At 39.4% G+C, this 72,089-nt stretch overlaps 1 protein-coding gene and 1 long non-coding RNA gene across 6 annotated transcripts; one reads left to right on the top strand and one right to left on the bottom strand.

Annotated features, from left to right (window-relative positions):
- Positions 1–14,630: 14,630 nt before the first annotated feature.
- LOC108132198 (uncharacterized) lies at positions 14,631–15,563 on the bottom strand. The gene is made up of 3 exons (XR_001773687.3): positions 15,226–15,563; positions 15,055–15,111; positions 14,631–14,994 (listed from the first exon to the last, which is right to left on the bottom strand). It is a non-coding gene; the product is annotated as an uncharacterized lncRNA (long non-coding RNA).
- A 4-nt stretch (positions 15,564–15,567) lies between these two features.
- On the top strand, positions 15,568–43,027 carry PIP4K (phosphatidylinositol 5-phosphate 4-kinase). 5 transcript variants are annotated; one of them, XM_017251508.3, is made up of 10 exons: positions 15,568–15,723; positions 16,024–16,178; positions 16,243–16,340; positions 17,843–18,092; positions 18,146–18,276; positions 18,325–18,493; positions 18,552–18,703; positions 19,647–19,741; positions 42,478–42,542; positions 42,817–43,027. In XM_017251508.3, the coding sequence occupies exons 2-10, from the start codon at positions 16,041–16,043 to the stop codon at positions 42,931–42,933; spliced, it is 1,215 nt and encodes a 404-aa protein (XP_017106997.1). In that variant the 5' UTR covers positions 15,568–15,723; positions 16,024–16,040; the 3' UTR covers positions 42,934–43,027. The 5 variants fall into 5 exon arrangements, with proteins under 5 accessions (XP_017106997.1, XP_070138462.1, XP_070138461.1 ...); XM_017251516.3 differs by having other exon boundaries at positions 15,569–15,723; positions 16,034–16,178; XM_070282361.1 differs by lacking the exons at positions 42,478–42,542; positions 42,817–43,027 and adding an exon at positions 22,865–22,902.
- Positions 43,028–72,089: the final 29,062 nt, after the last annotated feature.

Below are 72,089 nucleotides of genomic sequence, written 5' to 3'. Positions count from 1 at the left end.
TGGCCTTGACTATGATCGCCGCTCCTCCGTGTCCTCTTCCGCTAGGATGGTCTGCATGTATTACGTCATATCCGTGCAATTTCAGGAATGACTTATGGGTGAAATGGGTTTCTGCTATAAGCAGTATGTCGATGCATTGAGTGTGTATAAAATGTTCCACCTCAAGCCTGTTTTGGACAAGTCCGTTAGCGTTCCAAAGGGCTACGTGCAGGCCTATTTGCTGCATACTTGAGAGAGGATGGAGCTCATCATAGCTGTCATTCGCTCGAATATTTTGTCCATTACTCTCTCAAGAAGGTTTTCCACCCTCGTCATAAATGCCGCCATCTGGTCTGCCTGTGGCATCCCCTGTGCTGTCGCTGGTGTCTGTGAAGGCCAGGCTCCTCCTTTAACTATGTCAGCATAGCTTCTGGCTGTGGTGTCCGTAATTGGATATGGCTGAGGGGGTGGGTACGCTAAGCGGCGTGGTTGAGGTGGTCGTGGTTCCTTAGGAGCCATGCAGGCCTTGGCTTTCTTGTAAGCCGGACATCCTTTGTACGACGCAGGATGGGCCCCGTGACAGTGCACGCATTTAGCCGCTTCCTCACGTGACTTCTTCTTACACTCGCTTGTGCTGTGATGATCGCCGCATTTAACACAGCGATGCTGCAGCTTGCAGTATCGCTGACTGTGCCCAAATCCTTGGCACCGGTAGCATTGCGGCACATCATGGAAATTGCGTGGAGGTTCGACAGTAACCACAGAGTGGCAGACTCTCTTGACATTGAAGATCTCCTTATTGTTGCTGGACGGCTCCAGATTGACAAAGAAGATCGACATCGGTGTTTTGGAGATGTGCCCTACGGCATTGCGCACATCTCGGACCACGTGTCCTTGTCGCCGGAAGTCCGCTTTAATGTCATCGATGTCAGTGGTATGATGCAGACCTTTCACAACAACTCGATAGGCTCTATCTTCCTTGTGCTGGAACGTATAGTACCTTTTCCCGGAACTATCGAGGTGGGATTTGAGGGCAGAGTACGACTCCTTATCCGGCATCATAATACTCAACTGATTGTCTCTGGCGGCTTTGTAGGAGAAGTCCTTCTTTTTGCCAACGATGTCCTCGATGCAGGAAATCAGAGCAGCAATGTTAGAGACATCTGGGATAAAAATCGGTGGTGGCTTGATTTCCTTCTTCTTGGGGGACTTAGAAGACATAAGTACCTCTTTATCATCGACCGCTTCCGTGCCGTTGTCTAAAACTTCATCTTCAAGATCAGATAGAATGCTTTGCTTTGCTGCTTTGCTGGTGGTTGGTTCGTCATCCCTGACGGGTTTTTTAGCCGACTTCCGTTTCATTTCTCCAAGCTCGGAGTCGCTGGAGTCGACATCTTGAAGGTTAGAATGGGGCTTCTTTTTAGAAGGCGGCTTGATTTTGATGGAGCGGGGGGCGTCTTGCCAGTCCATCGTGTTGGTTTTGCCCGAGAATGGCCGCAAGATTAAGTAAATAACAGTGGTTTTATATTTGTTTGGTTTTGGAAAAAAAAAAATTTTTGATAAAAAACGACAGATAAAAATGATACGTTAGGTTCAAAGCAAGCTTCAAGTATGAAGCTTGAATTCGCGTTTTTAAAATGGCACCAAAAAATCGTAAATTCTAAGCTCATGTAAATGTTAACATCAACAGCTGTTTTTAACAGCTCAGTTCTTCGCAGTGGCTCCATCTATAAAAATTCCATCACGTAAAAATTAAAAGTAAAAAAAAACAAGAAAGGAAAGCTAACTTCGGGCGGAGCCGAAGTTTATATACCCTTGCAGCTAAAACCGGATATATATCGCAAACATCGGATATAGTTGGCCGATCCTTATGAAATTTGGTAGGATGGATCAAAATTTAATCTGTACCAAGTTCCAGCTTTCTATCTTCAAAAACACGAAAGTTGGGTCATTTCCGATCGTTCAGTTATATGGCAGCTATAGGATATAGTCGGCCGATCCTTATGAAATTTGGTACGTTGGATCAACTGACCAAAAATAGAATCTGTATTAAATTTCAGCTTTCCATCTTCAAAAAAACGAAAGTTGGGTCATTTCCGATCGTTCAGTTATATGGCAGCTATAAGATATAGTCGGCCGATCCTAATTTGGCATGTCGTAATGATTTGCCAAAAATAGCACTCATGTCAAATTTGAACTCTCTAACTCTAAAAACACCAAAGTTATACCATTTCCGATCAATCAGTTATATGGCAGCTATAGGATATAGTCGGCCGATCCCGGTCGTTCCGACTTATAAGCTGCGTGCAAAGGAAAGAAGGGTGTGTGCAAAGTTTCAAGACGATAGCTTTAAAACTGAGAGACTAGTTCGCGTAGAAACAGACAGACAGACAGACGGACAGACGGACAGACGGACATGCTCATATCAACTCAGGAGGTGATCCCGATCAAGAATATATATACTTTATAGGGTCGGAGATTTCTCCTTCACTGCGTTGCACACTTTTGGACAAAATTATAATACCCTCTGCAAGGGTATAAAAAAATAATAAAAAAAAGTAAATATAAAAAGAATCATAAAACTAAAACTTTATCAAAATCAAAACAACCGCCCGCTAATGAAGTCGAACCCAGGACCCCATGAATAAGGACCATGCACTATCCATCTAGGCTACCCTCGAAGTTGATTTTATGATACTTAAAATTGGTGTTAAGGGAGGCACTAGAATTCATACCAAAAACAGAGTTGACGAGTAAGGATAGTAAAAGATATTTCTGATCTCTTTACTCTTACATTGGTTCGGTTACAACGTTTCAAACTTTCATCGTTCCAAAGATGTTACGATCTAAAAATAGAATTCTCTCTCTCATCTGCCAGCCGTTTGTCGTGGAACCCGCTCTCAAATGTTTTCATTTTTTCCGTCGTGGAACCCGCGGCCTGCCAAAGTGCCGTAGAACCCGCACTTATAGACATTTTTACAGCGGGTTCCACTACGAACTGAGACGATGTTAAGGTGATTTTACAATTTTGTATTTTTTTTTTATTGGAATTTAAATTTAGGAAAAAACATTAAAAGAATAAAAATATAATATAAATAGATTTAAAATTAAAAAAAAATGAATGTCCCGAGCCTGGTTTGAACTCATTTTACTTTGCACACCAGCCAAGCACTCTACCACTCGGCTATTCCTCATTCGTTGTCTCGCGAAAAATTTCTCAAACTTAACTTGTCGCGCAATGGAACCCGCTCGTTCCAGCGGGTTCCACTGCTGGAACCCGCCATAGAAAATTTTTCTTTGTATGAAATGTCCCATCTATGTACTTTATAATCTTTGGTGGTAGCTTTATATAACCTTGCAAAAGGTATTGTATTTTTGGTCAAAAGTGTACAACGGTCGGAAATGGTATAACTTTGGTGTTAACCAGTAAAGGAGACATCTCCGACCCTATAAAGTATTTATATTCTTGATCAAGATCAACTCCTGAGGTGATATGAGCATGTCCATCTGTCGTCTGTCCGTGTCTTTTTCTACGCAAACTAGTCTCTCAGTTTTGAAGCTATCGTCTTGAAACTTTGCACACACCCTTCTTTCCTTTGCACGCAGTATATAATTCGGAACGATCGCCGGGTTCGGCCGACTATATCCTATAGCTGCCATATAACTGATCGATTGGAAATGGTATTTTTAAAGATAGCAGCTTGGAACTTTATTTTATATTTCGTATTGTCATAAATTTCTTAATTTATATATTATTCTGAAATTTATAATTATTATTCTGTTTAAGGATAGGCCAACTATATCCGATGTTTGCGATATATATATATATATATATATATACGGTTTTAACTGCAAGGGTATATCAAGTTCGGCTCCGCCCAAAGATTGCATTCCTTGTTTTTTTTTTTTTCTAATGCGGTCTTTCAGAATTAATGGAATGGCTCGTGCACCAGGTAGCACTCCGGCAATCATTATAAAGCTTAGAGGCCTAGACGACCAAGGGTCGTTCGAGAAACGATTTATTAAACTAAATAAAAAAACACAGAAATATTACTAAGAAGAATTTCTTAGGAAATTAGGAATTTAAATACTTGTTTTGAATTTTGAAGGTCAGGAAAGAAAATTTTTATTTTTGTATTTTTATTTAATATGGACGATATAATTTTTCCCACAAAGACTAAAGCTGCAGGTATGGAGCAACTGGAAAAGTTTTTGGAAGTGATAAATGCACAGTTTTTTGACTTGACGGATTTGACTTCATACATGCGACGCTTTAGCAAGGATAACTCATTCCCCCCTAAGCCACTGATGGACCAGCTACGACAGAAAATATACATGAAGAAATTAATTATGAAGAATTAGAACTGAACGATCAGTATAACTAGCTTTTTGTTTGCTAAAACGTTTGTTAATATCAGCGCCGGTACTGAAATTCTTCGATCTGACGGAAAATACCGAAAGCGGTGCTTTGATGCAAAGAGACTAGGAAGATCAGCAGTTCTATCCAATAGAAAAAATGTGTTGCAAAACGAATACTTGTCCGTCTGTCAGTCGTTTCTACGCGAACTTGTCTTCTAATTTTAAGGGTATTGAAACTTTGCACACAATGGCGAAAACAAATTTGGCACCAACAACAAGCAGTGCTTCAATTTCTGCAACCGCAGCGAAAATTACTGGAATGCAAAATAACGCGACGAAGAACCAGACAGATCCTCAAAGTCCCGCTCGTCACAAAGAACATCCCTACAACAAGAGTCCAAACAAAGACTGAAGAGCACTTCCAAATCGTGCCCAAATATTTGGACAATGCTAAGAAAAACTAATACACGTACCAGCTGAAAAGCAGCAAGGGCATTCAAGTGGTGCTCATCCTCTGCACAAGGAGTTGAAGAGAAAAGTTGTCGCATTCGACAAGCGACAAAAAGTGCCCAATCAAAATACATAGAATGAGTAAAGTGCACCAAACACTACGCCAGATGCTTCTTTGCCAAAGCTACGAGGTTCTCATTCTGTCCCCTAAACACCACCAACGGCTTCTCCTATGCCAATGCTCTAAGATCTCGAATGGAAAACAGGCTCCAGAACAGCCCCATAGCAAAACAAAAACTATGATGCTTACCCTCCAACAAAGTATGATGGAGCTTATGTCATTCATGAAAACGACCATGCAAGCACTTGTTCAAAATCAGAACATGGTAATACAGCTGCTCGTATCACAACAGTCTAAATAATCTATGCAGACTCTACGAGTATCAACGCCAATGGTGTCTCACGGCATCTCACTACAATTGTCACAATTCCTTTACGAAAACCGTATTTACGTTATGCTACTAGTGGTAAAGCATCAAACAAATACAACTTTTAAATAAGATGCTATACAATCTACCGCACAGATCATCCGGATGGCCCACGGCGGAGCTGGTGCTCTTATCAGAGAACGCATCAAACACCATTTTTACAAAAGGTTTGCAGCAAACTTTTTGCAGGCCACATCGATACAAATCCAGTCAAGTAACTGAATCTTATCAATTACTGCCTCTTTACTTCTTAATATCGGAAGGAAAATTTATGGACTTCTACAATTATAAATGATGATTTCCAATGCCCTCAAGGCTAGCCAGCGGGAATTCCCTCTATTGAGTGTGAGGTGGTTTGCGACGATTTCTCAGGATTTTTGATGATGCTCCATCTCCGGAGCCACGGGTCGAGAATGGCGAGTTGGCGTTGGACACACGGACTTTTTTTTAAATTCCTGCAATATGGTTCCTGCGAGTTCTCTTGAGTAGTCAGTACCATTCAGATGCTTTTTCTGTTTGCAAAAAAAATGAAAAATGAAATTGCCATTTATCAAATATTACCTTTCTGTAGTGCTTCTCTGTAGTACCTTTCGTCCCTATGGTACAACATTTGTTCTAGCCGTAATTTCGTTCCTGCGCCCGTCTATCTATGATTCTTGCAAACTTTGATTGTGGGTTGAGCTTCGGTGACTCCGATAAGTCGACGGTAGCGGGAACTCCCAATTTCTATTTCCTTCTGCCCTTAAGCTTTTTTCCCTTTTCGACAGTACTCGGTTTAGCAAGGCGTTCGGGCCAACTATATTTGAAGCACTTCCCTGGCTTCTGTTGTTCCCTGATCCCGAGCTTGGTGGGGCAAGGAACCTGCGTCGCCATAATTTTTGAGTTGCGTCGCCATCGCGGAACCGAAGAGAATCTGTTTCGAATTATGTTCCAGCAACAATATGTTCGAACAACAATTGTCTCTGCTACAACAAGTATTTTAAATTTCTTAAGTAATTCTTCTCAGATACGTTTCTGTCTTTCTATTAAGTTTCTCAGTCGTCTGGGCCTCTTGTGATGAATGCAGCCATGCAAGCTGGTGCACTAATTGGTGCACGAATATAGGAATATCTATTCCTTCAATTTTAAAAGACCGTGAAAAAAAAGTTCTACTCTACTATTAACTACATTATTTAAAAACATAAGATCAAAAATATTAGATAAATCGTAAAAAATACTGTATTTTTGGGAGAGGGACATACTTTAAACATCATTCATAACATCAATTGCATGAGATTAGTAAACATTGAGAGGAACCATGCAGAGTGACTAAGGGTCCCGAGACCAGACGATTGATCTTAAGATGAACTGACCAGCACTAAAGTCCATGTTCGCAGCCTAAATAGCCTGAAAGGAGGCACAGCCCAGCGCAAATACATAAGAAGCTGCCAACATTTCGCCAGAAAGGAGGCACAGCGCAAGGCAAATACAACAAGAAGCTGCCAGTGAAACTAGCCGGGAGGTCAAAAACCTTAGCAGGTAGAAAGCCTACACAAAACGGCTGACTTTTACTGACATAGGCCAAAAGTTATCATTGAAGACGAGAAATGTTGCTCCGAAACTTCCAATTTAAGATTAACGAATTTGAGGGCGTTGATGTAAGCATATTTTCTAACGTGCCTAGCACAGGCAAACTCACTGGGTTCCAGGACAAACTGGCACATATTGTAGCCTTTTTCTCCCCATTGCTGATAGAAATAAACGGGGGCTGCAAAATGAGACCCAGCGGTGTCTCCTTTCCAATGACGCAGCTTTTCCATTGTCACAATAAAATAGGAGTGTTTATGAATAATTTAATAACCTCTCAAGGCAAATCCGCACAAGCGGTTTTATAGGCACTGCGAAAAATAGGTATATTTCCTCTAAAAATATATTAGTTTGGATGAAATTCAAATTCCATATATAAATACCATAGTTTAGCATCAAAAGTTTTTCAAAAAACTTCATGTACTGACGATACAGCAATTTGTGATTTCTGGGCGTGCCAAATCCTATAGATCAATATCTTATTGTCCGGAGATCCACGATCCAACAAGCCGCAGCTTGTTGGCAGACACGCCAAAGGGTCGGCGCCAAAGAAAGGCAGGTCGCGAGTCGCAGTGACGGTGAGTGTGTTAGGTTAGGTCGGGATCGAACGGGCCTGATATATTCTTTTGGCTCTTCAGATCGGAGGCCTGGATCTGATCCACAAATTAGTTGAAATGAACTCTGAGAATCAAGTCGCTTCAACGTTGGTTTCCAAGTTGAATTGACCAGAGATGACAGCTAAAACAAATTGCTACTTCGAAATGAAGATCTCGTGACTGGCACCAGGGTTTGCATTTACTACTCCGTAGCAGCGAGATGCATAGAAATATTGCTCTGCTATTGCTACCGATGTCATTTTTCCGAGAGCGGGAGCGGAGCCGTAGCAGAAAAATGAAAATTATCTGCTCTGCTCTGCTCCAAGCTTTAAGAGCGAGAAGTTTAAAGCTATAGCTACAGCAATAGCAGAAAAATTAGCAATATTCTGTGCTCCTCGTAGCCGTAGCCAAAAATCTAGAGCGAGAGCAGAGCAGTGCAACAAATATTTTTGTATGTGCTACTGCTCTATCGTAGTTTTTTTTTTGTTTTTTATGCACCGTCACTGTGTAACCACTTTCTTTACCTCCTTTCTTCCTTACCCACTTTCTTTACCCTTGTAAGAATGATTTGTAGATAATAAAAAATATTAATAAGTAATAATATTTAATATTTAGTTCATTCAGAAACAACAAATAAATACTAATAACTCCTAATTAAATCAAAATTAAAAAATTAAGCTATTCTAAATTTAATTATTAAATATTTAATCGTCGTCTTCAAATAAACTCAAGTTGTCGATCGCATTATATACATAAGTGTGTTGAGTTTAGGCGAAAAAGGAGAATATTTTCTAATGTGTCGCGGCTTAAACGATTTCACGACTGTACATCACATTAATACAAATTTGCATTTATGAATAGCTTTAGAATTTTAGTTATATTTATGTTCCTCAGATATCGAATGAGGTTATGAATAAGACACTTAATAAGACACTGAATAAGACAAAACACTTATGTGCAATGTACAGTGTGTTTTGAATAAAACTATAGAATCACTTTATTGTTTGAAACTGCGTATAATTTTTAACTATTTGCCACCTGCTACTATTTGCCAACAAGAAAGGAAAGCTAACTTCGGGCGGAGCCAAAGTTGATAGACCCTTGCAGTTAAAATATCAATCCTTATAAAAATATCATAATAAATCCAATTCATTACAATAAAATATCTAAAAAAAAAGTCTTAAGCTTCTATCTTCAAAAATACCAAAGTTTGTATTTCTACCAAATACCATTGCGGATCAATCAGTTAGTTGACAGCTATAAGATATAGTCGACCGATCGTGAAATTTGGTAGGTCGGGTTATCTGACCAAAAATAGAATCTGAACTAAGTTCCATCTTTCTATCTTCAAAAACACGGAAGTTGGGTCATTTCCGATCGTTCAGTTATATGAAAGCTATAGGATATAGTCGGCCAGTCCTTTTGAAATTTGGCATGTAATATTTTTTTTAAAATCAGCTCTCTTTGAACTCTCTAACTCTAAAAACACCAAAGTTATACCATTTCCGATCAATCAGTTATATGGCAGCTATAGAATATAGTCGGCCGTTTTCAATCGTTCCGACTTATATTTTACTACTGCGTGCAAAGGAAAGAAGGATGTGTGCAAAGTTTCATGTCGATATCTTTAAAACTAAGAGACTAGTTCGCGTAGAAACCGACAGACAGACGGACAAACGGACAGACGGACATGCTCATATCAACTCAGGAGGTGATTCTGATCAAGAATATATATACTTTATAGCATCGGAGTTGTCTTCTTCACTGCGTTGCACACTTTTGATCAAAATTATAATACTCTCTGCAAGGGTATAATTATGATCGCCCTCCCCCAGGCAGATACCTGTAGCCGGAGAGGCGAGAGCTGAAAGGACAGCGGATTTTGTTAGAGAAGCCGCTAATTGTGGTCCGAGGCAACCAAACTCGGGAGATAGACTCGGAGCGTTCGCGGCTCTTTTAAGGGACGTTCCTCCGCAGAGAAGGGAGCGAAGTCGGTCTATCTGGTGGCCTCGTGGTGCCCTGTAGAAACGGGTGGAGTTGGTGAGCGGAGGGTTCCGTTTTAAATAAAGGCTGGCTGGCTGAGTAAACATTTTGTCTACCGCGTAGTCCGATTCCCGGCCGAAGGGGATCCACCAAGTGAACGATTGCCCTCACCTTGAGACCGTGAGCGAGCCGTTGGAGCCGATCCGGAGGTGAAATAAAAGCGTCGCCAAACCGGGCTAATGAATTGTAGCCCGTGGATAAAGTCGGCCGAGTTTATTGTAGAAAATCGCGCAGATACATAGCGAAACCGCGTGCGCTAGGCGCATATAGCCTTTCACCACGGAGCGGTGAAGCGTAAAGAAAAAGATAAATGAAATGAAGTAATATTCGATAATTTCCTAATTTAAGCTAACTTTAAGAATTATCCCATTGGAGTAAAATTTAACCTAATAAACATGAATTTTATAATGAAGTAAAAGAAAGATAATTCGCCACCGCCTTGCCGCTGAATCCGCCTAACCTTTTGCGTTCTCGGGGATCTTGATGATCCAGATAAAATCTGTTCTGAGGGGACTATGTTAGGTCTTCGCAGTTCAAGAGGCCGTGCACGCATTCTATTAGTGATATTTTTTATGATCTTTGAGGTAAGCATCAGGGAGAGAAAGGGTGCCCTATAAGACCCATTCATTGGCCGACGAGACCTACATAGCTGGCAACCGCGTGCAGCCCTCTTTTCTCACCCGATGGTCCAGAGATGCCACCTCATAAAGTTGACTGTTCGTTACAACAGACGTGTCTTTATCGACTCGGCTGTTGATGATGATCAAGATAATATATACTTTACAAAATAAACAAAATAAATTTGGTGAAACATGTTTTTTATGAATTTAAAAAAAACTAATAGAGATATTTCATTGGGTAAATTTTAAAAGTAAAGTTATTGTTATGATTAAAGTTATGACCCGGGCCCTCGATATACAGGGCCAGGCCGGCCCCGCCCCAACCCCCGTAGGGTTGTCTATGTGTGGAACGTTTGAATTTCAGGCGCGTATAGTGGTCCCGAACACTGTTCGACACCTCGATTGACGCGAATCAGCTGCTCAATTGAGGTGCTAATGACAAACAATAGAATCAGACAATTGTATAATTATTCTGCGTACAGATATATATTTTTAAATTGCGCGATGAAACGTATCTATCCCAGCGGAGCAAAAAAAGAGAGAAAAAACGAAAGAAAGAGAATGAAGCAAAAAAAATTTCCGGTCAATTCGTTAATTGGTTATCATCCACGTCTGCATCGTCTCTTGATACGGGAACTGTTCAAGGTATGTGAAGGCGTGCAAACAGTTGCAACGGCGGAAGGATCTTTTTCGAAATTGAAATTGATTAAACATTATTTGAGAAGCTCTAAGGGGTAAGAGCGATTGTGTGGATTGGCATTATTATCGATTGAAAATGAGCGAACAAGAAAGATCGATTTCAGCCAAGCGATCGACGAATTTGCGGCTTGCAAAGCGAGAAAGCGGCGTTTTTAATGGTACTTACCAAATGAGATACTTAGATATGTTGAAATAAAGCAAAAACATGTTGTTTTGTACATTATCTAAGAAAAATGTAAACAAATTTAGAATTTTTTTATTTTGTTAGACTATTGTGATCCATTTAAAGCACATTCAGAAAGTCCGAAAGCCATGGTAAGGCTTTTTCAGAACTAAAAGAGTGGTCGATAAGAAGGGGCGCCAGCGGGGCCCTGTATATCGGGGTCCCTGGGTCACCGCCCCACCTTCCCCATGCTAGCTACGACCCTGATTAAAATATTCCATTCCAGTCGATAATTCGAAATGGCAAGGGGATCACTTTTTTTTACGAATTAGACGGGAATTCGATTTATCGAGATTTCTATTTTACGGGGCTCAAAATGAAAGAGTCAAATAAACCGGGTTTTTACATTTTACATAATGGGTACATATGTATTTAACTTTATTAAAATTAAACAAAAATTATAAGTATGTACATACAGTGGCGAACTAAATTTTTGGCACAGCGGGCTTCATAAACTTTTAGGCTTGATTTCTCCTTTTAAAATAAAGATAATTAAATGAAACAAATTTTATTTCTATAGTATAACAAATGAACAAAATAATAAATCGTATTTAAACATTTTATCTTAAATAACTAATTTATAAAATAACAAGAAAGCAAAGCTAACTTCGGGCGGAGCCGAAGTTGATATACCCTTGCAGCTAAAACCGGATATATATCTCAAACATCGGATATAGTTGGCCGATCCTTATGGGAATATGAATATATAATCCAATTTATTACAATACAAAATCTAAAAAAAGTCTCAAGCTTCTATCTTCAAAAATACCAAAGTTGGTATTTCTACCAAAAACCATTTCCGATCGTACAGTTATATGTCAGCTATAAGATATAGTCAACCGATCGTTATGAAATTTGGTAGATCGGATTAACTGACCAAAAATAGAATGTGTACCAAGTGCCAGCTTTCTATCATCAAAAACACGAAAGTTGGGTCATTTTCGATCGTTCAGTTATATGGCAGCTATAGGATATAGTCGGCCGATCCTTATGAAATTTGGCATGTCGTATTATGTTGCCAAAAAAAGCTCTCACCTAAAATTTGAACTCTCTAACTTTAAAAACACCAAATTTATACCATTTCCGATCAATCAGTTATATGGCAGCTATAGGATATAGTCGACCGATCCGGGCCGTTCCGACTTATATACTGCGTGCAAAGGAAAGAAGGATTAGTGCAAAGTTTCAAGACAATAGCTTTAAAACTGAGAGACTAGTTTGCGTAGAAACAGACAGACGGACAGACGGACAGACGGACAGACGGACATGCTCATATCAACTCAGGAGGTGATCCTGATCAAGAATATATATACTTTATAGGGTCGGAGATGTCTCCTTCACTGCGTTGCACACTTTTGACCAAAATTATAATACCCTCTGCAAGGGTATAAAAATAACATAAACAAGGGCTCAATTTCAACGAACAAAATTATTGGCACACTTAAGTTGTAATTAACTTTTTGGAAAAATTTCATCGACCACTTTTCTTCGTCAAAAGTCCCGTTATCTTTTGACTCTAATTGGCATCGCCAAAAATTTCCATATTAAAAGCGTCGTTTTGCCTTGTTTTGGACCAAAATTAACAAATTTTCTTAAATATGACCGGGAGAAAGAAGGACACCACAGAATCGGAGCGAAAAATTATTCTACATTTGCACGATCAAGGCAAATCGTATGCTGAGATTGGTGAAATAATGGACAGAAGCCGATTTACCATTCGCAGCGTTGTCCAGCGTTTTAAGGGCCGACCCAAGGCTTTGACCTCCCGGGAACAGGCCAACATAATAAAAAAGATAATGGTGAATCCAAAATTATCATCAACCCAGATAGCTGCAGAAGTGAAAGAGCAGTTTGGCAAAGATATTCATCCTATAACGGTGCGAAGGACGCTACATGAGGCAAACTACAACAGCCGGGTGGCTAGAAGAAAGTCCTTAATATCTAAAGTTAACCAAAAGATGCGTGTGGAATATGCAAAGGAGTATATTAAGAAGTCTGAGGATTTTTGGAATACCGTAATATTTTCCGACGAGAGCAAATTAAACATTTTTCAATCTGCTGGCCGACAACATGTCTGGAGAAAGCCGAATACCGAACTTACAAAAAATAACCTTGCAGGGACTGTAAAACATGGTGGTGGAGGCGTTGTGGTGTGGGGCTGCATGTCCGCTTCAGGTGTCGGCGAGCTGGAGTTCATCGAAGGTATCATGGACAAGAAGTACTATTTGAAAATTTTAAAAAGAAACTTAAAAAAAAGTGCGGAAAAGTTGAACTTGCCACCCACATTCTCATTTCAACATGATAACACCAAACATACTGCTCATGATGTACGTATGTGGATCGCACACAATGTGAAACACACTCTGCCACATCCGCCCCAATCCCCAGACCTCAACCCAATCGAACATTTATGGGAAGAGCTAGACAGGCGCGTTAAAAAACGCGCTATTAAAACAAAGGCCGAGCTAAAGGTGGCTCTAATAGAAGAGTGGCGGAATATCGGGGCGGAAACAACCCAAAATCTGGTATCTTCAATGCCAAGACGGTTGGATGCAGTAATTAAGCAAAATGGATTACCCACAAAATATTAATTTAACTTAGATTAATTTATTTTTTAGTTTTTCTGTAAGTGTGCCTTTTTTATGTTATTTTTATTTTATAAATTAGTTATTTAAGATAAAATGTTAAAATAAGTTTTATTATACCCTTGCAGAGGGTATTATAATTTTGTCCAAAAGTGTGCAACGCAGTGAAGGAGACATCTCCGACCCTATAAAGTATATATATTCTTGATCAGGATCACCTCCTGAGTTGATATGAGCATGTCCGTCTGTCCGTCTGTCCGTCTGTCTGTTTCTACGCAAACTAGTCTCTCAGTTTTAAAGCTATCGTCTTGAAACTTTGCACACACCCTTCTTTCCTTTGCACGCAGTATATAAGTCGGAACGGCCGGGATCGGCCGACTATATCCTATAGCTGCCATATAACTGATTGATCGTAAATGGTATAACTTTGGTGTTTTTAGAGTTAGAGAGTTCAAATTTGACATGAGAGCTATTTTTGGCAACACATTACGACATGCCAAATTTCATAAGGATCGGCCGACTATATCCTATAGCTGCCATATAACTCAACGATCGGAAATGACCCAACTTTCGTGTTTTTGAAGATAGAAAGCTGGAACTTGGTACAGATTATATTTTGATCCATCCTACCAAATTTCATAAGGATCGGCCAACTATATCCGATGTTTGCGATATATATCCGGTTTTAGCTGCAAGGGTATATAAACTTCGGCTCCGCCCGAAGTTAGCTTTCCTTTCTTGTTTTTTTTTTCATTTGTCTATAGAAATATAGAAATAAAATTTGTTTTATTTAATTATCTTTATTTTAAAAGGAGAAATCAAGCCTTAAAGTTTATGAAGTTATAAAGTTTATACATACATACGTACATTCATTTGTAAGTTTTTCATATTAAAGAAAATTAAACAATAACATAAAATTGTAAGAAAAAAATTTTACAATTAAACAGAAACATTAAATTATAAAAAAAAAAAAAATTCAAGCTTAAAAATAATTGGTAAGTTGGTAATTTTTGATTGCTTGGTGTTTTTTTCTTTTATTTTTTTTCATTGCGTTTTCTAAGCCTACATATTAGGTTGTCAAAGACACCATTTGACACATCATGAAATATAATGTTTGAGTTGAGGAATTAATTCTCTGGCTTGTAAATTCGTTAAAATTTCTGCTCCATCGGCGTCATCATCCTCGTCACTTTCAGAATTTTTGGGCAAAACTTCTTCCAAAATGTCGTTTTTGTGACATTTTCACAGAATGATGTTACTCTCCGAAAAAAATCAACTAACTAAACGAAAACAGCGAGAGAAACACAAAATTCATAATGCATAGCGACATAAAGGTGGCATAGCTGTCTGCTAAATCTAACGATGCTTTAACGATGCTGTATTCGACTGTATTATGAAAATGAAAAATCCATTAGAACCATAATTTACACTAAGAAAAGAACTCACCAAATGCTATCGGAAACAAAGAGTTTCAGAAAATGTTTTTTTCTTTAATTTTTTGCACTAATTCCGTACGTTTGCGACCCCAGGATTAGCCCATATAATAAATCAGAATGAATAGGAGAAACAACAGATGTAACAGAAAATACACCTTAAAATTAAACAAAATTTAAATACCTTAATAATATGATTTTAAGAGTTGTATATATTATTATTTTCTGGTCTATTCTCGGGTGGGTTCCACTTAGTTAAGCTTCCAAAAAATGAACCAGCCAGCAAAAATGAGGTTCCAAAAAAAAAGATTAGGCAATTTTTGAACCGTCCCGGTCAATTCAATATTTCCCTGTTTCCCTGTGCTGCCACCCAGCACCAATCACTGGGGCCTTTAACCTACATCGTCTTGCCCGATTACTCTTATCGGCTATAACAAAAAGTATATAACATACATTTTATATACTAAATCCACACCATACCAAAAATACTAATAACGAAAAATACTTGCTTCTAAAATACTCATATCTTTAGATTTTTGGAATTTCTAATCCTGGCTACACTGTAGACAAATATATTAGAGTTTATTCATATAATACCGAAGAATTGATGAAAATTACTTATTATTGCAAGAATAGCTTAACTAACCGATGCATAATATAATAAATCGTATCTAATCTCATCGTAAGTATTAAATAAACAAATTACACTTTTATATAAATACAAATGTACATATGCTTTGAACAAACAATAAACATTTTTACACAGGTATTAAGGGAAAATTATTTAACAAACATTAATCTTAATGTCTTAAACTTATATTTAATCTTAATTAACATTAATGTTATTTTAATTATAATTAATGTAGCTTATATTTTTAATATCTATCTTTAAATTCTTTCATCTGGTGGGATATTTATTCTAATTTAATTTGATATAATACTTTTACATACACATGTATGTATTTGCATATTGTTTTTCAAGACGTACACAGCGAAACCATGGACAAAAAGATTTCATCCACTTCTCAGCCACGCATATTGAAAAAAAAACATTTTAGAGTAAAACATCAAAAAGTTAAACTGTTTAGAGCGAATGAACCGATTCTAAGCGTTTTTATGTGGGGAATCAATCACACTGTGAGTACTTATGTGTGTATATTCTTTTAGCAAGCAACTTGCATTAATTTATTTTTAATTTCAGATTAATGAGCTGAGCCATGTAAATATACCTGTTATGCTGCTGCCAGATGACTTTCGGGCTTATTCCAAAATAAAAGTTGATAATCACTTGTTCAACAAGTATGAATAGAGTTGATTACATGATTAAAATTAAAAATACAAATATACAAGAAAGGAAAGTTAATTTCGGCCAGATCCGAAGTTGATATATCCTTGCAGTTAAGTATATGGATACTTATTAAGGGCACGATCGGATATATATCTCAAAAATCGGACATCGTTGAAAATTTCATTAATAATTTATTAGAATACAAATTTCTTAAAAATTGTATCAAAGCTTCTATTGTTAAAAACTCCAAAGTTGGTTAATTTCCGATTGTTCAGTTAAATGGCAGGAAAACCTTACTGTGGTAAATACTGCGTTTTAACTTATGTATTTATTGCGTGCCAAGGCACAAAGGGAATGTGCAAAGTTTGAAGTGGATAACTTTAAAACTGGGAGACAAGTTTTCGTAAAAACAGAAAAACAGACTGACATGCTTATAACAACTTAAGGGGTGAGCCTGATCAAGAATGTATCTTATGGGGTTCTTCGCTACGTTGCACACTTTTGACCAAAATTATAATATCGTTTAAGAGAGTTCAAAAATACCCTGAAAAAAGGCATTTTAGTTTAAAAAATATATTCATGCTTAGTTAATGTATTTCTCTATATTTGTTGCTTCATTCCAGGGGTGCCCAGCCCCATTGCTATCGGTGCTTCTTTTTTGTTGGAATTGCTCTTTCATATGGGAAATGAAATGTCATATACGTGTGTTGCTCTCAGCATAGGCAAAGGCCAAATACAAAAACCATTTTTCGTTTTTTCCCACTCTCTTTGATTGTTGCCGAGCTATACAACCACAAATGTATAGTTTCTCAGTTTTTCGTACTAATAAAAAAGGCATTTCGTCTTTGTATTGTCGAAAACTTTTCACTGCAGAAAATCACTTTTGGTTGAGTTCTCAAACAGAATGGTTAACATCGGAGCTATAAATTTCTTTTATCTATAATTTTATTACAGTTTTTAATTTTTTTTTAATGATTATTTTTATATTTCTTTAATATTGAAATGTAATGGAAAAAAAAATGTTCTCGCTCCAATGTATTGGTGATTTTTTGCATTGGTATTGAAGTTTGCTCTGCCTGTGCTGAGCTTGGGCACCCCTGCTTTATTCCTTTACTTGTTGCATAATCAGAGAAACTAAGTTGCCTGGGGGAGAAAAATCTATTAGAACGCAAAAGTTAAACTCAAATCTGTGGCTCTTTTAAGACGAAAAAGTTCGGTCTAGGGATTATATATAATATCATAAGTATAAATAAATGTTGACAGATTTGTTTGGAAAACTTGCGTAGTTTCGAAACTATTAGTATGCAATGGTTAAAAATATTTAGTCTTAATACTTACTGGTTTCTTGAGTTAAAGCCTACGATACTTCTATTTCTATAGAAATATTCTACGATATTTCTAGCAACAGAACTTTGTTAACCATTAGAATCTGCAAGGGTATATAACCATCTGTTCCATCTAACTTTATTATTCTCTAGCCTTCCTTTATTTGTTTTTGTTGTATTTTTTTAAGGGAAAATATGCCGTCACACTTTAAAGTAAAAGAGTATTGCCCCTTGGTTTTTCGAAACTTGCGAGAAAGATTTGGGGTTGATGATGTGGATTTCCGAGAATCATTGACACGTTCACAACCTATCAAAATCGATTCCTCTGGAAAATCAGGAGCACAGTTCTATCAAAGCTATGATAAATTTTTTATAATAAAAAGTTTAACCTCTGAAGAAATAGAGCGTATGCACGCTTTTTTAAAGCAATATCATCCCGTAGGTATAATTATATTTTTACGATACAATCTTTTTTAATATATTTTTTTTAGTATGTAGTTGAGAGGCATGGTAAAACTCTTTTACCGCAATATTTGGGAATGTACCGTATCACAGTGGAAAGTGTGCAATATTATTTTGTTGTCACGCGGAATGTTTTCAGCTCGCACTTGACAATTCACAAGTATGAAACCATTTATATAAATATATATAATAATAAATTATTTTACAGAAAATTTGATTTAAAAGGCAGTACTGTAGATCGTGAAGCATCTGAGAAAGAACTAGAAAAACATTTACCGACTTTTAAAGATAATGATTTTATAAAACAGAAAGTAAAATTAGAAATTGGAGAAGAAGCAAAATTTAAACTAATGGAAACCCTGAGCAATGATGTCGATGTAAGAATGTTTGAATATATTAAGAATATGATGTAAGAATATAATTCTTTATATTTAGCTTCTGACTAAGCTACATATCATGGACTATTCTTTATTGGTTGGAGTGCACGATTCTGTGCGTGCTGAAGAGGAAGCTTTACACGGAGATCATAACCAAGCAGCTGGACGTAGCGAAAATAGTGAGAGTGAGGAGTGTGATAGTGGTGAACGGTAAATATAACATTAATTTTTATACCCTTGCTGAATATTATAATTTTGTCCAAAAGTGTGCAACGCAGTGAAGGAGACATCTCCGATCCTATAAAGTATATATACTCTTGATCAGGATCACCTCTTGAGTTGATATGAGCATGTCCGTCTGTCTGTTTCTACGCAAACTAGTCTCTCAATTTTAAAGCTATCGTCTTGCAACTTGCACACACCCTTCTTTCCTTTGCACGCAGTATATAAGTAGGAACGATCGGGGTTCGACCGACTATATCCTATGGCTGCCATGTAACTGATTGATCGGAAATGGTATAACTTTGGTGTTTTTAGTTTTTAGTTAGAGAGTTAATTTTGGCAAAAACAGAACGATTGGAAGTGGTATTTGGTAGAAATATCAACTTTTGTTTTTTTTTTTTAAGATAGAAGCTTGGTACTTTTATTTAGCTTTATTGTAATAAATTGGTTATATTATGATAAGGTATTATCCTTATACTCATAAGGATCGTTTCACTATATCTTTTCATATACCCTTGCAGTTAAGATCGGAGACGAAACTCGGATACGAAAATAGAAACTATTTGGTCGTTTCCGACCAAGTTTTAAGTCAATATTTTTAAAACTTAGAGACTAGCTCGCGTAGAAACGGACATGCATATAAATTCAGAATAGAGTTTAATTAAAAATTTTAACAAAATGAAATATTAAATTCTATATTTGCTATTACCTTTCTAACAAGCTTCTGCTAAAAACTTTCACTGTACATTTGAGTTTATGTCTTATATACTTTTGCGGAAGTGTGTTGATATATACTTTATAGTGTCGGAGGTTCTTTGCTTTGCACACCTTTCACCATAATTATAATTAATAATAATTCGGCTGTAGCCGAAGTATCCTATTCTTTCTCGTTTATAACTGTTTCATATTTTTTCATATTCTTTTTTTATAGCTGGACGTATAACACTCCTCCGGATTCTCCAAGAGGTGCTCAATATAAAGAAGTTGTTTATGAAGTTGATATATATGCCATTCCAAGCATTGAAGGTAAATCCTAAAAATGTAACTTAATTTCTTAACTTAATTGTAGTTTCCTTTTTAGTAAAACCATATTTGAAAAAGATAAATTTTTAAAAACTAGGAACTTGCCCCTTTTTTACAAAACAATATCTAACAGTTGTTTAGAGAACAGTTGTTTAGCATATGACGAAGACGTCAGTTGTACTTTTTCAACATCAATCCCCAGTCGCGATGATTTTAAGCAAGCAATAATTTAATTAGCGTTCGTTGAGCGTGGAATAACGGAATGGAAATAAGGAATGTTTTGCCAATTCCACCTGGTGCATAAAATGCGGTCGTAATTTAATAATTTTTTGTTCGTCATTAAGGGGGGAAATACAATTAAAAGGCCTAAAATGAGGCCTATCTTTGGGAGTGAAATGCAAGTAGGGAATTGAATGAATCTTAGCGATTCTTTTTGCATGTTATTAGAAAATTATTGGGCAATAAAAATCAGTCAAGTTTTTCGAAAAATATTGTAATTAAGCCCATTTATGATCAATAATGTGGAGTCGTGTTTTGGGAAATAAACTTTGCGCCGTGCAGTCTCCAGGCCCAGGATCACGTCTAAAACAAAAAACAGCAACTGGGCATTAAACTTAGAGGTACAGCGCACAACATGAATTATTTCATATGTAAAAAAATGGTTTTTCCATTAAAAAATTTGAAATTGAAAAAAAATGTTTAAAAAAAACACACTTTTTTTCGACTTTGTTCGTCAAAAAAACATGTTACAACAAATAACAAGAAAGGAATGCTAACTTCGGGCGGAGCCGAAGTTTATATACCCTTGCAGTTAAAACCGGATATATATCGCAAACATCGGATATAGTTGGCCGATCCTTATGGGAATAGGAATATATAATCCAATTTATTACAATACAAAATCTAAACAAAGTCCCAAACTTCTATCTTCAAAAATACGAAAGTTGATATTTCTACCAAATACCATTTCCGATCGTTCAGTTATATGGCAGCTATAGGATATAGTCGGCCGATCCTAATGAAATTTGGTAGGTCGGATTAACTGACCAAAAATATAATCTGTACCAAGTTCCAGCTTTCTATCTTCAAAAACACGAAAGTTGGGTCATTTCCGATCGTTCAGTTATATGGCAGCTATAGGATATAGTCGGCCGATCCTTACGAAATTTAACATGTCGTATTATTTTGCCAAAAATAGCTCTCATGTCAAATTTGAACTCTCTAACTCTAAAAACACCAAAGTTATACCATTTCCGATCAATCAGTTATATGGCAGCTATATGATATAGTCGGCCGATCCGGGCCGTTCCGACTTATATACTGCGTGCAAAGGAAAGAAGGGTGTGTGCAAAGTTTCAAGTCGATAGCTTTAAAACTGAGAGACTAGTTTGCGTAGAAACAGACAGACGGACAGACGGACATGCTTATATCAACTCAGGAGGTGATCCTGATCAAGAATATATATACTTTATAGGGTCGGAGATGTCTCCTTCACTGCGTTGCACACTTTTGACCAAAATTATAATACCCTCTGCAAGGGTATAAATATGAAAAATCCTTTAATTCATGTTGTGGAGAATTTCATTTCAAACATAAAGCAAAAAACCGCATTCGATTTAAATGAAATCTCTGACCTGTACATTGCACGGCGACTTTGAAAACACGACTTTTCAGTAGAAGCGTTTAAAGTTTACCACTGACACGCACTCACTAAATTGCGTATTACTTTGAAAATAAGTACCGGACAGCTTTATGCTTTTAAAGGCTTATTCTCAGATATATTTAGAGTATATTAAGACAAAAAAAAATTTTTCGAAAAAAATAAATTTTTAATTGTATTTCCCCCCAATGTTGTGGAACATTGCGACGAACAATGCCTGTCTTCTATAGTATCGTACTGTTCATATCTGTGACGATTTCACGATATCTGTTCACGATTCATATCTGTGATGAGTAAAAACGATGTCATTTGGAAGCATGAAGTGAATGTACGAATTGGCTTCAAGGAACAGGGTAGAAACTGGATCTGTACCGAGAAGTATGCCGCGCAATGGTTCAAGTGGTTTTTCATTTCGGGTAGTTGTACTTTTCGTGATGAGTAACACATCCCAACTGGCTCATTTTTAAATTTGAGTGCATGACAATACAGGCATTCTTTTTCCAAAGTACCAGTAATTACTTATTCCAAGCAAAATATTTAAAATCATGGTCGTACTGGAATGCTAGTCGAAGAAATGCTAAGAATGCTAGTTTATAACCTTGAAAAGGGTATTATAATTTTGTCCAAAAGTGTGCAACGCAGTGAAGGAGACATCTCCGACCCTATAAAGTATATATATTCTTGATCAGGATCACCTCCTGAGTTGATATGAGCATGTCCGTCTGTCTGTCCGTTTCTACGCGAACTAGTCTTTCAGTTTTAAAGTTATCGTCTTGAAACTTTGCACACACCCTTCTTTCCTTTGCACGCAGTATATAAGTCGGAACGGCTCGGATCGGACTATATCCTATAGCTGCCATATAACTGATTGATCGGAAATGGTATAACTTTGGTGTTTTTAGAGTTAGAGAGTTTAAATTTGACACGAGAGCTATTTTCGGCAAAACATTACGACATGCCAAATTTCATAAGGATCGGTCGACTATATCTTATAGCTGCCATATGACTGAACGATCGAAAACGACCCAACTTTCGTGTTTTTGAAAGCTGAAATAGATAGGTAGAAAGCTGAAACTTAGTACAGATTATATTTTTGGTCAGTTGATCCAACCTACCAAATTTCATTAGGATCGGCCGACTATATCCCATAGCTGCCATATAACTGAACGATCGGAAATGGTATTTGGTAGAAATATCAACTTTCGTATTTTTGAAGATAGAAGAAGATAGAGAAGCTTGGTACTTTTTTTTGTTAGATATTTTATTGTAATTAATTGGTTATATTATGATATTCTCATAGGGATCGGCCAACAATATCCGGTTTTTGCGATATATAACCGGTTTTAACTGCAAAAGTATATAAACTTCGGCTCCGCCCGAAGTTAGCTTTCCTTTCTTGTTTTTTTTTTTTTTTAATTAAAATCGCATACCCTCTATTTTCTTTCCAAATGACCTTATGAACACAGAAAATAAATATTCTGGCGATTGAATCAGAAAAACCCGTGCCGACTTGATGTCGAAGTATCAAACTCTGGAATCTCGTTTTGAAAATCATTTTTAATGGATTCCGCGCCATCTTTTCGTTTTACGGTGCGAATTCTTTGATAAAGGACTTACTTATTGGAAACTCATCAGTATTGTATCCAAGTGCCTCAATAGTAGCTTCAAGAATATACCTATACAAAATCTCCGATACCTTCTAGTGCCGCTACTAATTTTGGAGTGATATAGTTGATGTATCCAACTCTTCCAAACCAATTGTGATCGATTGTCATTGTGACTGCTGAAGACTGTCAGAAATTGGATCATCCCACTCTATCTTAAGCAGCCGAATCTGTTGTATAAAAATTTTGGCCTTTGTGACAACAGGACAGATAAGCCCGAGAGGATCATATATGCAAGCAGTAAGGGATAACATAGATCTTTTTGTTGGTGCATTGCTTGTACACATCTCTCGCAAAGAAAACTTAAAGATGTCATGTTTTGGGTTCCAAACGAGGCCTAACGCCTTTGTCTCTTCGTGCTCCCCGACAGATACATCTGTAGACTGATCTATTAGAAGATCTATTAGCTGCTCACAGTTGGTTGCCCACTTCGAAAGAACAAGCCCGGCCGAGCCTAAGATTTCAACTGCTTCGTTTCGCATCGACGTAAGTTCTTCGATTGTATCCGCGCCTGACAAAAGATCGTCAACGTAGAAGCTATTCGATAAGACTAAGGATCCTAGAGGGTGAGAAACTGAATATATCTCACTAAGGTACTTGAGGCAGCGGATAGCTAAGAACGGTGCGCAGGCCGTGCCGTATGTAATGGTAATCAAGCGATAGACTTGTAATTTTTCATCCTTATACTGTCTCCATACTATTAGTTGAAAATTACGATGGGATTCAGTTATTTCCACTTGTCTGTACATTTTGACGATATCTGCTGTAATAGCGTATTTGCGAAGACGAAACCTTAGCAATGTAGCGTATAGACAGGGCTGTTCAAAAATCACTCTAAGTTTAGTGCTTGAACTTTGCGGTCTGAGCACACATTGATAAGGAATGAAGAAATGAGGCTCAGTCGGAATTTCATCATTGACCAACGTCATGTGGTCTAAGAAAATGTACTCCTTCATAAAGGCAACGTACATAGAATTTATTTCTGGGTTATTGGACATCCTCCTTTCTAGTGCTAAGAACCGCCTTTTTGCGATTTCAAACGACGAGCCGAAACAAGTAGGGCTGGACTTAAATGGCAATGAAACGTGAAGTCGACCGGAGGGTAACCGAACAATACTCTCGATGAATGCTTTTTCGCACATAATTTGCTCAGGAGTGTAAATTTTATTCTGTGCAATGCTCAGGAGACTATCTATTTCCCAGAATTTTTGAACCAACATGTCTAAACTGCAATGATCTTGAACCGCGCTCAACACCTCAATGTTCAAGCCTATTTGAAATTTGGTTTTGATGAGTTGCACCGACCTGATACGATCCATCCAAAAACGGTATTTTGTAGGACTGGACCGTATGTTTCCAGCTTAAATTTCCCTTCCTTTAACAACTCAAAAAATGCGTCAGCACCAAGCAATATGTCAATTCTCTGAGGTTTGTGGAACAGTGGATCAGTTAACTTTATGTTGTCAGGGAGGTTCCAGTCTAACCCTTGAACTGCCCTCTCTGGTTGGGACGATGATATTGACTTCAGAAAAATAAGTTCAGCATCTAATTGAAATGCCTGTGTTCGGGAGTGTATAGTTGCTTGAACTACATGGCTGATTGACCTATTCCAAAAAGGTTTGTGTCTTTTCGATCACGCTTAAGTTTTAGAATTTTGGATAACTCCTCTGTTATAAAGTTTACCTGTGACCCGGAATCTAAAAGCACACGAGAAATATGCATTTGACCATTGCTACCTGTAATGTTAACAAGGGCTGTAGCTAATACAATCTGATTTGAGTCGGCTGTCATGGCGTGGTGAACGGCAGAGGTGGTCAAAGGTTGTGTCACAATCTTCTCTTAAGTGGAAGCTAGTTCGGACGGTGAAGAGTCGTAGCTGTATCTATGAAGTAGTGAATGATGTGGTTTCGAACTCACGCGGCACTTAGAGCATTGACACGAAAGAACGGAATGCCCTTTCCTTAAGCAGTTTATGCGCAATGGGATTGTCTTAGCGAATTTGAATCGTGTAGCGACTGTTGCGGCCACAAACAAACTGCACGCGTGAATTTAGTGATCCACAGCTTTGCAATAATAGCATTTTGGATCCTGGGTTCGAGTGGTATTGGCAACGGACAAGGAAGTTTTACTAAAGAATTAAAGAATTTGGCCGCCCCAGCTTACGAGACTTTTTCGTGCTTGACGTAGCTTCATCTGCTGCTAAATTTTGGTAGCGTTTATTGAGTGCATCTTGGCAATCCTGCCATAATGGGATGTTTTGAAAGTCTAAACTTTCTTCGCTCTAGACTTAGTTTTTGCGTCCACTTTGGTCATGAAGATGCGTATGAGCCTTGCATTTGCTATTACCTTGTCACTGCCTAGTGAAAGCAAGGATTCGTAGATAGCTGTGAAAGTGTCTATCATGTGACGCAGTGACAAGGCGGACGGCCCCTGTTTTGGGGGGATGTAAAAGAGGCGTGAAATACAATATAAAAAAATTAAACCTTGATTGTCGTACACCCGATTTAAGGCGGCCAGTGCCTTTGGGTAATTGGTCTCAGTTATTTGGTATGCATTCACGGTCCCCAACGCTTCTTATGGCAATAAGTATTTGCTTAGAAAAAAGGAAAAAAACAAAATGAAGGCAAAAAAAAGGAAGCACAGTATGTGGATGAAGGAATGGTACGCAATGTGGCTAAAACTCACACATCCGAAGCTTTTAAAGGAGTTGCATAAAACGTCTCCTATGGATTTAAAAAACTTTCTTCAAATGGACAGTTCTACATATGAAGAACCGTTAAATTTAGTAGAGCCTGAAATACAAAGATAGGACACACAAATGCGTGAGGCATTACATAGCTGATCTGCTATGTTTATATGATGATAAGTCCTTCTGAGTCCACCCGGTGGCGCCAAAAAATGTTTGCTCCAAATGGCAAACTGCGAAAATCCTGTTTCAGGCCAGTAACTATGGTCCCAGTAGAAACGCATCAACCGAATTTAATGGAAGTTCATTTATTACTAGTTTCTATCTGCTCCTTCTCTTCTTTCATTCGAAACTGCGACGCAGCGACAAGAACGAGTACTTAACAGAGCGAAAATATCTTTAGGCGGTACAATTCAAATATTTCTTATAAAAATATGAGGGCGTAAGGAACACACGTAGATATCTTGCAGCTCGGGCTCGTTGGGGGTTATTTTATTTGCTCGTAGCTTGCTATGCCCCGTCTCATAGCTAAGTAGCCCAAGTTGCGAGTTCTACGTATTTCCCTCACATATTATTTTTATAAACAAGTTACGACTAAACAATATCCGTTAGAAATTTTTTTAGCAGCGTCTAAGAAGTTCACAAGGTGCTGAAAAAGTTTGCATGGTAACGTCGAACAAAAAGGGAATTGCGAGCGAATGAGGTCAGCATCGAAGCAGAGTCACGGCGTTACCAACGCTTGAGCATGCGGGGCAGCTGGTCTATCGACCTTGACATCAACAATAAAGGCACGCTCAAAAAAAAATAAAAATCATCATTGGAGCAGAGTCGAAGCTTTCCGCTTCGATACACGCAGGTGTGTAAACAACAAAGTATAAACTATGACTATTCGCTCCATAGACGGTACTTGGATAAATCCTTTTTGATGGCGTTGGAATATCACGAGACAAACGACAGAGTCTATACGCCTACCCAAAAATCCGCTTAGCAAATGCATTGTAATAGAGGGGTCGAACACAATGGACAAAAGATAGGAACATTTCGTATATACGAAAAACGCCCGGGCGAGACAAGGCCAGGCGCGCAAAGCACAAGAGGGGACAATGCATATCGCGACATGGGTTCCACCATGCGCAGATGCGCAATCAACCGCTGCCGCCATAACTAAATATAATACAACAGATTATTAAAATGAATAAAGGGATACAAATATGCAATAGCCGCTGCTCTCACAAGACGAAACATAAAATTCATGAAGATGAAGGTGATTCCTTCTCTATTTTATATAGATTCACTCGAATACAATTTACCCTTGTACTCTACACGTACCAGGTACCTCTACGTAGTTGGTATAATTCCAGTATACCAACTGGAAAAAATTTCATCAATAGAAATGCAAATCTGAGCAACAACCTATTGTATTATTGGGAGAGACCGAGGCCAAGCGAGTGGACCAAAGGGGCTCCCCTAAGAAGGATTCACTAGAGTTGGCATTTTCATGCCCAGGAGGGTAAAATGGTGCATAATTGGAGGCCCCACATGTCGCCACCTCCCTAGGAGTGCGAGTCCTTGGGGTGCGTGGGCTGAAGCGTGGCAGAGCACAATTCGCCTGCCTCGGATTCGCCTTAAATTAGCCTCGGAGGCCTCTACGTCTAGGCGTCAAGAAAGTCTGCTGAGGTCAAACTCAGCGTCGAGCGAAACCAGGTCGTCAAACGGCCTGAAGGTCTTTTATTTCATGGAGGAGCTGTAAAAAAACAACTTGACGAACGAGATGGCCGTGACAGACTTCAAGAAGTCGGTGCATCTTGCAATAAAGCCGTGGATCGCAGCTAAAGGAGGCATAACAAATGTGACTGTGAAGAATAGCGAGAAGGCCCTAGCCGCTTTAAACACTGAAAGGTTCTATATTAAGTGGTTCAGCTAATCGTTGTCGTTTCCAGGCTCGCACGTGGGTTTGACCGCTTTGAGTGCGCCGACAAGGGGGTCATGCAGTGTCGAAGTGCACTAATCCTGTGGATTTGCCGAAATTGTTACCTTAAGCGGTTGCGTTGGGTCATAATATGGTTGCAGCCTGTTATCCGTTATATAGCGCAGTTTTGGCGAGTGTGAATGCAAGACAACAACAACAACAACAATGCAACAAGTCTCGGCTCCTGCAAATTAATTGTGAGGGTTCCCGATATGTGAGAGCGGCTGCATCGTGGCCCAAGTTGGACAGTAGTTGTGAATTTTCCGAGTCATTGATCAGTACCATAAGTAAATGAACGCGGTACTACTCTAGGTGAGTAGGAATTCTGTAATTGTTGGTCTTGACGCGAACACATGTGCTCCTAAAGTCACACTATCGGGTATAGAGCAATCCGCGCACAAAAGCCCACTTGTGCTTGGTGCTTCAATTCCGCCTTGACACAAGTCCTTAGGGATTGTTGGGAACATAGCTGGTCAACTTCGAGCGGTCTGGTCACTGACTAGCAACGAATGGCGCGACTTGCGTTCTTTCTTCCGTTCATAGTTATTACCTCTTTACAGTAAGAAACCCATTTATATTAAATTGGTGGATAAGAAATTAACACCTTATGAAGCAGCCCATAATTCTATTCAATCTAATCTATTTAGGCTGTTCTGGAGTTAAAATAGGTAGTGGTCTGACCAGAGGCTTTGATAATTTCTGGTACCATGGGAGCCAGAGCCCACAGGACTCGTTTCGTCCTGGCTATGGTTAGGCGCCTTAGGGAGCTACGTGGTGATTGAGGATTATCACCCAAATGCGAAAAGAGCCATTAGGCACGAGGGGTCCGTGACATAAGGCCAACATGGCAGGTGCTTACGTAAAACCACTCAGATTTTCCTACCCATGTAGAGTTATAGCAGCTTGCAAAAAAAGGTTGGCCGAGTTCTTCAATGCGTCTTTATCGGAAAAAATCACACAAATTTTAACAAATTAGATTTTTTCTGAACGGAAAATTTTTTTTTCGATTTTTTATCTGTTTTGCTTCAACTTATTTTATACAGGCTCTCAACTTTTAATAACATCCTGCTTACAAATCAGTCCTTAAAAGTAATAACACTTTGTAATAAAATTCGAAATAAAAAAATTTGCTCAGAGAAAAGTTTAGGAAAAGAAATTAAATTTTTCCGTTTATTCACGTTTTGAATTTCCAGTTTAAAAATCATAGAATATTGTGATTTAACGGAAAAGGTTCATTTGATTCGTGGAAAGTTGGATTTCCTGTTACAAACTGATTGCATCATTTCAATCTTCTTATAACTAAAGCTTTGTCGGTGACAGCGACGCTAGCAGCGAAAAATAGACTTTGGCTTAATAATTTGATTGGTCAGAATTTCATGGTGACATGCAGGTTCCCAGGAGGCCACTTTTTTACGAATTTGGGAAAGGTTCGATGTTAATGTTAACTGTACATTAGGGTATCCCAAGGTAACAGGTAAGATTTTTTTAAAATTAAAATCGCATATCCTTTATGACCTTCTGAACATAGAAAATAAATATTCTAGTGCCGCTACTAATTTTGGAGTGATAAAGTCTTTCTGCTCTTATATTTTTGTTTTCTTGGGTTGCGCGCTCTCGATATAAGTTGGCGCATCTTTTGGTCAATCGTGCCCACCGTAGTAATCAAGTATTGAGAAGTTAAAATTCAAGTCGGCACGGGTTATCGTTATCCTACCCACTAAATCCTCTAACGCACTAAATTGCGTTTTCAACATCACTCAAACAAATTTAGAGGTTTAATATGCGTTAAAAAAAAAACAAGAAAGGAAAGCTAACCTCGGGCGCATCCGAAGTTGACATACCCTTGCAGTTAAAACCGGATATATATCGCAAACATCGGATATAGTTGGTCGATCCTTATGAGAATATGATAATATAACCCAATTTATTATAATAAAAAATCATAAAAAAGGTTTGTGTCTTTTCGATCACGCTTAAGTTTTAGAATTTTGGATAACTCCTCTGTTATAAAGTTTACCTGTGACCCGGAATCTAAAAGCACACGAGAAATATGCATTTGACCATTGCTACCTGTAATGTTAACAAGGGGTGTAGCTAATACAATCTGATTTGAGTCGGCTGTCATGGCGTGGTGAACGGCAGAGGTGGTCAAAGGTTGTGTCACAATCTTCTCTTAAGTGGAAGCTAGTTCGGACGGTGAAGAGTCGTAGCTGTATCTATGAAGTAGTGAATGATGTGGTTTCGAACTCACGCGGCACTTAGAGCATTGACACGAAAGAACGGAATGCCCTTTCCTTAAGCAGTTTATGCGCAATGGGATTGTCTTAGCGAATTTGAATCGTGTAGCGACTGTTGCGGCCACAAACAAACTGCACGCGTGAATTTAGTGATCCACAGCTTTGCAATAATAGCATTTTGGATCCTGGGTTCGAGTGGTATTGGCAACGGACAAGGAAGTTTTACTAAAGAATTAAAGAATTTGGCCGCCCCAGCTTACGAGACTTTTTCGTGCTTGACGTAGCTTCATCTGCTGCTAAATTTTGGTAGCGTTTATTGAGTGCATCTTGGCAATCCTGCCATAATGGGATGTTTTGAAAGTCTAAACTTTCTTCCCTCTAGACTTAGTTTTTGCGTCCACTTTGGTCATGAAGATGCGTATGAGCCTTGCATTTGCTATTACCTTGTCACTGCCTAGTGAAAGCAAGGATTCGTAGATAGCTGTGAAAGTGTCTATCATGTGACGCAGTGACAAGGCGGACGGCCCCTGTTTTGGGGGGATGTAAAAGAGGCGTGAAATACAATATAAAAAAATTAAACCTTGATTGTCGTACACCCGATTTAAGGCGGCCAGTGCCTTTGGGTAATTGGTCTCAGTTATTTGGTATGCATTCACGGTCCCCAACGCTTCTTATGGCAATAAGTATTTGCTTAGAAAAAAGGAAAAAACAAAATGAAGGCAAAAAAAAGGAAGCACAGTATGTGGATGAAGGAATGGTACGCAATGTGGCTAAAACTCACACATCCGAAGCTTTTAAAGGAGTTGCATAAAACGTCTCCTATGGATTTAAAAAACTTTCTTCAAATGGACAGTTCTACATATGAAGAACCGTTAAATTTAGTAGAGCCTGAAATACAAAGATAGGACACACAAATGCGTGAGGCATTACATAGCTGATCTGCTATGTTTATATGATGATAAGTCCTTCTGAGTCCACCCGGTGGCGACAAAAAATGTTTGCTCCAAATGGCAAACTGCGAAAATCCTGTTTCAGGCCAGTAACTATGGTCCCAGTAGAAACGCATCAACCGAATTTAATGGAAGTTCATTTATTACTAGTTTCTATCTGCTCCTTCTCTTCTTTCATTCGAAACTGCGACGCAGCGACAAGAACGAGTACTTAACAGAGCGAAAATATCTTTAGGCGGTACAATTCAAATATTTCTTATAAAAATATGAGGGCGTAAGGAACACACGTAGATATCTTGCAGCTCGGGCTCGTTGGGGGTTATTTTATTTGCTCGTAGCTTGCTATGCCCCGTCTCATAGCTAAGTAGCCCAAGTTGCGAGTTCTACGTATTTCCCTCACATATTATTTTTATAAACAAGTTACGACTAAACAATATCCGTTAGAAATTTTTTCAGCAGCGTCTAAGAAGTTCACAAGGTGCTGAAAAAGTTTGCATGGTAACGTCGAACAAAAAGGGAATTGCGAGCGAATGAGGTCAGCATCGAAGCAGAGTCACGGCGTTACCAACGCTTGAGCATGCGGGGCAGCTGGTCTATCGACCTTGACATCAACAATAAAGGCACGCTCAAAAAAAAATAAAAATCATCATTGGAGCAGAGTCGAAGCTTTCCGCTTCGATACACGCAGGTGTGTAAACAACAAAGTATAAACTATGACTATTCGCTCCATAGACGGTACTTGGATAAATCCTTTTTGATGGCGTTGGAATATCACGAGACAAACGACAGAGTCTATACGCCTACCCAAAAATCCGCTTAGCAAATGCATTGTAATAGAGGGGTCGAACACAATGGACAAAAGATAGGAACATTTCGTATATACGAAAAACGCCCGGGCGAGACAAGGCCAGGCGCGCAAAGCACAAGAGGGGACAATGCATATCGCGACATGGGTTCCACCATGCGCAGATGCGCAATCAACCGCTGCCGCCATAACTAAATATAATACAACAGATTATTAAAATGAATAAAGGGATACAAATATGCAATAGCCGCTGCTCTCACAAGACGAAACATAAAATTCATGAAGATGAAGGTGATTCCTTCTCTATTTTATATAGATTCACTCGAATACAATTTACCCTTGTACTCTACACGTACCAGGTACCTCTACGTAGTTGGTATAATTCCAGTATACCAACTGGAAAAAATTTCATCAATAGAAATGCAAATCTGAGCAACAACCTATTGTATTATTGGGAGAGACCGAGGCCAAGCGAGTGGACCAAAGGGGCTCCCCTAAGAAGGATTCACTAGAGTTGGCATTTTCATGCCCAGGAGGGTAAAATGGTGCATAATTGGAGGCCCCACATGTCGCCACCTCCCTAGGAGTGCGAGTCCTTGGGGTGCGTGGGCTGAAGCGTGGCAGAGCACAATTCGCCTGCCTCGGATTCGCCTTAAATTAGCCTCGGAGGCCTCTACGTCTAGGCGTCAAGAAAGTCTGCTGAGGTCAAACTCAGCGTCGAGCGAAACCAGGTCGTCAAACGGCCTGAAGGTCTTTTATTTCATGGAGGAGCTGTAAAAAAACAACTTGACGAACGAGATGGCCGTGACAGACTTCAAGAAGTCGGTGCATCTTGCAATAAAGCCGTGGATCGCAGCTAAAGGAGGCATAACAAATGTGACTGTGAAGAACAGCGAGAAGGCCCTAGCCGCTTTAAACACTGAAAGGTTCTATATTAAGTGGTTCAGCTAATCGTTGTCGTTTCCAGGCTCGCACGTGGGTTTGACCGCTTTGAGTGCGCCGACAAGGGGGTCATGCAGTGTCGAAGTGCACTAATCCTGTGGATTTGCCGAAATTGTTACCTAAAGCGGATGCGTTGGGTCATAATATGGTTGCAGCCTGTTATCCGTTATATAGCGCAGTTTTGGCGAGTGTGAATGCAAGACAACAACAACAACAACAATGCAACAAGTCTCGGCTCCTGCAAATTAATTGTGAGGGTTCGCGATATGTGAGAGCGGCTGCATCGTGGCCCAAGTTGGACAGTAGTTGTGAATTTTCCGAGTCATTGATCAGTACCATAAGTAAATGAACGCGGTACTACTCTAGGTGAGTAGGAATTCTGTAATTGTTGGTCTTGACGCGAACACATGTGCTCCTAAAGTCACCCTATCGGGTATAGAGCAATCCGCGCACAAAAGCCCACTTGTGCTTGGTGCTTCAATTCCGCCTTGACACAAGTCCTTAGGGATTGTTGGGAACATAGCTGGTCAACTTCGAGCGGTCTGGTCACTGACTAGCAACGAATGGCGCGACTTGCGTTCTTTCTTCCGTTCATAGTTATTACCTCTTTACAGTAAGAAACCCATGTATATTAAATTGGTGGATAAGAAATTAACACCTTATGAAGCAGCCCATAATTCTATTCAATCTAATCTATTTAGGCTGTTCTGGAGTTAAAATAGGTAGTGGTCTGACCAGAGGCTTTGATAATTTCTGGTACCATGGGAGCCAGAGCCCACAGGACTCGTTTCGTCCTGGCTATGGTTAGGCGCCTTAGGGAGCTACGTGGCGATTGAGGATTATCACCCAAATGCGAAAAGAGCCATTAGGCACGAGGGGTCCGTGACATAAGGCCAACATGGCAGGTGCTTACGTAAAACCACTCAGATTTTCCTACCCATGTAGAGTTATAGCAGCTTGCAAAAAAAGGTTGGCCGAGTTCTTCAATGCGTCTTTATCGGAAAAAATCACACAAATTTTAACAAATTAGATTTTTTCTGAACGGAAAATTTTTTTTTCGATTTTTTATCTGTTTTGCTTCAACTTATTTTATACAGGCTCTCAACTTTTAATAACATCCTGCTTACAAATCAGTCCTTAAAAGTAATAACACTTTGTAATAAAATTCGAAATAAAAAAATTTGCTCAGAGAAAAGTTTAGGAAAAGAAATTAAATTTTTCCGTTTATTCACGTTTTGAATTTCCAGTTTAAAAATCATAGAATATTGTGATTTAACGGAAAAGGTTCATTTGATTCGTGGAAAGTTGGATTTCCTGTTACAAACTGATTGCATCATTTCAATCTTCTTATAACTAAAGCTTTGTCGGTGACAGCGACGCTAGCAGCGAAAAATAGACTTTGGCTTAATAATTTGATTGGTCAGAATTTCATGGTGACATGCAGGTTCCCAGGAGGCCACTTTTTTACGAATTTGGGAAAGGTTCGATGTTAATGTTAACTGTACATTAGGGTATCCCAAGGTAACAGGTAAGATTTTTTTAAAATTAAAATCGCATATCCTTTATGACCTTCTGAACATAGAAAATAAATATTCTAGTGCCGCTACTAATTTTGGAGTGATAAAGTCTTTCTGCTCTTATATTTTTGTTTTCTTGGGTTGCGCGCTCTCGATATAAGTTGGCGCATCTTTTGGTCAATCGTGCCCACCGTAGTAATCAAGTATTGAGAAGTTAAAATTCAAGTCGGCACGGGTTATCGTTATCCTACCCACTAAATCCTCTAACGCACTAAATTGCGTTTTCAACATCACTCAAACAAATTTAGAGGTTTAATATGCGTTAAAAAAAAAACAAGAAAGGAAAGCTAACCTCGGGCGCATCCGAAGTTGACATACCCTTGCAGTTAAAACCGGATATATATCGCAAACATCGGATATAGTTGGTCGATCCTTATGAGAATATGATAATATAACCCAATTTATTATAATAAAAAATCATAAAAAAGTCCCAAACTTCAAAAATACCAAAGTTGGTATTCCTACCAAAAACCATTTCCGATCGTTCAGTTATATGACAGCTATAAGATATACATAGTCGGCCGACCGTTATGAAATTTGGTAGGTCAGATTAACTGAGCAAAAATATAATCTTTACTAAGTTCCAGCTTTCTATCTTCAAAAACATGAAAGTTGGGTCATTTCCGAGCGTTCACGTTTATACGGCAGCTATAGTATATAGTCGGCCGATCCATATTATTTTGCTCTCATGTATAATTTGAACTCGAGAACTCTAAAAACAGCAAAGTTATACCATTTCCGATCAATCAGTTATATGTCAGCTATAGGTTATAGTCGGCTGATCCCTGCCGTTCCGAATTATATACTGCGTGCAAAGTCGATAGCTTTAAAACTGAGAGACTAGTTCGCGTAGAAACAGACAGACGGACGGACCTGCTTATATCAACTCAGGGGGTGATCTTGATCAAGAATATATATACTTTATAGGGTCGGAGATGTCTCCTTCACTGCGTTGCACACTTGTGGACAAAATTATAATACCCTCTGCATGGGCATAAAAATACTGCGACAAGACTTGTGAAAGGCTTTTTAGAATAAGGAATGGCTGCAGGCAAAAAAATATTAAAACTAAATTAAATTAAATTAATTAATTAAATTTAATTTAATTTTATTAAAAAACTAAATTGACCCTTAATGTAGAATTGGATCTAGAGCAGTGGTCGGCACGGCCCTATTCCGCGGGCATTGGAAATTTCTCTGCCCGATCTCTGCCACACACACAGAGTATAAATGTGTTAAACGTCATGCTCACAGCCTACTTTCTGCTATTCTATACTAATACTAATGCGTTAAAATCAAATCGTTAATCGTTAATTAATGTATTGGGTGCCGACCACTTATCTAGAGTCAAATGAAAAACTAAATAACTTTTTATAAATCTCGCAAAGAAAACATGCTGCTAGCTAGCTGATTTGCTCTCTAACCCTCAGTCTCCAAAAGAGTTATGAAAAAAAAAACCCTTAAAATATTACAAACAATCTAAGCTCACGCCGAAACTTTTTGACGACCAGGACCATACATTTTTTGTTCATCAAATTGCCATAGCTCCAGATCCTTCAGGCCGTATTCATTATAATTTCCCCCAATTTGAAACCATCAATAGAAAATAATTTTCTCCTAATGAAGCTTTAGACTTTTTCAAGACACGTAACCCAAGTTCTTCGAAGGGATTAGATAATATTTCTTACAGTATGCTTCTATCTTTACCTCCCGAGCAAATTCAAAATTGTGTTTCCATGTTGAATAATATTTTTAACGAAGGCAAAATACCCGATATATGGAGGAAAATTAAAATCGTACCTGTTCCAAAAAAAATATGGATTTTTCTATCATATCCAACAACAGACCTATATGATTGTTAAGTGTAGTTTTTTAAGTGCCTTCAAGGTCTTGTTAAAAATAGCTTAGAAGAACGCATTACAAAAAACCAACTACTTCCTTCAGGAGAAACCGCTCAACAGCATAATGTATTACTGATGTTATTGAACATTATTACTTGATAAACAATGTTGCCAATCTTAAAGCCAAGGCTTTCATGTTGTGGTAGCAGTACTGGACCTGAGCAAAGCCTTTGACTGTGTTAATATCTTTATTCTTTGTAAAGTTTTCATTGATTGTGGTTTCAAACACCGTTACATTAATTTTATCATTGACTTTTTGAAGAAAAGAATCCTTGTCTTGGGAAATTCCGAGGGTACTGTAGGCAAAGGAGTTAGTTAAGGAGGTCAGCCTCAGTTCCATTCTTTTTAACCTTTACACAACCGTCCTTCATACTATTATAGACCTTAAAAGTTCACTTTTTCAATACGCGGACGATATTTTTCTTATTGATTTTGACAAAGATTTTACGACTGCAAGAGAAATTCTTGATCAGAAAGTAAAACAATTTAAATAAACTTGTTATACTATTAATCTAACTTTTAATCCTACTGAATCATCTGTGATACATTTCCATTAGTACTAACAACTCCTCTATCAACCATGTTAGACACACACTCTATAAGGCCAATAAAACAAAACGGTTCCTAAACATGATTAGTGGATGCAGTTTCGGTATCCAACCCAGCGTAGCTCTTAAGTTTTTTAAAGCTTTCGTTAGACCCAAATACGAATATGCATGCTCTTCCTTTGCTGTTACTCTTGAAGACAGTTACATCTTGTAACCAAATACATGCTAACCTAAGGAAATCTCTTTGATCTCTTTGACACCTGTAAATATTATTTACCACCTTGCAGCAGAACTCCCCCTACAGCCCCCTACAGCATGCCTATAGAATGAATTTGCTACAGCTAAGGAATTAGCTAAAATTTTCATTTTTCCTTGCATTTAAATTTTTTTTTAATCCCCCAACTGCTTTCCTACTTAAAAACAACTTCTCCGCCAAAAACACTAGTTATATAAAAAAATACTTAAAATTTAAAGATATTTTGGATCCTATGTAGATTCGTCATTTTTAAAGCCTCGATTTTTAAACTTTAATACTAATTTTTTTAAGGGTTCTTAGAAGTCAATTTTTTTTTAGCTGTTTTGCAATGGCTAAGACCACTTTCACGATGTTCATCATATAGACCTCTTTCATACTCGGGTAACAAAATGCTACAAAAAAAGTAAAAGTACATTAAGTTGTAACACCCTAAAAATCTTGGTTTATTAAAAAAAACGGATTTAAAGACTTTTTTGCGCTTAAAATTTCCTAAACTCTTAATTTAATCCGACTTTAAAATTTCCGATGTAATAATTTAATATTGTTGCTTTTGAAAAAAAAAGATCTCCAATATTTTTAAACACAACGGATGAAATTTTTACACATGATTTTATTCGTGTCTTCTGATTTCTTGCGAGCGCTTTGAAATAACAGAGTGCCCTTCCATTGGGCTTATTCCTTTCTTTTACACACTTACTCCGGAGCGCTCGCAAGACTGCATTGACTTGTTTTGGGAAAAGCGTTATAACTTCAACCATTTTCATAACTTCTTAATAAAATTGGCCTATTTTATTCAGTATTAATGAGACAACATTGATATGTGTCACGAATGTAGCTCCCAAATAACTTTTTTTATACCTTTGCAGAGGGTATTATAATTTTGTCCAAAAGTGTGCTATCGACTTGAAACTTTGCACACACCCTTCTTTTCTTTGCACGCAGAATATAAGTCGGAACGGCCGGGATCGGCCGACTATATACAGTGATTTAAAAAATAATAGAAACGAATTTTCCCTTTGGGTTCCAATACGTATTTTTAAAAATTAAAAAAAAAAAAAATAAAAAAAAATTTTACTTTTTCTTTAATATAAGTATATACGAAGGCTAACAATAAAGTAAGATCTCCAATTTTTTTTTTTCATAAAAAACGACATTTATTTTTAAAAAGAGATACACCGTTGAAAAGGGCAAGGTCTTGGCTACTTTTCTACACAATTGTCATTTTTTTCCAACACCTTGCGCATCCGCACGATGAACTTGTCTATGCCGGCAGAATACCACTCTCCGTCCGCCTCGCGCAGCCAGGTGTTGACCTCTTTCTGAACCTCCGCGTCACTATCAAACTTCTTCCCTCCGAGATGTTTTTTCAGGGCGGGAAACATGTAGAATTGTCGCACGGTGGTTTTTGAGAATTTCTTCCTCCACTGCTTGAACAATCGCATCCAAGACCGACGGTCGGCCACTTCTCTCCTCGTCGTGAACAATAGTGCGCCCGGAATTGAACTCGCGGCACCACTTACGCACGTATGTCCATACACTTTTCCCCGTAAACTTTAACTAGTTGACGATGGATTTCAATAGGTGTCACCTTTTTCGCATTCAAAAAAAAAATATTACAGAACGCAATTCGCACTTGGACGCTGACGCGAGGGGTACCTCCATCGTTGACGGCTGCTCAGCCAAGACTGAGCGGGAAGCCTCACCCAGCAGCAAAGTGGTAGTGGGGGAACCAAGGAACACAGCGGTGTTGCCAGATCCGGCAAAGTTGCAGCGTTGGAGACCTTACTTTATTGTCAGCCCTCGTACATCTATCTTACTACTAGAAAACAGAAATCCATTTAGCTTTATTCATTTAGCTAAAAAATTAAACTAAAGTTAAATTTTATGTTTTTGACCTGGAAATAAAAATAGAAATGAAATGAATAATTCTTCTCTAAATTTACTAGTTTAGCAAAATTTATCATGAAATGTATTCAGTTTTAATATTTTGTGCCGTTACCATAGTTTTTTAAAACGGCAGCACACCTGTGAGGCATAGACTCCACAAGATTGGAGCATATTGCTTGTTAAATGGAGCACCACTCTTCCTGGACTTTTTCCCACAATTGCTCCTTAATTATTGGTTAAAACCAAATGCTCAATAGGGTTTAAATTAGGGTTTTGTGTCCCTCCAAATTGTTCGGCTCGTGTTCAGCATAATGATTTCGGGCGCTACTCATTCGGTTCAACAATAATTTTTTTGAACAAGAATAGCACTCAACTCACAAAAATCAACTCGAATGATTTTACTCATGGAAATATGATTTTACTCATTCACGCAAACTGAACTTTTTTTGCACAGATGAAATGTGTGAAGAAGAAGGTGAAATGCAACACAATGAAAATAATTTTACAACAAAGCGTTTATTTTCATTTTTTAATTTTGATTTTAAATTTGTTAAGAAATTATATTAAAGGATCGAAAAACAGAATCAATGGTCAAATGCTTTATAATACGAGTTTAAAAATATTATGCTGTCGACAGATTTTGGGCAAAGACGGTTCCTCTTTTCAGTAATGACGTTTCCAGCCAAAGAAAAGCCGCGCTCTGCAGCAGCACTACTTGCCGGCATTGAGTGGACTTTAAGGATGTAGTCCATGTCCCGGCCTACTTTTTAGAGGTTATTTAAAAAAAAATTATTTTTTTAATAAAAAATAATGCGATCGTTCCAATTTTCACATATGTTTTTATAGGCATCATAAACTATTTGAAAATATTTTGTTTAATTTATTCTTGGTAGAGTGGTAGTTTAATACACTTTATAGCAACCAAAGTATACATATAAAAAAAAAAAGAAAACTCACAAAAAAAATTTTTTTTTTAATTTAAAAAATGTATCTTAAATTAATGATAAATATGATAATGATAAAAAACTAATCATTAAAAATAAATGATTCTAGTACGGGACAGAGGTGTTACTTTTTAGAACAACATATCCAAATTTCAGCTAGATCGGTACCATAGAATTTTGTGAATCACCTGCGCCGCACACAGTTTAGACGCTACCGAGAAACTCATACTTTTCGGTGTAGGCGCGCTCTCGATTATGGGATGTATCTCTGTCATTATTTGATATTTTTATTTGAAACTTTAACAGTACATTCTTAATAAACAATACTATCGAAATATGTGAAAAAAAAAATCTATTTTTTCAACCTCATACATGAGGTTGAGGCTACATCCTTAAGTGCGAATTTTGAGAGTCTGGGATATGTCTGATCTTTATCCTTCCACCATTTTAAAACAAAAAGTTGAGCTTTCAAATGAAAATTCTGAGAAATCGCCGTTTGGTGTGCTTGGGCTAATTTGAGCAGAACTAGTTGATGGAACGTCCAAGTTCTTAATTTGTGAAATGTAAAATTTTTTTTTTGCGTCTTGATCGTTAGGCTGCATTTGTAACGCAGGTGGAAACAAAAAACAAGCAGCTTTATGCCACACACAAATATTTGGAATCCAAATTTCATTAACGTTATTACATATCTTTTCTTTTAATGTTACCAGTGCCGGTACATCTTCCTCTTGTGGCGCGCAAATATGCCTCATTTTTTCAATTGAAGGTATCACAAAACACAAGGATGGAGAACTGCAGAATTGAAGCTTCTTAAAAATTATTTCGAAATCGCTACATAAGTCTACCAATTGTTTTAGGGTTGATATGTTTATAAGCAATAGACTTAAACATTGTGAAATTCGAATTCCATCTTGTTGGGCATTGATTTTTTACAGATGTTTGTAGATGATGTTGTAAATTAGCTGTAAATTTCTTAAAATATTTGACAATTTTTTTGCACATTTCTACTAATTCAGCAACTTCTTTAGATTCCTTAAACGAATTCTCCAAAACGTTGGCAAGCAAATGGCTGCTGCAGTTTAACCTAATCTTATTCTGCAAAGCTTTGACAATATTTGTGCCTCGATCGGTAACGAGCTTCATTTGGTCCAAATTATATATGCCGAATTCAGCAAACAAAGTGTTCAACTTGTTTAAAACATTTGTGCTAGTTGAACGGTCGAAGTCCATTGACTTAACACCTAAGATGAGATCTACCAATTTAAAATCTTTTTGGTAGTGCAAGGTGACACCAAGAAAGTTGCGATGAACGTAACTGTCCGTCCACAAGTCAACTGTGGCAGTTGCTCCACCACTATTAGCAACTTCGGCTATCTCATCTTTAATCATGTTTTTTTTCTCATCCGCCAACTTTTGCGTAGCTCGAGACACCGTCGTTGCATCAGGCAGCAGGTCATCAAGATCAACCCTTTCCTTATACCTTCCACCAATATTGACTAGAAACTTTGCCATGTTCCTAAATCCATTGCCATTAATTGATGAAAAGGGTCGGCAGTCCTGTGTCACCCATTCCACACATGCGTCAATAGCATCTTTTTTGTCCTCTGGTTTCGCTGTAGTCAACAAGTTTGACTCTTTAAGCAATTTGCAGCATTTATGTCGGCTTAAATTTGAAGTCTGTTTCGGTGAGTATTTCACAAGATTATGACAAGATCGGCAATATAAAAAACCATCCAGAACAACGCCATCCTCCTTAACAATTTCTGTTAATATGTTCCAAATATTACTTCTACCCTTATGTCGGGCAGCCAATTCATTTGCGCGAATTTTTTCAATGATACCCCCCATATCAATCAAGTAACAAAATGCAACTAATTATGAAGTACTAAAATGTAATATGAAGCAAAACGAAGAATTTGACCAAAAAAAAACAAATAAAAGAACACGCTACAAACTACAAGCTAAACTACAAGAAGCTGGCATAGAAATTGTTATTGTACATGCAGTCGTAACGCTCACATTGTGTCGTCTTGTCGCTAATCGTTTAGTCATCCACACTCAACTCAAGTTGATCCCATTGATGCTTTCGTATACACCTGCACATTTTTTGGATCGGAGTGATGCGTACGGCAAAATGAGTTGATTTTCACTCATCACTGTTTTTTGTTCAGTGAGTTGAATTGAGTGAGAAATTTTGAACCGAGGTCACAAGATGATTGGAATGATGCGTACGGCAAAATGAGTTGATTTTTACTCATCACTGTGTTTCGTTCAGTGAGTTGAGTTGATTGAAAAAGTTGGCATATGATTAAATCAAAAAGTAGTGATTTTTGCAGTTCTCTGCTATGCAGTGTGCCCGTGGTGTTTCAGGGACAGTTCCGCGCCGTCCCCCGTCCGCCGTCCTCTTTCGTCCACGTAAGACCACGCAGATAGCAAGACCTAAAAAAATTAAACAAAAAAAACAAAGGAAAAAAAGGCGTGTACAAAGTTTACGAAGTCAATAGCTTTAACACACCTTAAATATTTTATACACCTAAATAAAGCCAAGGAGTTAACGATTACCACCGGGGCTTCTTTTCCAAAAATTTATATTTTAACGTAACTTTGCAGTTTATGACCCGACCCGTTTTGCCTGGAATTTTTTTGTCTGAACCATTTTGCTTTATTATAACACATAGTAAATTAATATTTATCACTAATTTTATATTTTCAGAAAAGCGAGAAATTTACTTTATTGCTATTATTGATGTTCTCACTCAATACGGCGTAAAAAAACAAGTAAGTATTGGATCATTTGTTAAAGTTTTTTTTCTTTCTTGCTTAAATTTATTGGTTATTTGGGGCCATGGCCGTATATAAGGTATATGTATTTCTATTGTTTTAGCGTTCCAAAAAAGAACGAATTTCAATTTGTAATTTTAGTCGGTGGCTCGGTTTTAAAAATGACATAAGGGCTTTAACTTGATATTTAATAGTAATATTTATAGCTATAAATATAATTATTTTCATTTAGTTCGATTTTTTTATAGCATTAAATTTATTTGTTTTTCAGGCAGCAAAGGCAGCAAAAACGGTGAAATATGGAAGTAATGTGGATGGAATATCAACATGCGATCCCGAACAATATGCAAAACGTTTCTTAGACTTTATGGATAAAGCCATAGAATAAATTAACGTTACCATGTATTTTCCATATTAAAAAAGTGAAAGATTTATTATTTTAGGTTATATAAAATAAATAATATAATAATAATAATAATAAATATGCAATTTGAAGTTTTATATATTCTTAAGCAACACCGGCAAAATATATCTGTTTGCTCCAAATGGCAAACGAAATGCCTGTTTCAGGCCAGCAACTATGGTCCCAGTAGAAACGCATCAACCGAATTCAATGGAAGTTCATTTATTACTAGTTTCTATCTGCTCCTTCTCTTCTTTCATTCGCAACTGCGACGCAGCGAGTGACAAGAACGAGTCCTTAACAGAGCGATAATATCTTTAGGCGGTACAATTCTAATATTTCTCATAAAAATATGAGGGCGTAAGGAACACACGTAGATATCTTGCAGCTCGGGCTCGTTGGGGGTTATTTTATTTGCTCGTAGCTTGCTATGCCCGAGTTCTACGTATTTCCCTCACATATTATTTTTAAAAACAATTACGACTAAACATCGCCCGCGTTGAATGGCCGAAGGGCTTAAATTGATAGGTAATGGTGCTAGTCTATGGACAGCACGTTTGTAGATTCCATTTTTAGTTTTGACGATAGCCACTCGGACCCTTCCATCAGCACCTTTAATCGTTTCAGTGATGATGCCCAAAAGCCATGTCTGAGTTGGCTGAAGAAACGATAAATTCGGTTTCACATTTGCCTGAGCGGTCGCCAAGCTGGTCCCGACGAGGAGGTGCCCAGGGGTTATAGCTTCACCATCGTTTGGGATTGAGCCGTCAGCGATAATCGGCCGCGAATTCAGCACTGCTTTAACTTCTACGATCACCGTCTGGAGCTCGACTTCTAACGCGTTACCCACAGCTCGGAGAAACAAGTGTTTAGCCGATTTAACGGCCGCCTCCCAAAGCCCTCCAAAATGTGGGGCTCTGGGAGGGATGAAGATAAATTCGAATCGACGAGGTGCTCCAAATGCTGTCATAGCGTCCTTATGGGTTTCCAATTTGCTCATTAGGTCATGTATGATGCGAGACGAGCCCAAGAAATTCGTGGCATTATCGCAATACAATTTCTCGATGGGTCCACGTCTTCTGACAAATCTAGATAAGCACATAATGAATGTATTAGCGGTGAGATCTTTTACAAGTTCAAGATGAACGGCTTTTGACAGGAAGCAAATGAATATTGATACATACATCTTGATTGGTGGCTTGCCACGAATTCCTAGCGATACTCGAATCGGCCCAAAAAAAACAAATCCACTAATTGCAAACGGCCTTGTTCCTATCAAACGGTCGGCTGGTAAGTTACCCATTATTTGTGAAGCTAATTTTGGCTTGTATCGAAAGCAATGTACACATTGTCGTACGACCGCGCTACATTCGCGCCTAGCATTTATGAGCCATATTGTTTGGCGAATAAGACTATCCAATGCTCTGGGTCCTGCATGACAGTCTGTTCTATGCAGATGTTGAATGTATAAACTCACGAATCTGTTGCCCTTTGGCATAAGAAACGGAAACTTTACGCTGTAGCTTAACTGTGCATTGAACAATCTACCTCATACTCGCAACAAAGACACCTGAAGCTTTCCAATTGATTCAGTCACAACGAATGGACTTAATTTTTGAAGTGAGTCTGGCAATTTAACTGATTTTTGTAATTTTATGAGTTCACTTTTATATGCATTTTTCTGGATGACGCTTACAACGAGTAAAAAGGCCGAGCCGAGCTCAACCGAGGTAGGATTTAGCGAAGACCACGAGCGAGATTTTGTTGCGTTAACGAATCGTAGGAAGTACGCAACAATGCGCATTACTTTAAGAAATGAAGATGAATTTTCGACAATTTTTTCTGTCGGATTCGGCTCGAGTTGTGTTGTAACGTGGCTAGTAGTTATATTCCGAATCTCTAACTCTTCGTTAGTGTTGATTTGCTGAATTTTTGTATTTTAAGCCAAAGCCTTTGATCTTGAGTCAAGAAGTGGGGACCATCAAATCCAAATGAATTTTTTAATTCATTAACTGACAACCCCCAAATGGAAAGTCTGCTGGATGGCTGTCGTGGGTACATGGCGCCAACTCGCCCATGAGGTCATCTCTTGAATCTCACTGACGCGGTTGGCAACAAAGGTTTTTAGTTTTGAAGGATGTGTTTGCAGCCTTTGTGACAACAGGACAGATAAGCCCGAGAGGATCATATATGCAAGCAGTAAGGGATAACATAGATCTTTTTGTTGGTGCATTGCTTGTACACATCTCTCGCAAAGAAAACTTAAAGATGTCATGTTTTGGGTTCCAAACGAGGCCTAACGCCTTTGTATCTTCGTGCTCCCCGACAGATACATCTGTAGACTGATCTATTAGAAGATCTATTAGCTGCTCACAGTTGGTTGCCCACTTCGAAAGAACAAGCCCGGCCGAGCCTAAGATTTCAACTGCTTCGTTTCGCATCGACGTAAGTTCTTCGATTGTATCCGCGCCTGACAAAAGATCGTCAACGTAGAAGCTATTCGATAAGACTAAGGATCCTAGAGGGTGAGAAACTGAATATATCTCACTAAGGTACTTGAGGCAGCGGATAGCTAAGAACGGTGCGCAGGCCGTGCCGTATGTAATGGTAATCAAGCGATAGACTTGTAATTTTTCATCCTTATACTGTCTCCATACTATTAGTTGAAAATTACGATGGGATTCAGTTATTTCCACTTGTCTGTACATTTTGACGATATCTGCTGTAATAGCGTATTTGCGAAGACGAAACCTTAGCAATGTAGCGTATAGACAGGGCTGTTCAAAAATCACTCTAAGTTTAGTGCTTGAACTTTGCGGTCTGAGCACACATTGATAAGGAATGAAGAAATGAGGCTCAGTCGGAATTTCATCATTGACCAACGTCATGTGGTCTAAGAAAATGTACTCCTTCATAAAGGCAACGTACATAGAATTTATTTCTGGGTTATTGGACATCCTCCTTTCTAGTGCTAAGAACCGCCTTTTTGCGATTTCAAACGACGAGCCGAAACAAGTAGGGCTGGACTTAAATGGCAATGAAACGTGAAGTCGACCGGAGGGTAACCGAACAATACTCTCGATGAATGCTTTTTCGCACATAATTTGCTCAGGAGTGTAAATTTTATTCTGTGCAATGCTCGGGAGACTATCTATTTCCCAGAATTTTTGAACCAACATGTCTAAACTGCAATGATCTTGAACCGCGCTCAACACCTCAATGTTCAAGCCTATTTGAAATTTGGTTTTGATGAGTTGCACCGACCTGATACGATCCATCCAAAAACGGTATTTTGTAGGACTGGACCGTATGTTTCCAGCTTAAATTTCCCTTCCTTTAACAACTCAAAAAATGCGTCAGCACCAAGCAATATGTCAATTCTCTGAGGTTTGTGGAACAGTGGATCAGTTAACTTTATGTTGTCAGGGAGGTTCCAGTCTAACCCTTGAACTGCCCTCTCTGGTTGGGACGATGATATTGACTTCAGAACAATAAGTTCAGCATCTAATTGAAATGCCTGTGTTCGGGAGTGTATAGTTGCTTGAACTACATGGCTGATTGACCTATTCCAAAAAGGTTTGTGTCTTTTCGATCACACTTAAGTTTTAGAATTTTGGATAACTCCTCTGTTATAAAGTTTACCTGTGACCCGGAATCTAAAAGCACACGAGAAATATGCATTTGACCATTGCTACCTGTAATGTTAACAAGGGCTGTAGCTAATACAATCTGATTTGAGTCGGCTGTCATGGCGTGGTGAACGGCAGAGGTGGTCAAAGGTTGTGTCACAATCTTCTCTTAAGTGGAAGCTAGTTCGGACGGTGAAGAGTCGTAGCTGTATCTATGAAGCAGTGAATGATGTGGTTTCGAACACACGCGACACTTAGAGCATTGACACGAAAGAACGGAATGCCCTTTCCTTAAGCAGTTTATGCGCAATGGGATTGTCTTAGCGAATTTGAATCGTGTAGCGACTGTTGCGGCCACAAACAAACTGCACGCGTGAATTTAGTGATCCACAGCTTTGCAATAATAGCATTTTGGATCCTGGGTTCGAGTGGTATTGGCAACGGACAAGGAAGTTTTACTAAAGAATTAAAGAATTTGGCCGCCCCAGCTTACGAGACTTTTTCGTGCTTGACGTAGCTTCATCTGCTGCTAAATTTTGGTAGCGTTTATTGAGTGCATCTTGGCAATCCTGCCATAATGGGATGTTTTGAAAGTCTAAACTTTCTTCCCTCTAGACTTAGTTTTTGCGTCCACTTTGGTCATGAAGATGCGTATGAGCCTTGCATTTGCTATTACCTTGTCACTGCCTAGTGAAAGCAAGGATTCGTAGATAGCTGTGAAAGTATCTATCATGTGACGCAGTGACAAGGCGGACGGCCCCTGTTTTGGGGGGATGTAGAAGAGGCGTGAAATACAATATAAAAAAATTAAGCCTTGATTGTCGTACACCCGATTTAAGGCGGCCAGTGCCTTTGGGTAATTGGTCTCAGTTATTTGGTATGCATTCACGGTCCCCAACGCTTCTTATGGCAATAAGTATTTGCTTAGAAAAAAGGAAAAAACAAAATGAAGGCAAAAAAAAGGAAGCACAGTATGTGGATGAAGGAATGGTACGCAATGTGGCTAAAACTCACACATCCGAAGCTTTTAAAGGAGTTGCATAAAACGTCTCCTATGGATTTAAAAAACTTTCTTCAAATGGACAGTTCTACATATGAAGAACCGTTAAATTTAGTAGAGCCTGAAATACAAAGATAGGACACACAAATGCGTGAGGCATTACATAGCTGATCTGCTATGTTTATATGATGATAAGTCCTTCTGAGTCCACCCGGTGGCGCCAAAAAATGTTTGCTCCAAATGGCAAACTGCGAAAATCCTGTTTCAGGCCAGTAACTATGGTCCCAGTAGAAACGCATCAACCGAATTTAATGGAAGTTCATTTATTACTAGTTTCTATCTGCTCCTTCTCTTCTTTCATTCGAAACTGCGACGCAGCGACAAGAACGAGTACTTAACAGAGCGAAAATATCTTTAGGCGGTACAATTCTAATATTTCTTATAAAAATATGAGAGCGTAAGGAACACACGTAGATATCTTGCAGCTCGGGCTCGTTGGGGGTTATTTTATTTGCTCGTAGCTTGCTATGCCCCGTCTCATAGCTAAGTAGCCCAAGTTGCGAGTTCTACGTATTTCCCTCACATATTATTTTTATAAACAAGTTACGACTAAACAATATCCGTTAGAAATTTTTTCAGCAGCGTCTAAGAAGTTCACAAGGTGCTGAAAAAGTTTGCATGGTAACGTCGAACAAAAAGGGAATTGCGAGCGAATGAGGTCAGCATCGAAGCAGAGTCACGGCGTTACCAACGCTTGAGCATGCGGGGCAGCTGGTCTATCGACCTCGACATCAACAATAAAGGCACGCTCAAAAAAAAATAAAAATCATCATTGGAGCAGAGTCGAAGCTTTCCGCTTCGATACACGCAGCTGTGTAAACAAAAAAGTATAAACTATGACTATTCGCTCCATAGACGGTAATTGGATAAATCCTTTTTGATGGCGTTGGAATATCACGAGACAAACGACAGAGTCTATACGCCTACCCAAAAATCCGCTTAGCAAATGCATTGTAATAGAAGGGTCGAACACAATGGACAAAAGAACGCGATAGGAACATTTCGTATATACGAAAAACGCCCGGGCGAGACAAGGCCAGGCGCGCAAAGCACAAGAGGGGACAATGCATATCGCGACATGGGTTCCACCATGCGCAGATGCGCAATCAACCGCTGCCGCCATAACTAAATATAATACAACAGATTATTAAAATGAATAAAGGGATAAAAATATGCAATAGCTGCTGCTCTCACAAGACGAAACATAAAATTCATGAAGATGAAGGTGATTCCTTCTCTATTTTATATAGATTCACTCGAATACAATTTACCCTTGTACTCTACACGTACCAGGTACCTCTACGTAGTTGGTATAATTCCAGTATACCAACTGGAAAAAAATTCATCAATAGAAATGCAAATCTGATTAGCAACAACCTATTGTATTATTGGGAGAGACCGAGGCCAAGCGAGTGGACCAAAGGGGCTCCCCTAAGAAGGATTCACTAGAGTTGGCATTTTCATGCCCAGGAGGGTAAAATGGTGCATAATTGGAGGCCCCACATGTCGCCACCTCCCTAGGAGTGCGAGTCCTTGGGGTGCGTGGGCTGAAGCGTGGCAAAGCACAATTCGCCTGCCTCGGATTCGCCTTAAATTAGCCTCGGAGGCCTCTACGTCTAGGCGTCAAGAAAGTCTGCTGAGGTCAAACTCAGCGTCGAGCGAAACCAGGTCGTCAAACGGCCTGAAGGTCTTTTATTTCATGGAGGAGCTGTAGAAAAACAACTTGACGAACGAGATGGCCGTGACAGACTTCAAGAAGTCGGTGCATCTTGCAATAAAGCCGTGGATCGCAGCTAAAGGAGGCATAACAAATGTGACTGTGAAGAATAGCGAGAAGGCCCTAGCCGCTTTAAACACTGAAAGGTTCTATATTAAGTGGTTCAGCTAATCGTTGTCGTTTCCAGGCTCGCACGTGGGTTTGACCGCTTTGAGTGCGCCGACAAGGGGGTCATGCAGTGTCGAAGTGCACTAATCCTGTGGATTTGCCGAAATTGTTACCTTAAGCGGTTGCGTTGGGTCATAATATGGTTGCAGCCTGTTATCCGTTATATAGCGCAGTTTTGGCGAGTGTGAATGCAAGACAACAACAACAACAACAATGCAACAAGTCTCGGCTCCTGCAAATTAATTGTGAGGGTTCGCGATATGTGAGAGCGGCTGCATCGTGGCCCAAGTTGGACAGTAGTTGTGAATTTTCCGAGTCATTGATCAGTACCATAAGTAAATGAACGCGGTACTACTCTAGGTGAGTAGGAATTCTGTAATTGTTGGTCTTGACGCGAACACATGTGCTCCTAAAGTCACCCTATCGGGTATAGAGCAATCCGCGCACAAAAGCCCACTTGTGCTTGGTGCTTCAATTCCGCCTTGACACAAGTCCTTAGGGATTGTTGGGAACATAGCTGGTCAACTTCGAGCGGTCTGGTCACTGACTAGCAACGAATGGCGCGACTTGCGTTCTTTCTTCCGTTCATAGTTATTACCTCTTTACAGTAAGAAACCCATGTATATTAAATTGGTGGATAAGAAATTAACACCTTATGAAGCAGCCCATAATTCTATTCAATCTAATCTATTTAGGCTGTTCTGGAGTTAAAATAGGTAGTGGTCTGACCAGAGGCTTTGATAATTTCTGGTACCATGGGAGCCAGAGCCCACAGAACTCGTTTCGTCCTGGCTATGGTTAGGCGCCTTAGGGAGCTACGTGGTGATTGAGGATTATCACCCAAATGCGGAAAGAGCCATTAGGCACGAGGGGTCCGTGACATAAGGCCAACATGGCAGGTGCTTACGTAAAACCACTCAGATTTTCCTACCCATGTAGAGTTATAGCAGCTTGCAAAAAAAGGTTGGCCGAGTTCTTCAATGCGTCTTTATCGGAAAAAATCACACAAATTTTAACAAATTTGATTTTTTCTGAACGGAAAATTTTTTTGTCGATTTTTTATCTGTTTTGCTTCAACTTATTTTATACAGGCTCTCAACTTTTAATAACATCCTGCTTACAAATCAGTCCTTAAAAGTAATAACACTTTGTAATAAAATTCGAAATAAAAAAATTTGCTCAGAGAAAAGTTTAGGAAAACAAATTAAATTTTTCCGTTTATTCACGTTTTGAATTTCCAGTTTAAAAATCATAGAATATTGTGATTTAACGGAAAAGGTTCATTTGATTCGTGGAAAGTTGGATTTCCTGTTACAAACTGATTGCATCATTTCAATCTTCTTATAACTAAAGCTTTGTCGGTGACAGCGACGCTAGCAGCGAAAAATAGACTTTGGCTTAATAATTTGATTGGTCAGAATTTCATGGTGACATGCAGGTTCCCAGGAGGCCACTTTTTTACGAATTTGGGAAAGGTTCGATGTTAATGTTAACTGTACATTAGGGTATCCCAAGGTAACAGGTAAGATTTTTTTAAAATTAAAATCGCATATCCTTTATGACCTTCTGAACATAGAAAATAAATATTCTAGTGCCGCTACTAATTTTGGAGTGATAAAGTCTTTCCGCCCTTATATTTTTGTTTTCTTGGGTTGCGCGCTCTCGAAATAAGTTGGCCAATCTTTTGGTCAATCTTGTCGACCGTAGTAATCAAGTATTGACAAGTTAAAATGCAAGTCGGCACGGGTTATCGTTATCCTTCCCACTCCAAATTGCATTTTCAATTTTTTCAACATCATTCTTACAAATTTAGAGGCTATGCATTAAAAAAAAAATTAGGATTTTTTCGACACCCTACTGTACATGACAGGTTATGGTTACATATATATTTATATTATTTTTATATAAATTTATTTTGCAGCGTTCCTTGTATTTTTTGACATCGTAATAACGCAGCGAGTTTCGGTTGGCCACGCACCAAATTTTAAACGCAACTGCCTACGTCGTCCCTTCTTTTTTCCGTACAGACAATAACTAAATATAATACAACAGATTATTAAAATGAATAAAGGGATAAAAATATGCAATAGCCGCTGCTCTCACAAGACGAAACATAAAATTCATGAAGATGAAGGTGATTCCTTCTCTATTTTATATAGATTCACTCGAATACAATTTACCCTTGTACTCTACACGTACCAGGTACCTCTACGTAGTTGGTATAATTCCAGTATACCAACTGGAAAAAAATTCATCAATAGAAATGCAAATCTGATTAGCAACAACCTATTGTATTATTGGGAGAGACCGAGGCCAAGCGAGTGGACCAAAGGGGCTCCCCTAAGAAGGATTCACTAGAGTTGGCATTTTCATGCCCAGGAGGGTAAAATGGTGCATAATTGGAGGCCCCAGGAGGTCGCCACCTCCCTAGGAGTGCGAGTCCTTGGGGTGCGTGGGCTGAAGCGTGGCAAAGCACAATTCGCCTGCCTCGGATTCGCCTTAAATTAGCCTCGGAGGCCTCTACGTCTAGGCGTCAAGAACTCAGCGTCGAGCGAAACCAGGTCGTCAAACGGCCTGAAGGTCTTTTATTTCATGGCAGACTTCAAGAAGTCGGTGCATCTTGCAATAAAGCCGTGGATCGCAGCTAAAGGAGGCATAACAAATGTGACTGTGAAGAACAGCGAGAAGGCCCTAGCCGCTTTAAACACTGAAAGGTTCTATATTAAGTGGTTCAGCTAATCGTTGTCGTTTCCAGGCTCGCACGTGGGTTTGACCGCTTTGAGTGCGCCGACAAGGGGGTCATGCAGTGTCGAAGTGCACTAATCCTGTGGATTTGCCGAAATTGTTACCTAAAGCGGATGCGTTGGGTCATAATATGGTTGCAGCCTGTTATCCGTTATATAGCGCAGTTTTGGCGAGTGTGAATGCAAGACAACAACAACAACAACAATGCAACAAGTCTCGGCTCCTGCAAATTAATTGTGAGGGTTCGCGATATGTGAGAGCGGCTGCATCGTGGCCCAAGTTGGACAGTAGTTGTGAATTTTCCGAGTCATTGATCAGTACCATAAGTAAATGAACGCGGTACTACTCTAGGTGAGTAGGAATTCTGTAATTGTTGGTCTTGACGCGAACACATGTGCTCCTAAAGTCACCCTATCGGGTATAGAGCAATCCGCGCACAAAAGCCCACTTGTGCTTGGTGCTTCAATTCCGCCTTGACACAAGTCCTTAGGGATTGTTGGGAACATAGCTGGTCAACTTCGAGCGGTCTGGTCACTGACTAGCAACGAATGGCGCGACTTGCGTTCTTTCTTCCGTTCATAGTTATTACCTCTTTACAGTAAGAAACCCATGTATATTAAATTGGTGGATAAGAAATTAACACCTTATGAAGCAGCCCATAATTCTATTCAATCTAATCTATTTAGGCTGTTCTGGAGTTAAAATAGGTAGTGGTCTGACCAGAGGCTTTGATAATTTCTGGTACCATGGGAGCCAGAGCCCACAGGACTCGTTTCGTCCTGGCTATGGTTAGGCGCCTTAGGGAGCTACGTGGCGATTGAGGATTATCACCCAAATGCGAAAAGAGCCATTAGGCACGAGGGGTCCGTGACATAAGGCCAACATGGCAGGTGCTTACGTAAAACCACTCAGATTTTCCTACCCATGTAGAGTTATAGCAGCTTGCAAAAAAAGGTTGGCCGAGTTCTTCAATGCGTCTTTATCGGAAAAAATCACACAAATTTTAACAAATTAGATTTTTTCTGAACGGAAAATTTTTTTTTTCGATTTTTTATCTGTTTTGCTTCAACTTATTTTATACAGGCTCTCAACTTTTAATAACATCCTGCTTACAAATCAGTCCTTAAAAGTAATAACACTTTGTAATAAAATTCGAAATAAAAAAATTTGCTCAGAGAAAAGTTTAGGAAAAGAAATTAAATTTTTCCGTTTATTCACGTTTTGAATTTCCAGTTTAAAAATCATAGAATATTGTGATTTAACGGAAAAGGTTCATTTGATTCGTGGAAAGTTGGATTTCCTGTTACAAACTGATTGCATCATTTCAATCTTCTTATAACTAAAGCTTTGTCGGTGACAGCGACGCTAGCAGCGAAAAATAGACTTTGGCTTAATAATTTGATTGGTCAGAATTTCATGGTGACATGCAGGTTCCCAGGAGGCCACTTTTTTACGAATTTGGGAAAGGTTCGATGTTAATGTTAACTGTACATTAGGGTATCCCAAGGTAACAGGTAAGATTTTTTTAAAATTAAAATCGCATATCCTTTATGACCTTCTGAACATAGAAAATAAATATTCTAGTGCCGCTACTAATTTTGGAGTGATAAAGTCTTTCTGCTCTTATATTTTTGTTTTCTTGGGTTGCGCGCTCTCGATATAAGTTGGCGCATCTTTTGGTCAATCGTGCCCACCGTAGTAATCAAGTATTGAGAAGTTAAAATTCAAGTCGGCACGGGTTATCGTTATCCTACCCACTAAATCCTCTAACGCACTAAATTGCGTTTTCAACATCACTCAAACAAATTTAGAGGTTTAATATGCGTTAAAAAAAAAACAAGAAAGGAAAGCTAACCTCGGGCGCATCCGAAGTTGACATACCCTTGCAGTTAAAACCGGATATATATCGCAAACATCGGATATAGTTGGTCGATCCTTATGAGAATATGATAATATAACCCAATTTATTATAATAAAAAATCATAAAAAAGGTTTGTGTCTTTTCGATCACGCTTAAGTTTTAGAATTTTGGATAACTCCTCTGTTATAAAGTTTACCTGTGACCCGGAATCTAAAAGCACACGAGAAATATGCATTTGACCATTGCTACCTGTAATGTTAACAAGGGGTGTAGCTAATACAATCTGATTTGAGTCGGCTGTCATGGCGTGGTGAACGGCAGAGGTGGTCAAAGGTTGTGTCACAATCTTCTCTTAAGTGGAAGCTAGTTCGGACGGTGAAGAGTCGTAGCTGTATCTATGAAGTAGTGAATGATGTGGTTTCGAACTCACGCGGCACTTAGAGCATTGACACGAAAGAACGGAATGCCCTTTCCTTAAGCAGTTTATGCGCAATGGGATTGTCTTAGCGAATTTGAATCGTGTAGCGACTGTTGCGGCCACAAACAAACTGCACGCGTGAATTTAGTGATCCACAGCTTTGCAATAATAGCATTTTGGATCCTGGGTTCGAGTGGTATTGGCAACGGACAAGGAAGTTTTACTAAAGAATTAAAGAATTTGGCCGCCCCAGCTTACGAGACTTTTTCGTGCTTGACGTAGCTTCATCTGCTGCTAAATTTTGGTAGCGTTTATTGAGTGCATCTTGGCAATCCTGCCATAATGGGATGTTTTGAAAGTCTAAACTTTCTTCCCTCTAGACTTAGTTTTTGCGTCCACTTTGGTCATGAAGATGCGTATGAGCCTTGCATTTGCTATTACCTTGTCACTGCCTAGTGAAAGCAAGGATTCGTAGATAGCTGTGAAAGTGTCTATCATGTGACGCAGTGACAAGGCGGACGGCCCCTGTTTTGGGGGGATGTAAAAGAGGCGTGAAATACAATATAAAAAAATTAAACCTTGATTGTCGTACACCCGATTTAAGGCGGCCAGTGCCTTTGGGTAATTGGTCTCAGTTATTTGGTATGCATTCACGGTCCCCAACGCTTCTTATGGCAATAAGTATTTGCTTAGAAAAAAGGAAAAAACAAAATGAAGGCAAAAAAAAGGAAGCACAGTATGTGGATGAAGGAATGGTACGCAATGTGGCTAAAACTCACACATCCGAAGCTTTTAAAGGAGTTGCATAAAACGTCTCCTATGGATTTAAAAAACTTTCTTCAAATGGACAGTTCTACATATGAAGAACCGTTAAATTTAGTAGAGCCTGAAATACAAAGATAGGACACACAAATGCGTGAGGCATTACATAGCTGATCTGCTATGTTTATATGATGATAAGTCCTTCTGAGTCCACCCGGTGGCGACAAAAAATGTTTGCTCCAAATGGCAAACTGCGAAAATCCTGTTTCAGGCCAGTAACTATGGTCCCAGTAGAAACGCATCAACCGAATTTAATGGAAGTTCATTTATTACTAGTTTCTATCTGCTCCTTCTCTTCTTTCATTCGAAACTGCGACGCAGCGACAAGAACGAGTACTTAACAGAGCGAAAATATCTTTAGGCGGTACAATTCAAATATTTCTTATAAAAATATGAGGGCGTAAGGAACACACGTAGATATCTTGCAGCTCGGGCTCGTTGGGGGTTATTTTATTTGCTCGTAGCTTGCTATGCCCCGTCTCATAGCTAAGTAGCCCAAGTTGCGAGTTCTACGTATTTCCCTCACATATTATTTTTATAAACAAGTTACGACTAAACAATATCCGTTAGAAATTTTTTCAGCAGCGTCTAAGAAGTTCACAAGGTGCTGAAAAAGTTTGCATGGTAACGTCGAACAAAAAGGGAATTGCGAGCGAATGAGGTCAGCATCGAAGCAGAGTCACGGCGTTACCAACGCTTGAGCATGCGGGGCAGCTGGTCTATCGACCTTGACATCAACAATAAAGGCACGCTCAAAAAAAAATAAAAATCATCATTGGAGCAGAGTCGAAGCTTTCCGCTTCGATACACGCAGGTGTGTAAACAACAAAGTATAAACTATGACTATTCGCTCCATAGACGGTACTTGGATAAATCCTTTTTGATGGCGTTGGAATATCACGAGACAAACGACAGAGTCTATACGCCTACCCAAAAATCCGCTTAGCAAATGCATTGTAATAGAGGGGTCGAACACAATGGACAAAAGATAGGAACATTTCGTATATACGAAAAACGCCCGGGCGAGACAAGGCCAGGCGCGCAAAGCACAAGAGGGGACAATGCATATCGCGACATGGGTTCCACCATGCGCAGATGCGCAATCAACCGCTGCCGCCATAACTAAATATAATACAACAGATTATTAAAATGAATAAAGGGATACAAATATGCAATAGCCGCTGCTCTCACAAGACGAAACATAAAATTCATGAAGATGAAGGTGATTCCTTCTCTATTTTATATAGATTCACTCGAATACAATTTACCCTTGTACTCTACACGTACCAGGTACCTCTACGTAGTTGGTATAATTCCAGTATACCAACTGGAAAAAATTTCATCAATAGAAATGCAAATCTGAGCAACAACCTATTGTATTATTGGGAGAGACCGAGGCCAAGCGAGTGGACCAAAGGGGCTCCCCTAAGAAGGATTCACTAGAGTTGGCATTTTCATGCCCAGGAGGGTAAAATGGTGCATAATTGGAGGCCCCACATGTCGCCACCTCCCTAGGAGTGCGAGTCCTTGGGGTGCGTGGGCTGAAGCGTGGCAGAGCACAATTCGCCTGCCTCGGATTCGCCTTAAATTAGCCTCGGAGGCCTCTACGTCTAGGCGTCAAGAAAGTCTGCTGAGGTCAAACTCAGCGTCGAGCGAAACCAGGTCGTCAAACGGCCTGAAGGTCTTTTATTTCATGGAGGAGCTGTAAAAAAACAACTTGACGAACGAGATGGCCGTGACAGACTTCAAGAAGTCGGTGCATCTTGCAATAAAGCCGTGGATCGCAGCTAAAGGAGGCATAACAAATGTGACTGTGAAGAATAGCGAGAAGGCCCTAGCCGCTTTAAACACTGAAAGGTTCTATATTAAGTGGTTCAGCTAATCGTTGTCGTTTCCAGGCTCGCACGTGGGTTTGACCGCTTTGAGTGCGCCGACAAGGGGGTCATGCAGTGTCGAAGTGCACTAATCCTGTGGATTTGCCGAAATTGTTACCTTAAGCGGTTGCGTTGGGTCATAATATGGTTGCAGCCTGTTATCCGTTATATAGCGCAGTTTTGGCGAGTGTGAATGCAAGACAACAACAACAACAACAATGCAACAAGTCTCGGCTCCTGCAAATTAATTGTGAGGGTTCCCGATATGTGAGAGCGGCTGCATCGTGGCCCAAGTTGGACAGTAGTTGTGAATTTTCCGAGTCATTGATCAGTACCATAAGTAAATGAACGCGGTACTACTCTAGGTGAGTAGGAATTCTGTAATTGTTGGTCTTGACGCGAACACATGTGCTCCTAAAGTCACACTATCGGGTATAGAGCAATCCGCGCACAAAAGCCCACTTGTGCTTGGTGCTTCAATTCCGCCTTGACACAAGTCCTTAGGGATTGTTGGGAACATAGCTGGTCAACTTCGAGCGGTCTGGTCACTGACTAGCAACGAATGGCGCGACTTGCGTTCTTTCTTCCGTTCATAGTTATTACCTCTTTACAGTAAGAAACCCATGTATATTAAATTGGTGGATAAGAAATTAACACCTTATGAAGCAGCCCATAATTCTATTCAATCTAATCTATTTAGGCTGTTCTGGAGTTAAAATAGGTAGTGGTCTGACCAGAGGCTTTGATAATTTCTGGTACCATGGGAGCCAGAGCCCACAGGACTCGTTTCGTCCTGGCTATGGTTAGGCGCCTTAGGGAGCTACGTGGTGATTGAGGATTATCACCCAAATGCGAAAAGAGCCATTAGGCACGAGGGGTCCGTGACATAAGGCCAACATGGCAGGTGCTTACGTAAAACCACTCAGATTTTCCTACCCATGTAGAGTTATAGCAGCTTGCAAAAAAAGGTTGGCCGAGTTCTTCAATGCGTCTTTATCGGAAAAAATCACACAAATTTTAACAAATTAGATTTTTTCTGAACGGAAAATTTTTTTTTCGATTTTTTATCTGTTTTGCTTCAACTTATTTTATACAGGCTCTCAACTTTTAATAACATCCTGCTTACAAATCAGTCCTTAAAAGTAATAACACTTTGTAATAAAATTCGAAATAAAAAAATTTGCTCAGAGAAAAGTTTAGGAAAAGAAATTAAATTTTTCCGTTTATTCACGTTTTGAATTTCCAGTTTAAAAATCATAGAATATTGTGATTTAACGGAAAAGGTTCATTTGATTCGTGGAAAGTTGGATTTCCTGTTACAAACTGATTGCATCATTTCAATCTTCTTATAACTAAAGCTTTGTCGGTGACAGCGACGCTAGCAGCGAAAAATAGACTTTGGCTTAATAATTTGATTGGTCAGAATTTCATGGTGACATGCAGGTTCCCAGGAGGCCACTTTTTTACGAATTTGGGAAAGGTTCGATGTTAATGTTAACTGTACATTAGGGTATCCCAAGGTAACAGGTAAGATTTTTTTAAAATTAAAATCGCATATCCTTTATGACCTTCTGAACATAGAAAATAAATATTCTAGTGCCGCTACTAATTTTGGAGTGATAAAGTCTTTCTGCTCTTATATTTTTGTTTTCTTGGGTTGCGCGCTCTCGATATAAGTTGGCGCATCTTTTGGTCAATCGTGCCCACCGTAGTAATCAAGTATTGAGAAGTTAAAATTCAAGTCGGCACGGGTTATCGTTATCCTACCCACTAAATCCTCTAACGCACTAAATTGCGTTTTCAACATCACTCAAACAAATTTAGAGGTTTAATATGCGTTAAAAAAAAAACAAGAAAGGAAAGCTAACCTCGGGCGCATCCGAAGTTGACATACCCTTGCAGTTAAAACCGGATATATATCGCAAACATCGGATATAGTTGGTCGATCCTTATGAGAATATGATAATATAACCCAATTTATTATAATAAAAAATCATAAAAAAGTCCCAAACTTCAAAAATACCAAAGTTGGTATTCCTACCAAAAACCATTTCCGATCGTTCAGTTATATGACAGCTATAAGATATACATAGTCGGCCGACCGTTATGAAATTTGGTAGGTCAGATTAACTGAGCAAAAATATAATCTTTACTAAGTTCCAGCTTTCTATCTTCAAAAACATGAAAGTTGGGTCATTTCCGAGCGTTCACGTTTATACGGCAGCTATAGTATATAGTCGGCCGATCCATATTATTTTGCTCTCATGTATAATTTGAACTCGAGAACTCTAAAAACAGCAAAGTTATACCATTTCCGATCAATCAGTTATATGTCAGCTATAGGTTATAGTCGGCTGATCCCTGCCGTTCCGAATTATATACTGCGTGCAAAGTCGATAGCTTTAAAACTGAGAGACTAGTTCGCGTAGAAACAGACAGACGGACGGACCTGCTTATATCAACTCAGGGGGTGATCTTGATCAAGAATATATATACTTTATAGGGTCGGAGATGTCTCCTTCACTGCGTTGCACACTTGTGGACAAAATTATAATACCCTCTGCATGGGCATAAAAATACTGCGACAAGACTTGTGAAAGGCTTTTTAGAATAAGGAATGGCTGCAGGCAAAAAAATATTAAAACTAAATTAAATTAAATTAATTAATTAAATTTAATTTAATTTTATTAAAAAACTAAATTGACCCTTAATGTAGAATTGGATCTAGAGCAGTGGTCGGCACGGCCCTATTCCGCGGGCATTGGAAATTTCTCTGCCCGATCTCTGCCACACACACAGAGTATAAATGTGTTAAACGTCATGCTCACAGCCTACTTTCTGCTATTCTATACTAATACTAATGCGTTAAAATCAAATCGTTAATCGTTAATTAATGTATTGGGTGCCGACCACTTATCTAGAGTCAAATGAAAAACTAAATAACTTTTTATAAATCTCGCAAAGAAAACATGCTGCTAGCTAGCTGATTTGCTCTCTAACCCTCAGTCTCCAAAAGAGTTATGAAAAAAAAAACCCTTAAAATATTACAAACAATCTAAGCTCACGCCGAAACTTTTTGACGACCAGGACCATACATTTTTTGTTCATCAAATTGCCATAGCTCCAGATCCTTCAGGCCGTATTCATTATAATTTCCCCCAATTTGAAACCATCAATAGAAAATAATTTTCTCCTAATGAAGCTTTAGACTTTTTCAAGACACGTAACCCAAGTTCTTCGAAGGGATTAGATAATATTTCTTACAGTATGCTTCTATCTTTACCTCCCGAGCAAATTCAAAATTGTGTTTCCATGTTGAATAATATTTTTAACGAAGGCAAAATACCCGATATATGGAGGAAAATTAAAATCGTACCTGTTCCAAAAAAAATATGGATTTTTCTATCATATCCAACAACAGACCTATATGATTGTTAAGTGTAGTTTTTTAAGTGCCTTCAAGGTCTTGTTAAAAATAGCTTAGAAGAACGCATTACAAAAAACCAACTACTTCCTTCAGGAGAAACCGCTCAACAGCATAATGTATTACTGATGTTATTGAACATTATTACTTGATAAACAATGTTGCCAATCTTAAAGCCAAGGCTTTCATGTTGTGGTAGCAGTACTGGACCTGAGCAAAGCCTTTGACTGTGTTAATATCTTTATTCTTTGTAAAGTTTTCATTGATTGTGGTTTCAAACACCGTTACATTAATTTTATCATTGACTTTTTGAAGAAAAGAATCCTTGTCTTGGGAAATTCCGAGGGTACTGTAGGCAAAGGAGTTAGTTAAGGAGGTCAGCCTCAGTTCCATTCTTTTTAACCTTTACACAACCGTCCTTCATACTATTATAGACCTTAAAAGTTCACTTTTTCAATACGCGGACGATATTTTTCTTATTGATTTTGACAAAGATTTTACGACTGCAAGAGAAATTCTTGATCAGAAAGTAAAACAATTTAAATAAACTTGTTATACTATTAATCTAACTTTTAATCCTACTGAATCATCTGTGATACATTTCCATTAGTACTAACAACTCCTCTATCAACCATGTTAGACACACACTCTATAAGGCCAATAAAACAAAACGGTTCCTAAACATGATTAGTGGATGCAGTTTCGGTATCCAACCCAGCGTAGCTCTTAAGTTTTTTAAAGCTTTCGTTAGACCCAAATACGAATATGCATGCTCTTCCTTTGCTGTTACTCTTGAAGACAGTTACATCTTGTAACCAAATACATGCTAACCTAAGGAAATCTCTTTGATCTCTTTGACACCTGTAAATATTATTTACCACCTTGCAGCAGAACTCCCCCTACAGCCCCCTACAGCATGCCTATAGAATGAATTTGCTACAGCTAAGGAATTAGCTAAAATTTTCATTTTTCCTTGCATTTAAATTTTTTTTTAATCCCCCAACTGCTTTCCTACTTAAAAACAACTTCTCCGCCAAAAACACTAGTTATATAAAAAAATACTTAAAATTTAAAGATATTTTGGATCCTATGTAGATTCGTCATTTTTAAAGCCTCGATTTTTAAACTTTAATACTAATTTTTTTAAGGGTTCTTAGAAGTCAATTTTTTTTTAGCTGTTTTGCAATGGCTAAGACCACTTTCACGATGTTCATCATATAGACCTCTTTCATACTCGGGTAACAAAATGCTACAAAAAAAGTAAAAGTACATTAAGTTGTAACACCCTAAAAATCTTGGTTTATTAAAAAAAACGGATTTAAAGACTTTTTTGCGCTTAAAATTTCCTAAACTCTTAATTTAATCCGACTTTAAAATTTCCGATGTAATAATTTAATATTGTTGCTTTTGAAAAAAAAAGATCTCCAATATTTTTAAACACAACGGATGAAATTTTTACACATGATTTTATTCGTGTCTTCTGATTTCTTGCGAGCGCTTTGAAATAACAGAGTGCCCTTCCATTGGGCTTATTCCTTTCTTTTACACACTTACTCCGGAGCGCTCGCAAGACTGCATTGACTTGTTTTGGGAAAAGCGTTATAACTTCAACCATTTTCATAACTTCTTAATAAAATTGGCCTATTTTATTCAGTATTAATGAGACAACATTGATATGTGTCACGAATGTAGCTCCCAAATAACTTTTTTTATACCTTTGCAGAGGGTATTATAATTTTGTCCAAAAGTGTGCTATCGACTTGAAACTTTGCACACACCCTTCTTTTCTTTGTTTGTTTAGTACCATGTAAGCAGCGAATGAACCATGTAAGCAGCTGAATGCGAGAATACCAACATGACGCCCCCGACTTCTTCATTTTTCTTACTGGAATCTTTTGCGGCAGCAACGCCCCCCTACAAACATTTGGTCCTTTGAGTCGGATAATTACTGGATTTTCTTCTACCAGCAGTTCTCGGCATTGTTCCGCCAAAAGATAAGTACATTTTTACGTCTCCATCTCTCTGCCGGTCTTCAGCAGTGATCGGAACATTAAATTTCGTTCACACTGCTGCAAGATTGTTTTTCCCTCCACGTCAACTCCAAGTCCGAGTTTTTCGACACAATGACAGTTTGAGATTTTCTACTCTTTTTCATCTTCAAATTCTGCAAATTTTTCCATCCGTCTCCGTTTTGTGTGAAATTGTGTGGTGACAAAAATAAGGCATAATTAATATTGGCCAGCCGGTGTGAACTAGTTCCGGTATTTCCTAATATTCACCGAAAAGTCCGCCGCTGTCGTAATATTTGTTTTTTATCTTCCGCAATCAGTGTCATTTTTTACACCACATAACTTTTCTGTTCCCCCAATTATACAGTCCACTTATCAAAGCTCCACTGTGCCAACATATGCCTCACATGCCCTTACATATATCCGTACCTGAATGCATGTCCATATATTTCAAATTTTTTCTGCCTCCAATTTCAGGAAATATATAACCGATAAAATTAAACATATACAGTCCACTTATCGACGTTCCACTGTGCCATCATATGCCTCACATGCCCTTACATATATCCGTACTTGCGTGCATGTCCATATATTTCCAAATATTTTCTGCCTCCACTTTCAGGAAATATATAGCCGATAAAATTTTAAAAAAACTTAAACTTTCTAAAACCAATAATTATAAACCGCAAATTCACTACAAATCCGTGATTGTGTCGCTTTAATTCTTGACCTAGCCGTGTTGTGTTTTTCTGTTCTGTTTTTTTTTCTTTGAGGTACGTACAGGGTGCCGACGGCATAACCGGCTGCGTAACAAAATAAATAATAAAAAAAAAAAACAATTAATTATAAATTTATGTATTTATAATTATAACTACTAAAATTTATTTAATTCTTATTTTCCGTTCGAGCAAAGGGCCATGTTTTTTAATTCACCTTTCCGGCCACTCAATAGTTAAAGTCGAAAATTTAATTATCGAAAAATTATAATAAATTAATTTAATTATCCACCTTCTGTCCGAATAGAGCCGCGGTATTAATTCCACCTTCCCGGCTTTGTGTTAATTAACCTCAATTGATTAAAAATTAAGATTTTCAACTCCACCCTTCTGGCTCCATCATAATTAAGTCCGACAATTAGCCAAAAATTAATTATTTTTTTTTTTGTGTGTTAAACTCAAGCCAAAGTTAAGTCCACCTTCCGGCTCCGCAAATTCGAAACTAGTTAAGAATTTAATATCTCAGTATATATTCAATTCAGTACGAGCCACAAAAGTCGAAATATACATACATATATAGACCGTCATCATTTTTTTCCGAACGAGCACGAATTTTCTGGTACTTTTCCATTTTCCGTCCCTCTAACGCTTCTTCTACTCCGCATTAGGCAACATCTGCCTGGAATCTCAACAAACCTCTTCCGCCTTGTTTTTTTTGGGTTTCTGAAATTTTTGCTTCCACATTCGAATTGTGCCGCATACAACGTTCCTTTCGACATCGGCACTACTAATTTCCACTTGTGCCTTGTAATCGCATTTCATCCGCGATCTCACTGTTCCCATCACATTAGTGTGACCGGCCACCGCTTCGTACGAGGCACCTATTGCGCAAGTCAGTCGACAACCGCTGACCAGCGAATTGGAGTCTGAGAATGCCTACGGGAGACGACCAAAGGCCACATCCGAGCCCAACCATCCGTTTGGACAGATCTCAATCCGCGTCTCCGCGGACGCCTCTTTTAAAGCCTAAAGCGTCCAGTGCCACTCCAAGGGCAAAGAGTGACGAATCCGTGAATACAATCTCCGGTCCTTCACAGAGGCAGACTCGTTCCGTTGCAAAAATGGCTCAAAGTGCGGTCGACGTGGCGCTGAAAAGTTCAAGGCTAACATAAATACTCCGGGCGCCAGAGAAACGGAAGTAGGCTCCCAATACATTTGCGAGGTTCATCGGGACCAAATTCGGGCCCTGTGGGAGAAAGTGGAGAAAAGCTATGAGAGCTGCTCCGATTTGCTAGCCGTGTCAGACGACAATGCGGCCACCTCGACAGTGCTGGAATCGAAGTACAGCTACTCCGTCTATTCGAGGTTTATTGCCCAGCTTCGGGAGAAAATTGCTTCCCAATCCACTCAGGCTTCCATCATTTCCACTCAGGCTGCTGGTTACTTCCAGTGGATACCGAGGTCTTTGCGGGTGATTATCTTTGGTGGCCCACCTTCAGAGACTTGTTTACGGCCATTTACATCCAAAACTCACGGCTCACCCCGGTAGAGAAGTTGTTCCACTTACTGTCCAAAACAAGTGGTGACGCCCACGCCATTGTTTCTAAGGCTCCGCTTACCCATGAGGGGTTTGCGCCGCGTGTCAAAGCCTCACAGACCGCATTGAGAACCGGCGGCTATTGGTCAACAGCCAGTTAAAAATCCTTTTCAACATCCAGGCTATTTCTCAAGAGTCCGAGCCACCATTCAGAGTTGTCTGACAGCCCTAGAAATGTCCTCCATCAATGTTGAGTCTTGGGACTGTGTTCAAGCATTGAACACTATTTTTTCCTAAGTTAGAGTTTCAAGGGATCGGACCCATGAAATATGAGTCAAACAGATGGTTCAAAACCGATCCCCTGCAGCCTAACACAAACAAATACATAAGTGGTGCGCTTATCGCACTGGAGAAAGGGTCGCATAGCAGGTCAACGTGCAGTGCGTTGATAAGTAGTTTTAAACACATAGATTTAAGAACTTCATGTACCGTACTTATAAGAGAACTTCACCGAATAAAATCAGTTTCCATAAGGAGCTCATTGGAGTACGACCTTTATTTTGGGGCTCCTCTTAACATTTGGTCCTTCGGGGCACCCTGACGTTTTCCCCCCTGTGGTAAGAGACTCAGGGTTAAAAAACTGGCACCTCTAAGGGACTGAAGAAAAATAAAAATTCTCAGCCCATGGTAGCTAAAAAATAAGGCTGCGATCTGGGTAAAAAAGAGCCCAGTTTAAAAACCGTAGTCCTCTGTTGTTTCCCCCCAAGAGGTAAGGGACATAGAGAATAAAATTATTTAAGTGCCAATGAGCATAAAACTGTGTGTTTTTATTTCGGAACAATACCGAAATAAAAAATTATATGCAAATATATGAAAAAGTATTTGTGTATTAGACTGTCCGAGGCTCTACATCGGAAAAGTAAAAAAAGAATTATATAAATGCCAATGAGCATAAAATAAAAAATAATAAAAATGAGTCAAAAAAAAAAAAAAGGCTCAAGGAGTATTCTCAACCGTATTTTGGGGCTCCTATTAAAATTGGCACCTAAATAGTGGCTAGATGTGCATTGACACAGTCAGTCAAAGGTAGCTAAGATGGCTGCGAACTGGGCATAAAAGAGCTCAGTGTAAAATCGTAGTCCTCTGTCGTTTCCCCCCAAGTGGTAAGGGACACAGAGATTGAGAATTGCCATCGAGCAATAAGTGCGTTTTTTGTTTAGCGCAGGGCTATCCGAGGCCTGAGTCGGAATATTTATTGAAAATCTTTGGGCTGGAATTCAGCCATCGGATCTCCAAAGCGATACGGCGCGAGGAGTTAAAAACACAACTTGTGTAAAAAAAAAAAAAAGTATGTTTTTCCGGAACAACACCGGAAATTCATAAATATTGAAAATAATGTACGGCGTGTTCGAGGCCAAATATCGAGCAAAAATAAAAATTCGGGTTCCTGGGAACAACGACAGCCAAAGTCTTTGGCATTTTATTCGGCGGGTCCAACGTCTGCGGCAGGACCACCGAGTAGAAGAACAACATCAGCGGCAGAAAAAACAACCAGCTACACCATCAGCAGCATCCAGTGCGGATCCTTTTACATAATCTTCAGGAGGAACACGCATCAATATAGAAAATTTTAAAACTTTATGGTATGGTAAAAACAAAAAAATATTTACAATTTAAAAAATAATGATTAAAAAAATCGGTAAAAAAGATATAAATTATCAATTTAGCCCTCAGTAAAACAAAAATTTTAAAATTACAGTCCACTAAGAAATCGAAGAAAAACTAAATTTTTCAAAGTAAATCTAAATGAAAGAATATATATACATACTAAGGCACTTTTTTGGCCCCTTGCAGGATGTTCAAACATTAGGTTGAACATGACAAATAAAAACTTAAACAATTTTAAAATAATTTAAATATTAAAAGAAACAAATTTATTAACAAAATACAAGAACAAAAACAAACATTTATACAGTCCACTAAAAATTATAATCGAAGAAAAGGTTAAAGTAACATCAAATTTATTCAAAAAATATTCATAAAAAACACATAAAATGTACGCCTCTTTTTGTGGCCCTTTCCAGAATGTTCAAGCATTGAACACTATTTTTTCCTAAGTTAGAGTTTCAAGGGATCGGACCCATGAAATATGAGTCAAACAGATGGTTCAAAACCGATCCCCTGCAGCCTAACACAAACAAATACATAAGTGGTGCGCTTATCGCACTGGAGAAAGGGTCGCATAGCAGGTCAACGTGCAGTGCGTTGATAAGTAGTTTTAAACACATAGATTTAAGAACTTCATGTACCGTACTTATAAGAGAACTTCACCGAATAAAATCAGTTTCCATAAGGAGCTCATTGGAGTACGACCTTTATTTTGGGGCTCCTCTTAACAGACTGTCTCCTGGTATTTATGATTTCGGCAAAGCTCCCCAAAGTCACACTTTCTATGTGGGAGCAATCCGTAAGGCCGAGATTCCAACATGGAAGGAATTAGATAACTTCCTGACAGAGCGCCATCGCACTCTGGAGGCCATCGACGACGTCAGGCCTAGTGGCTCCGTGCAATTTCCGCCAAGGTCGGGACTTCCTACTGCCCCTGCTCGGAGGCTCACTTCGAGTGGTTCCGGGCCAAAAGGGCTGCGATCTCTGTTCGAGGGAGGACCACTCCATTCGCTTATGTCCACGTTTCCTAGAAATGGATGTAAATGGGCGCTCTGACTACATAAGGAGGAAGTTATGTTTAAACTGTTTTGCCAGAGGGCACCAGCAGCGAGACTGCACGAGTGCCCATACCTGCTTCACATGCCACAGCCGACACCATACCCTTCTGCACCGCGGCAATCCGTTCGCCACCGCTCCAAGTCCGCCTACGCCAGCGAACGGCTCAGAGGATCAGTCGAATGTGCAGGTGTGTTTCTCTTCCGGGTCAGGAGCCGTCCTACTGGGCACGGCCCTTATCAACGTGTGCCATTTGGGGTGCAGCTTCCAGGCACGAGCACTGATAGACTCAGGGTCCAAAGCGACCTTCATAACGGAATGACTGTTCAACCTTGTCAAGTTTCCCTTCAAGACGATTCCCGCACATCAGACCATTTCCGCGGAGTCTACTAAATTGTGCCATTTCTCCATTCGGTCGCCGTCTAGACCCGGGCTACAATTAGAGACTGCGGCTTACGTTCTTCCGCAGTTGGCAGGAAATCTGCCATCATATCCGATTTCACGAAATCGTCTCAAGGGGCTGCCCGACATTCCACCGGCGGACCCCAACTTCTTTGAGAGCTCCCAAGTGGATGTGTTATTAGGAGCTGACATTCTTCCGTCCATTCTCCTGGATAATTCCAAGGCTAACATCTGCGGGTCGCTTCTCGGTCAGGAGACCATTTTCGAATTGGTGCTGACAGGCCCATTATCTCCAGCCAACCCCCGCAGCGTGTCTGTTTTTTCCACACGAGTTGCCCGCAGCCTCGGTGACTCACTGGATCAGGTTGCGAGGGTTCGGACTCAGGTTGCGAGGGTTCTGTCTCGAGTCTTTCTTTAATTTACACATCGCATCACGCTGCACGGTGGCAATCAGCTGATGATCCGTCTGATCCGGGCCAAATTCTGGATTCCAAGATCAATTCAGCACGATGTCTCCACGCCCACGCAACGCCCAATCACTGGAGAGCAGATGTACTCGAGGTGTTCAATCCTACCGATGCCGAGTTTGCAATGGGATCCGTCCATTGAAGAAGTGTCGGCGCTTCCTACGCCTTAGTGCCGAGAAGCGGCTCCGAGTGGTTCTCGTGAACCGGTATTGCTCAAGCTGCCTGGCCCACGAGCACTCCGACGGATCCTGTCGGCGTGGGGACGGCTGTAAGACGTGTGGTCAGGTTCACCACACGCTGCTGCACTCCGTGACCGAGAAGCACCGGTCACGGAGCGCGGGAGACAGTACACGGGGTGTCTCGCTCTCTCGTCGGCCGTCGTCCGCCAATTCCCGGCGCGGGTACTTCTCGGCCTTCGTCCGCCAGTTTCCGCCACTCACAAGCCGATCCACGGCCATCAACCTTCCGGCGCTCGTCGGCAACTCCTCGGCATTCTTCCGCCACTGGCTGGAAGTCGTCAAGCGCTCCACTGCTTTCGTCCGCCACTCATCGGGTGCCGTCCACCGCTCGTCCGCCCGCGTCATCCGCGCCTAGGCGATTTTCCGCCTCTCCTTGAGGGCCCCCGCAGGAAGCGGTCGCTGCGCCCACCCTATCGCCGCTGCTGAACCGGAACAGCGTCAACACCGGGAACCGGATCTTCGACACGGGGGCCTTCGACGGGGGGGCCATCGACCCGTGTACGCCCTCGAGCTGCAGTGACGCATAGCTAGTAGGGATGACGGAAATATATCAAAATATCGATATATCGATATATTTTCTCTTAAAAAAATATTATTATCGTGATATTTTTTGGGCAAAAATAGTCGATAATAATATTTTTGAGTTGGTGTTCTCCGATATTTGTTGCGAAAGAAAGGAAATGCAGGTTTACTTGAGTATGCCATTTTGTAGTTGGGAGACAAATCCGTTGGAATTCTGGAACTCACAAATTTCAACGATGCCGATGCTAGCGAAGGTTGCTTTAAGTTTTCTTATCACGCCTGGAAGTTCGGTTCCATCTGAACGGTTGGCTTCTGCCATTAAATGTATTGTCTGTGACTCCCGTAGTTGAATGACAGACCAGCATATAACCAAAAGAGTTTTTTTTAAATCATTGAAGAAAGATTTATTTTGTAATTAAGAGTAATTAAGAGCATTAAATAAGAGAATTAAGTAATTAGAATTATTAAGTACATATTCCATGAATTCCATGAAACTTTTTTTTTTGTATTTGTATTGTATTTTTTTTTTTTTTTTTTATTTTTAAAAAAAAAATTTGAATACAATGTCCTTAATAATTTTGTTATTTTTTATTTCAAAGAACTTAAATAAAAGTTGTTTGAGAGTGCGTATAAATATTTGTTGTTTTTTCAATTCACTTTTTAAATAAAAAAATATGTCTTATTTGCAGTTCATGGCGGATGAAAACACATATTAAAACCTTTTTTTAAATTTAAAAATAACCTTTTTTAAAATTTAGCTGACTATAAAAAATATCGAAAATACTCGATATATCGATTTTTTTGGGTGATATTTCTGAATATTATCGATTGATATTTTTTTCACAGCAAATATCATCAATACGATATTTTTTCAAAAACCAACAACCCTAATAGCTAGCGACGAAGGATCTGTTGCAACCCGAGCGATTGCAAGGGGGGCGGGATGTTTAGGTGACGTGCCGTTTTGCCGGTTAGCTGAACTTAAGAGCGCATCCGCACTCGCCCCTCTATGCATTCTTCATTTCTCGTCGGGCGTCGTCGATCGTCCGCTCTGGTTTATATTTACGTTTAGCGTTTATTCTTTCTAAGTTAAGTTTAGTACCATGTAAGCAGCGAATAAAGCTGAATGCGAAAATACCCACACGACGCCCCCGACTTCTTCATTTTTCTTACTGGAATCTTTTGCGGCAGCAACGCTCCCCTACAAATAGCTGCAAAGGTTGCGATCTTGCCTTCGGGAGTCCGCTTTCGAAGCAGTTCGTTCCTTGGAAGTCTCTGACGAGAACTATGATGTCGCGCTGAATTTACTAAAGAAAGGATTTAAAAACCGTCGTTTAATATTTCAGGCACACGTGAACGAGATTCTGGGCCTCAGTGTGCTGGACAGTGGCTCAATAGCAGCTCTTCGAGGTCTTTCGGACAAATTCAATGCCCATATGCGAGCCTTAAAGAATTTGGGTTCATCGATCTGAACTGATGCCAGCCGCATCATCGTCCAGGTTCTGCTTCAAAGGTTGGCCCCAGCTACCCGGGCTAAGTGGGAGTCAAAACTCCTCAGGTTCAGACGCCATCCCTACTTGGGAGTCGATGGCCGAATTTTTGGAGCAGCGATGTAGGACGCTGGAGGATATGGACGTGGCCATGGCTGCATACGCCTCGGCGCTCACGTGGGAAGGCGTCGAGGTGCAAATAATAGTAGATCATCCTTTATTGTTATTAATTCGCTTCCCTCTGCCTGTGCTCTATGCGGTGGGTTGTCCCATATAATGTCTGCACGCCCCCGATTTCTATCAATGCCCCCTGAGATCCGCCTTGGTAAGGCCAGGCGACTCGGTCTTTGTCGGAAGTGTCTGCAAACAGGCCATCACATGCATGAGTGCCTTGCTGCTAATTGTCGCAGATGTGGAAGGAGGCATCACAGCCTGCTGCATTTTCTGCAGCCGCAGCCATCTAGCGTCCAACCTTTGGTTGATCCTCCCACGTCAGCCATAGCCGAGGTCGCCGAGCCTCTTCCCCGTCTACTGCTAGTGCACTAGTTGCTCAAGGTCGCAGCGGCGATATATCGTTGCTTGCTACTGCGAACATTCTTGTTCGTAGTCGCGCTGGATCCCTTGTTCCATGCCGCGCTCTGTTGGATTCTGGATCGGAGGTGCACGTGATCACTTCCCGGCTGGCAAGTCAGCTGCAGCTCCGGAGGTACAAATCATTCATGGCGGTGTCTGGTTTTGGCGACCGGCTTTGCGACAGATGGATTCTCTGTTGATGTTCTCCTGCGGTCCCACTGCTCCGAATACTCGGCCCTGGTTAACGCCGTTATTGCCGCCAATATCACGGACCTGCAGCCTAGCTTAAGTTTGGATGTCTCCAGTTGGAATATTCCTGGCAATCTTTCTTTGGCTGATCCTGAATTTTTCGGCCCACAGCGCATCCACCTTCTTATCGGAGCCAGTCTGTTTTATGAGCTCCTGTGTGTTGGGCAAATTAAGCTCTCAGCTGGCCTGCCATTACTGCAGAAAACCCGACTTGGATGGGTAGTGTGTGGAGGCGGTTCACATGTCCAGAGAAGATCACTCGTTTCCACTGTCCACAAGGATGTTTTGGAGAGCGCAACAATCCTGGATGATCAGTTGGATTCTCTGCTCCGCCGGTGTTGGGCAATCGAAGACTGCTCCGAGCCTATTGTGAACCGGACGAAGGAGGAGCTAGATTGCGATGCGCATTTCGTGCAACATTTTGCTCGGCTGGATTCCGGCGCTTACGCTGTGAAGCTTCCGTTAAAATGCGGTTCTAAGTTGCTGGGAGAATCT

Source organism: Drosophila bipectinata, chromosome 4, assembly GCF_030179905.1.
Source record: "Drosophila bipectinata strain 14024-0381.07 chromosome 4, DbipHiC1v2, whole genome shotgun sequence".
Taxonomy (NCBI): domain Eukaryota; kingdom Metazoa; phylum Arthropoda; class Insecta; order Diptera; family Drosophilidae; genus Drosophila; species Drosophila bipectinata.
Note: the sequence above shows the minus strand (reverse complement) of the source record. Positions and strands in the feature narration are given on the sequence as shown.

What these genes read in the sequence shown, in the direction of transcription:
- PIP4K (XM_017251508.3), top strand. Translation starts at nt 16,041, where the DNA reads ATGGACAAAAAGATTTCATCCACTTCTCAGCCACGCATATTGAAAAAA. An exon ending in CCCTGAGCAATGATGTCGAT is followed by an intron (nt 18,494 to 18,551) that starts GTAAGAATGTTT and finishes CTTTATATTTAG; the next exon opens with CTTCTGACTAAGCTACATAT. An exon ending in TGCCATTCCAAGCATTGAAG is followed by an intron (nt 19,742 to 42,477) that starts GTAAATCCTAAA and finishes TTATATTTTCAG; the next exon opens with AAAAGCGAGAAATTTACTTT.